The sequence below is a fragment of the Phaseolus vulgaris genome, chromosome 8 (genome assembly GCF_000499845.2).
Source record: "Phaseolus vulgaris cultivar G19833 chromosome 8, P. vulgaris v2.0, whole genome shotgun sequence".
Taxonomy (NCBI): Eukaryota; Viridiplantae; Streptophyta; class Magnoliopsida; order Fabales; family Fabaceae; genus Phaseolus; species Phaseolus vulgaris.
The window spans coordinates 14,159,799-14,231,887 of NC_023752.2; the positions used below are offsets into that span (position 1 = coordinate 14,159,799).

The 72,089-nt window shown below is 36.4% G+C and overlaps 1 protein-coding gene across 3 annotated transcripts; it reads right to left on the minus strand.

Annotated features, from left to right (window-relative positions):
• Positions 1-40,077: 40,077 nt before the first annotated feature.
• On the minus strand, positions 40,078-44,045 carry LOC137823890 (tropinone reductase homolog). 3 transcript variants are annotated; one of them, XR_011083177.1, is made up of 5 exons: positions 43,745-43,942; positions 43,466-43,673; positions 43,152-43,368; positions 42,932-43,054; positions 40,078-40,486 (listed from the first exon to the last, which is right to left on the minus strand). XR_011083177.1 is itself a non-coding variant. In XM_068629205.1 (5 exons), the coding sequence occupies exons 1-5, from the start codon at positions 43,834-43,836 to the stop codon at positions 40,319-40,321; spliced, it is 798 nt and encodes a 265-aa protein (XP_068485306.1). In that variant the 5' UTR covers positions 43,837-44,045; the 3' UTR covers positions 40,078-40,318. The 3 variants fall into 3 exon arrangements, 2 of the variants coding, with proteins under 2 accessions (XP_068485306.1, XP_068485308.1); XM_068629205.1 differs by having other exon boundaries at positions 42,932-43,044; positions 43,745-44,045; XM_068629207.1 differs by lacking the exon at positions 40,078-40,486 and having other exon boundaries at positions 42,931-43,054.
• Positions 44,046-72,089: the final 28,044 nt, after the last annotated feature.

A 72,089-nucleotide genomic window follows, 5' to 3' on the forward strand; every position in this document is an offset into this window, starting at 1 on the left:
CCCTGTCCCGCTTCGTTTCCGCTAGCGGAGAGAAGGGCCATCCCTATTTTCAGTGCCTGAGGCGCAACAATAAGTTTGTTTGGACGAAAGAGTGCGAGGAAGCTTTCGTCAAGCTGAAGGAGTATCTGGCGAGCCCGCCGGTTCTGTGCAAACCGCTGGTGGGAACCCCTCTCAGGTTGTATTTTGCTGTAACTGAGAGGGCGGTGAGTGCGGTGCTCGCCCAGGATCAAGGTCAGGCTCAGAAGCCTATTTATTTTGTGAGCAAGGTGTTGCAGGGCCCCGAAACGAGATATCAGGCCCTGGAGAAGGCTGCGCTGGCTGTGGTATTTTCGGCGAGGAGGTTGCGCCACTACTTCCATAGCTTCACAATACTGGTGATGACTGACCTGCCCATCCAGAAGGTCTTGAAGAAGCCTGACGTTGCAGGAAGGATGGTGAAGTGGGCAGTAGCATTGTCAGAGTTTGATATCAAATATGAGCCCCGAGGCCCGATTAAGGGGCAAATCTTTGCAGATTTCGTGGTCGAGCTCTCATCTGAGGCAACGCGAGTTGAAGGGGACGATTTCCGTTGGGTACTTTCGGTGGATGGATCGTCGAACCAGCAGGGCAGCGGTGCTGGAGTCATATTGGAAGGACCCAACGGCGTGCTGATCGAACAATCTCTGAGGTTTGCCTTCAAAGCCAGTAACAATCAAGTAGAGTATGAGGCGCTGATCACCGGAATTTTGCTGGCCAAGGAGATGGGAGCTAGGGTGTTGATGGCTAAGAGTGACTCGCTGCTAGTCACAGGGCAAGTAACAGGCGAGTTCCAGGCTAAAGATCCACAAATGGCGGCCTATCTGGAATATGTGCAGGAGTTGAAGAGTTCTTTTGCCTCCTTTGAAGTAGTGCATGTGCCCAGAGAGCAGAATGCCCGAGCTGACTTGCTAGCTAAGCTCGCCAGTTCAGGCAAGGGGGGTAGGCAGAGGACGGTGATTCAAGAAACTCTGAAGACGCCGAGAGCATTTGTGGCAGATCACCTGGTCCTTCAGATAAGCAAGTCGACGGAGAAAGCAGCGAGAAGCCATAAGTCCCTGACGCAAGAAACTCTGAGATCGCCGAGAATTAGAGCATGTCGGGGAGAGAAGGTGAACGTGATGCAAGTCTGCGCTACCCATGAGCCAGACACTTGGATAACACAGTACAAGCGGTGCCTGGCGGATGGCCTTCTCCCGCTGGATCCGACTGAGGCTAGGAAGGTAAAGAAGAATTCTAGCAAGTACACCCTGGCGATCTGTACAGGTTTGGGTTCACTCACCCGCTCCTGGAATGTATACATGGCGAGAAGTGCACGAGAATCATGGCGGAGCTCCACGAAGGTATATGCGGAAGCCACGTCGGGGGTCGAGCTCTGGCCGTGAGGACCCTCCGTGCAGGATACTACTGGCCATCGATGAGAGAAGATTGCAAGAAATATGCCCAATGTTGCAAACAATGCCAACAGCACGCCGATTGGCATAAAGCGCCTCCCGGGGAGTTGAAGTCGATCTATAGCCCTTGGCCGTTTCATACCTGGGGAATCGACATCCTGGGACCTTTCCCGCTGGCGATCAGGCAGATGAAGTACTTGGTGGTGGCGATTGAATATTTCACCAAGCGGATCGAAGCAGAACCAGTGGCCCAGATCACCGCACACAAGATCGAAGGTTTCGTGTGGAAGAACATCGTGTGCCGGTTTGGAGTGCCTAAACACCTGGTGTCGGATAATGGGACTTAGTTTGCAAGCCACTTGTTGAAGAAGCTTTGCGAAGGGGTGGGAATTCAACAAGTGTTTGCATCCGTCGAGCACCCTCAGACAAATGGCCAGGTGGAGTCAGCTAATCGGGTGTTGTTGAGAGGTTTGAAGAGAAGGCTAGAAAAAGCCAAGGGGAGCTGGGCTGAGGAGGTGCCCCGTATAGTCTGGGCATACCATACCACCGAGCAGTCAGGAACCCACGAGACCCCATTCAGCCTAGTCTATGGGTGTGATGCGATGATTCCAGTAGAGATTCAGGAGACCTCGCCGAGATTCCAAAACTTTGTAGAGGAAGACTCGAATGAAGAGAGAAGGCTGAACCTGGATCTACTGGATGAGGTTAGAGAGGAAGCGAGATTGAAGGCTGAGGCGGTGAAGAGGAGGATTGAACGAAGATATAACTCGAAGGTGATGCCAAGGCAGTTTAGAGAAGGCGACCTGGTGATGAGGAAGGCCCACTAGTACGAGATGGAGAATAAACTGTCGCCCAAGTGGACTGGACCGTTCAGAATAACCGAGGCGCTCGGGAACGGCGCTACCGCTTAGAGACGCTGGAAGGAGGGGCGATTCCTCGCACCTGGAACGCCACGCACCTGAAGTTGTACTATAGTTAAGAGCTTTGTAAGTAAAGACAAACACAAAAGTTATATTACAATGTCTCTGATGAAACAGTTTGAAGGGGGCACTCTTTTTTCCCTAAGGAGGGTTTTTAATGAGGCCACCCAATAAAAGAAGAGTTTTCGAAGTATAAGGCGTTTTCAGATTGCATGCTTGCTATTTTCCAAAAAGTTTTGAAGAAAGACCTTGTCACTTATACGTGATTTAAGGCGAGTAAAGATATATTGCATGCTTTCTAAAAAGTTTTTAAGTCCTCATCGTTTTTCGGCGATTGGAGGCATCAGTTAAAGTTTTTAAGTCCTCATCATTTTTTGGCGATTGGAGGCATCAGTTAAAGTTTTTAAGTCCTCATCGTCTTTCGGCGATCGGAGGCACCAGTTAAAAGACCTCAACGCCCTCGCGCGTCCTGAGGCAAGTTAAAGACCTCCTCGTCGTTGAACGAGTGAAGGCAAGGAAGAGTAAAAGTCCTCAGTGTTTCTAGGGGGGAGGAGATGTAACCCCTGGGACAATGTAGAGGCAAGTAAAAGACCTCCTCGCCGTCGAGCGAGTGCAGGCGAGAAAGAGTAAAAGTCCTCAGTGTTTCTGGGGGCGAGAAGATGTAACCCCTGGGGCAATGTAGAGGCAAGTAAAAGTCCTCAGTGTTTCTAGGGGGGGAGGAGATGTAACCCCTGGGGCAATGTAGAGGCAAGTGAAAGTCCTCAGTGTTTCTGGGGGCGAGAAGATGTAACCTGATGGAGATCAAGCCCAAGAGAACATGGAGGCCACTCATCAAGCTCAAGAAGAGGTGGAGGCACAAATGGAGGACGCCCATGGAGGTCAAAGTCCACCTCAAAGGATTACAAGAAGCATGTTCAAAGCCTTGGGAGCTAGAGGACATTTATTTTCTCTTTTTGTAGTGTCTTTAGTTGAAGGTGCTTAGAGGGAAACCTTAGAAACCTCTTTTGTTATAGCATCTTTTAGGCTTTAGTTAGGAGCTTTAGGGGGGTGTATTAGTAGATAGGTGTAGGAGTAGAATAGGGGGTGCCAAAGTGAAGGAAAGGATCACACCTTCCTTGCTTTGCAAATAGGCGCCGGTTCTAGTTTGAATTGGAGGGAATTTTGAATTGTTTTAGCTTTCATTTTTCAGCACCTTAGGCTATAAATAGAGGTGCCTTCCTTGTAAAATTCAGATTTGAATTTATCTAAAGAAACTATACTCAAAATTGGAGTGAGCATTTGGAGAGCTTTGAGCTTCTACTCTAGTCTTATCTTGAAGGACCATGGTTTCCTCAAGTGGCGGCTTGCACACTCATCTAGGAGCATCCATACTTCTAGTGGCGTGATCATCCAACCATTCTTCCATCTTCATGAGCATTCTCTTCTCCTTCCTTTCTTCTTCTTCAATTTGTTCATGTTGCCTTGTGTTTTGAGTTGTTGTTGTTTCGGTTCTTCTAATTTTCCAGCACCTATATTCTGTTTGTTTCTTAATTCTGTTCGGTACATTTGATTGTAATTCAATTCTGTTCGGTCTCTTCTTTTTAAATTCCTTTGTTGATTCAATTTGACAATATTTGGTTCATCCAAATGAGTTTGGGATTTGGTACTTGTTATTGGTGAGTTCTTGACTTAGAACCATGATCCAACTTCTAAGAAAGTGCCTCTATATTTTCCAGCTCAAGGTGATTCCTCAAAGTGTCAAGAATCTTGTTCTATGTGGCTATAGGAATCACATCATGTGGTATCATGAGTCTTAGGTTCTTCTTGTTTAATTGTTGAGTTGTGTGCTCTTTAATTTCTTGCAATTTAAGTTTCTGTTTTAGAATTTTAATTGAGTATTCTTGTTGTTTTTCTTTTGCTCCAAGTGTTTGAGGAAAGGTTTATGGCACTCATAATTCTTATGAGTATGGTTGCTCTTTTGGAATGGCATTATCCTTCCTAGAGTTTACCTTAAGCTTCATTTCACTTGTTACAATTTGTGTTGTGTCTTTTAATTTTTGAATCATGTCAAGTTTTGTCTTAGTCATGTTATTCCATATATGTCATTACTTCTAGTAGTACTTTTATTGTTTTGATTGTTTCTTGCTTTGAGTTCATACTTGTATTCTAGACCTATACAAGTTCCAATACATCATTTTCTATTATGTCTTTGCTAGTTCATCATTCTGTTTTTTATTCCTATTAGGATTCCTCTGTTTCTGAAAAGAGTGCTTACTGTTTTTCCTTATTGCAACTGATTTACGTACTGTAAAATTCTGAAATTCTGGATTTGAGATATTCAAAGTGTTAGAAAAGAATAGAAAAAAGAATCATTCAAAAATATGAAGTACACAAAAAATGATAAATAAAATAAAACAAGTGTACATTCCTGCCGAAAAAAATACGGTAATCTGGCAGTGATTTTAAAAAATTTATTTCTCTCAATTGGCTTACTGTTTTTAATTGATTCCAGTGCCATTTTTGAGTTAACATCTTGAAGTTTCTGTGGTATAAATTTCATAATCCAGTTCGCTCTACAACGTTCCAGTTAAATCAGTGAATATCAAACACAGTTTGCATAAAAAAAAAAAAATTTCCAGTAGCTAAATTTTTTTGTTTTCTTCATCTACTCTAGTGCTTTTCCTTAGGTATTCTTTTGGGTGCCTACTTTTCTCATTGAGTTCTTTATTTTCTTGATTGTCTTTCATTCTTACTCTTTGAGTTTGTCTTACATGTAGTTTTCCTTTTGCAATTACCTTTCCTCTCGCCGTCGAGCGAGTGCAGGCGAGAAAGAGTAAAAGTCCTCAGTGTTTCTGGGGGCGAGAAGATGTAACCCCTGGGGCAATGTAGAGGCAAGTAAAAGTCCTCAGTGTTTCTAGGGGGGGAGGAGATGTAACCCCTGGGGCAATGTAGAGGCAAGTGAAAGTCCTCAGTGTTTCTGGGGGCGAGAAGATGTAACCCCTGGGGCAATGTAGAGGCAAGTAAAAGTCCTCAGTGTTTCTGGGGACGAGAAGATGTAACCCCCGGGGCAATGTAGAGGCATGATTCAAAGACCTTCTCGCCTGTGAGCGAGTTCAGGCGAGTAAAAGACCTCCTCGCCTATGAGCGAGTTCAGGCGAGTTAAAGACCTTCTCGCCTATGAGCGAGTTCAGGCAAGATAAAATCCTTCTCGTCTCGAACGAGTTCAGGTACGGTGTAGAGGGTGGAAGAAGTTCTGAGGGTGGCTAAGGTAGGTTCGAAGAGAACGCCTAGCCACCCGGTCTCTTGCTCTGAAGCACAAGGCGGTAGAGAAGGATCTGAAAGGCGTCTCTACCCCCAGATCAAAGAACAATGGCCAAGGCGTGAAGCCAGAAAGAAGCTGATCGCCAAGAGTTTCTAGCGACCAGGAAAAGTTCAAACAGTGGCGAAAAAGTTAAAAGACCCGTTTTGACGGAGCAGATCGGGTGAAGCAGTGTTTAAGCCAGTAGCTGAGTCAAAGTTTGTTGCGTGAGGAATCTTTTTATGATGAGGTTAATTGCCTTAAGTTTACGAATTGTTAAAATGATTGTTGTTTAGGGCTGAAGTGATTCGAAGCAGTTAAGTCAAAGGTCGTGCCTACAGTTTTCCTAAGTCTTTTCTTTGGAATTAAGCAAACAAGGAAAGTTGAAGCAATTAGAGAAGTTATAAGAGGAAGAACGTAGACCTTTGTCATTAACAGTTAATATCAGTTCAAAACATATATACGAAAAGGCATAAAGTCTGTTGCAAGCTGTATACAAGGGAAAGTATAAAGGCAATGGATGGATTAAATTGATCAGTCTTCGGCGGGCACCACTTTTCCATCCACCACTTCATTATCCAGTGACACCATGCTGAGATCCAGGTCGGGGAACAAGCAGGCAAATTGTTCCCGTGCAGCTTCGAATCCTGCAGCCAGAATTTGAGCAGAGTTCAGCTTGAGTTCTTCAATCTGCTTCTGAAGTTCCTCAATCCGCTTCTTGAGATCTTCAGTTTGCTCTTTCAGCTCCTTATTCTGTTGCTCCAGCTCTTCAACCTGCTTCTTGAGTTGTTCATTGGTCTCTTGAGCCTGGAGAAGGTCTTCAGCAACCTTCTTGGATTCCGCTTGCACTTGGGCCAATTCAGCAGCTACCTTTCCCTTCTCTTCGTTGGCCTTGGCGAGATCAGCTATGGCGTCGTCCCTTGCCTTTTCCACCTGCCCAAGGAGGGTCTCTCGCTCGGCTGACCTTTTCTCTAATTTCTGCACCTTGACGGCGTCGGCCTTTATGAGAGCCTCCAGGTCAGCCACCCTGACGCGGTAAGGCACAATCTTGCTCTCTAGTTCGATCTTTTCTTGAGCAAGTTGTTGCACTTTGTGGCGGAGATCAGTGGCCTCTTTGCGCGCCAACCTGAGCTCGGTGCTCATTGCGTCCTCCACTCGGGAGTGTTCAATCTCCGCGAGCATCAAGTTGAAAGACAACTTCTCCACCTCAACCCTCATGGTGCTGTTCTCTGTCTTAAGGTTGAAGAGGTCGTCTTGGAGCCTCCTGGTGGAGCTCTCCACAGCTCTGGTGATGATGGCAGGGATGTCTTCTGCTATCGTCTTTAGCTTAGCAGATAGAGGCTCCCACATCCTCGTGACCTCAAGGGGGAGGTTTGCTGCTTGTAGAGGCACTAGAGGCGCTGTGGGGGCCTGTTGTGGGTTTTCGTCGCCACCTTCCTTAGCTGGTTCTTCAGTGGGCACTTCTCGGCTTGGTGACGACATCGGGGATTCAGTGATCAGAATCGGTGAGGTATGAGCGACCTCATCCCCGATTGGAGCAACCTCTGCGGCTGAGGCGTTTGAAGGGGGACCCCCTCCAGCTGATACATGTGGCGTGGAGGCGCTCGGGGGGTCCTCCATGAAGTTTGGCTCTTGGGCCTCCACCGCGGGTGGCGCAGTGGCCAGCGGGATCGCTTGGACTGGGAGGCGGGAGCTGGTGGAGATGGCATTGTTGGAGGCGGAGCAGGTGTTGATGGCCGTGTTGAGGTTGGAAGAGGGGGCGGGGCAGGTGGTGAAGAAGGTGCCACCCTCTTCCTCTTTGTAACGAGGCCATCTTCGGTGACCTCGTCATCTTCTTCCTCATCCTCTTGGACTATCTGGGGAGCTTTCCTCTTAGCCCTCTTGAGGACAAGTTTCTTCCGTTGGGCGGCGGGTTGGACGTCGGAGGGTGCTGGGCCCTTAGGTGGCGATCGGCCCTGAGTGGCGGCGATCTCCACCATAGAATTTGGCACTGTTTGAGAGCCCGTCGCCAACCCGTGGGTTCGGGCGAGCGCCCTCAACTCAGCGAGCATACCCTTGCCCAGCATGTTATCTGCATAGAACGAAAATGCATGGGTTAACTCAGAAAGAAAATAAGTGCATAAGGCAGTATGCAGCAAAGCAGATGATCGGTGCAGGAAAAATAAAACCAAAGTCTTGCGCATAACGCACAAGACACCCAGAAACAGTCAAATAGAAGCAGTATTAAAACAACAGTTTAAATGTTCTAACCTATTCGAATTTCGAGTTGGTCCTCGTAGAATTCGAAGCAGATCAGGGTGGTGGTAAGGAAGGTGATGTTGGCATCCGCGACCCTTTTCCAGAAAAGGCAGAGATCTCGGTCCAACGCTCCCATGCTGTCAGGACTTCTGGGTCTTTTTTCCCCTTGTCCACCCAGTACAAGGGGAAGCCGTCGAGTAGGGAGTCGTCTTTGTCGTTAGGGCGCACTTGGACGAACTTCCCTTTCCAGTCCTTATAGGATTGCTGGAAGATGGAGAAGATTGACCTCCCAGCAATCGCATTCAAGCTAACCCACAGGCGGTCTCCTGGGTGCTTGGCTTCAAAGAGGAATAGAAATACGTCCTCGGATGCGGGCAGCCCCAGGTGGTCGCACATCACTTGGAATGCTCGCACGAACGCCCAGCTGTTGGGGTGAAGCTGGGCGGCGGCAATGTTGAGCTCGGTGAGGAGCTCCCTTTCGAAACGGGTGAAAGGGAACTTCATTTTCACCTTCTTGAAAAGTGTTGTGGAGACGAAGCAGAAGGGCCCGTCAGCACTCACCTTGTCATCAACACAAACGGGCAGATCGGGGAGGCAAGGTAGCACTATCATCTTTTCATCGTGCTCCTTATGAAATGATTGATGAAGCTCATCCCCCTTAGTCAGCCGCAAAACTGCTCCAGCAGTGTTCACAGAAGATGTCTCCCTCAGAAGGGTCGAGTTGGCCCAGGGATACAGGGTTTTGAAGTCTGGCAAGGGAACGGGGGCTCCTCCGGCGATAGGTGGAGTCGCCTGGGCCAGGTTAGGGCGGGAAGACGCAGGCCTCTCAGCCTGGGAAGATGAAGCGCCACGAACTCGTGGTGGGTCGTGTGCTTGTGAAGGGGGGTTTCGTGATGAAGGAGGAGGATTCGGGGTGATCTTTGTGCGAGTCATTGTTGCAGCTGCAAAGGAAAAAGAAAAGGAAAAATGATCAGGGGTTACAGAGGCTGACTCGATCATGGAAGGAAGGTGAAAAACGAACGAACGTAGGTTCGTTGCGATGATTGACGAAGCCCTAAGTTACGTAGAAGGAGAAATGGAAAAAGCAACCCACAGCGTATGCACCAGACAGTTACAGGATGATGCGAATCGGTTAAGATGCAAGAAAAACCAGCAGAAGAAGGAAAGTAGGTACCTTTTGACGATCAGGAAGACGATGGAGGATGATGGTGATTCAGAATGTTGGAGAGCGCTGAGAGTTTTTTGCAGAAGAAGGTTAGAGCGTTTGTGAATACGAGGGAAAGTGATGGAACAGTGCGGAGTGAAAATGGGTTTAAGAGTTTTTTCGAAATGGGTTTGGGAAGCGCAAACGGTAGCTGAAGGTAACCGTTGATGAAGCCACGTGTCGAACGATGGGTAAGGGGTTTGGTGGAGCGTCAGAGAAGCAGCCGGTACAACCGTTTGGAATTCTGCGTCAGTGCCACGTAGACCGGTGTTGACGTGACTCTTCTAGTCTTTTCGCTGGACAAGTCTTCGCTTAAGGCTGGGGGGCTTGTGTACCGCCCTGGTAGTCGGAAGTGATGACGTGGCATCAAGCTACAGTATAGGCGTGTTGACAAGGCGCCAGGTTGGCAGAAGGCAAGGAAGTCGGGGGGCTCGTGAAGTCGCCAGTTATTAAGTTGGCGTGTTCCGATCTCCAGCATACCAGAATCGGCGATCACCGGGTTAAAGATGAAGTCGCCAGATGTAAACTCAGGCGACCTAGTGATTGGAGATCGCCAGAGCAAGCACATCGCCAGAGATGAAGGTGGTGCAGATTATGAAGGCGGTCGGCGAGACCACAGGGAAGGTGTATGAAGGCACCCTAACTCGCCAGTTCCAGTAGAGATCGCACTCCCAAGTTAGCTATGTACTGGGCAGCACCATGCATAAATAACTTAGCCAAAGAGAGAGTCAGGAGCAGCGCCCAAGTCAAGGAGGCTCCAGATGATGGCACGTGTACAGTTGGATGCGAGCCACGTGTCCAAGTCTGTAACTGCCAGGAGAGAGAAAGTAACCAGGTATATAAGAGTTCTCAACGAACTTTCTGAGGTACGCACGTTCAGAATACATTCTTTACGCTTGCGAGTCATAGAGCTTACTGTGAGAGAGGATTTGCACGATTCTTGTTCTCTTAGTATTTGGTGATTCGGTCACTGACTTGGGCGTTGGAGTGCGATCGGCCGCAGCGGCGCCGCTCTGTTTCTTTGCAGGTTCTTGAGGTGGATCTCGAAGAGGAACGGAGGTTTGAAGCGGTGCACACGTCGATCCTTTGACAAGGCAGTTTCCAGCGTTCTGGTCAACAGGCAGGATCAGTTAGCTTCTTGAGGAGGTGTACGGTTCAAGTCTCGCTCTAGAAAATGAGGATATATGGATTTGGAAGGTTGGCGAGTCTATTGATGGCGAGTCTATTGAGTATTTGTTAATCCTGCCTATAAGAAATTTGTATATAAGAAGATGGTAAGAAAAAATGAAGATGTTTTTATTCTCTTCTGTCTATTTTCATCAGTCACTAGTGCAAAATGTATAAACAAGTGCGGTTTATTTAGTGTGGCTTTGCTCTCAAACGCTTTCGTAAAAAACGCGGTGGCATTTTTGTAATTAAGTTCATTTATAAGTGCGGCTATTAGTAAAGTCGTACTTGTAAATTAAACGTTTGGATTTACAAGGGCGGTTATTTGTACAGCTGCCCTTGTAAATCAAAACGTTTGATTTACGAATGCGGCTTTACAAATAGCTGCCTTCTTAAAACCTTTTTAACCCTAATTCAGAAATGCGTCAGTTACTTTATGATACTCTCCTTTCTCTCGCGCTTCGTTTCTCTTCTTTAACTGTGCTTCCTCTTTTCTTCCTCTCTTCTTTGCATTGTCTTCGTGCCCTCGGTAAGCATTGTCTTCCTATCTTTTTCTTCACCAATGATTTTTGTATGTTTTGTGTTTCTCTTATGTTTTGTCTTATGTCATTGTTAAGGTCATGCTTGGGAAGGTTTTTGTTTGCGCTTTCTGTTGTGCCTTCCTTGTCGCTGTTGTTTCCTTGCTCCATCATATATTTGCGTTTCATTGGAGAATTTTTATTTGCGTTTTTAGGACTTCAATTGGGATGAAATACGAAGATGTATAATATGGATGCACCAAGAGATCATAAGAAATGCTAAAATAATGACGATATTCTTCAGAAAAGATCAAAGTTGAGAATATTGATTAGAAACCCGATCAACAACGAAAAAGAAAAGAAACCCTAAACGCCTCTCGTAAATGCGATTTATAAATGCGGCTAGTCGCATTTATAAATCGAATTTACGAATGCGGATATATATATATATATATATATATATATATATATATATATATATATATAGCCGCCTTCTTATCTCTTCCATTTACAAATGCGTGCTCATCAAAATCAAATGCGGTTATATAGCTGCCCTTATAAATGCAAAATAGCCGCACTCGTTTTGCTTTTCTGCACCAGTGAGTCCATGTATAGGAAATATATATAAGTGTATGGAGACTTTCTCTCTCCAAATTACAAGTTAATTAGGTAGGTATCCACTGATCAGAGGATTCTATCATTATTAAATTAATTGCATATAATTGCGTACAATATCGTACAATAATTGCGTATAATTTGATAATTATTATTTCCTTAATACTTCTGCTCAAGTTGGTAGGTGAAGATCATGAACCCCAACTTGTGTCGAAGCATAAAAAACTGTTCCTTTCCTAGTGTCTTCGTAAAAATATCTGCGAGCTGATACTGTGTCGGTACATATGAAGGACTGATTATCCCAGTTTGTAATTTTTCTCGCACAATGTGGCAGTCTATCTCAATGTGTTTTGTGCGTTCATGAAATACTGGGTTTGCTGTTATATGTAATGCCGCTTGATTGTCACAAAAAAGTTGAGCTGACAAGTTACATGGTACCTTTAAATCATGCAACAGATATCGCAACCAAACTATCTCGAAACAAGTATTGACCATCGCGCGGTATTTTGCTTCCGCAGATGATCTTACGTTTGTCTGTTTTTTTATTTCCATGAGATAATAGAGGAACCAAGAAAAATGCAATACCTAGATACTGATCTCCGAGTTGTCTGACAACCTCCCCAGTCTGAGTCGTAATAAGTTGTCAATGTCAAATTGTTCTCAGATGACAATAACAATCCTTGTCCCGGTGATCCTTTAATGTACTTTAAGACTCGAATTGCAACATCCCAATGAGGTTTTCGTGGAGCCTGTATATATTGACTTAGGGTCCGAATCGAAAATACTATGACAGGCCAAGTAATCGTGAGGTATATCAGTCGTCCCACAAGTCGTCTATATTTGACTGGATCCTTTAAAACCTCTTCACTGTTTGGTGTGAGTTTTAAGTTTTGCTCCATTGGAAAGTTGTCTGGACGAGCACCTGTGAATCTCGTATTCTACAAAATATAAAGCTCATATTTTCTTTGTGACATGTAAATACCAACTTCGGAACGGGAAAATTCAATCCCTATAAAATATTTTAAGTCTCCAAGATATTTAATGCGAAATTTTTGTAATAGACAGCCTTTAACACGCTGAATTTCTTTCAAATAATTTTCTGTCAAAAGAATATCGTCCTCATAAATCAAAAGGGCCGTAAATAATGAGTTATTCTATCTTGTGAATAGAGAGTAATCCCTCTTGGACGGTTGAATCCTGCAGATTTAATCACATGAGAAAATGTTGAAAACCATGTTTGGGATGCATGTTTGAGATCATAAAGGGATTTGTTGAGTCAACATACAATGTCCTCCCCCTGTCGATGATGCTCGAGTGGCAAGTCCATGTAAATAATTTCATGCAATTTGCCATGTAATAAGGCATTTTGCACATCTAGCCGATGAATAAACCAATTTCTAGTTGCTGCAATGATGAGGAAACACCTCAAAGTTGTTAATTTTGTTGATGGTGAAAAAGTTTCACAATAGTCGACACCTTCAATTTGAGTGTACCCCTTTGCGACAAGGCACACCTTATATCTGTCGACGTTGCCATCTGAGTTGTACTTTATTTTATAGGCCCATTTGCATCCGATGGGTTTCTGCCCAGCGGGTTACGGTGTCAAGGTCCATGTTTGATTTAGCTGCAAGGTGGAAAGCTCTTTGTCCATTGCTATTTGCCAATTTGGATCAAGGATAGCTTGAGCATAAGTGTGAGGTTCTTTGGTGGCTATGATGTTAGCAAGATATGCACTATGTGTAGAAGAAAATCGTGAATTAGAAAGAAAATGATGCATAGGATACCTGGTTCCATTCGGTCGGTCTTGGGCAATGGTTGAATGATTGGCTTGGGATCCCGTTACGTAGTCTTGAAGCCAGAAAGGTGGGGTTGATGGGCGACTGGATCGTCGAACAAGAAGGTCGGTTGGAGAAGGTTTGATAATGGGTGCTAGGCTTTCTGGCGTGGGAGAAGAAGGTTGGTCTACTAGAGGTTCAGGTGCATTGTGACGAGTAGGAAAAGAAGGTTGGTTTGCTGGAGGTTCAGGTGCATTGTACGGGTAGGAGAAGAAGGTTGGTTGAGTGAATGTTGGACAAGAGTGGGTAAGTCAATGTCAATAGCGAGCAAAATACATTGTAATGGAGGTAAGGATTTCATCTGGGACTGTTGGCAAAATGGGAAAACACTTTCATGGAAGGTGACATCCCAACTTGTAAAAAAAGTGCATGCATCTATATCAAATAATTTGTATCCTTTTTACTGAGAGGATAACCAATGAAGATTCATTGTCGAGCGCGCGAATCAAATTTTTGCTTAGGTGAAACAATAGTTGCGTAACATAGGCAACCAAAGTTTTTAAGTGAGAAAGTGAAGGTGAGCGATTATATAGCATCTCAAAAGGTGATTTATTTTTTAGTAAAGGTGATGGCAAACGATTAATGATATATGTGGCGGTTAAAACGCATTCCCCCCAAAATTCTAATGGTAAATGGGACTGAAATAGGAGAGCTCGTGCTGTGTTTAAAATGTGTCTATGTTTGCGTTCTACTACTCCATTTTGTTGAGGAGTGTAGACGCAAGTACGTTGACATTCAATATCTTTTTTGAGAAAAAAATTATGCATTGAAATAAATTTCACTCGTTGTCAACACGAATGGTTCTAATAGATGCTTGAAATTGATTTTGTGCAAAAGTAATGAATGATTCTAAGAGATGTTGGGTTTCAGACTTGTGATTCATAAGAAATAGCCAAGTATATCTAGTATAGCCATCGACTATAGTGAGAAAAAAACGTTTCCAAAATGAGTATGGGTTTTGTGAGAACCCCAAATGTCACAATGCAATAAATTAAATGGAGAATGAGATTTTATTGTGCTTAAAGAAAAAGGTAGTCTTGTCTGTTTAGCTTTAGGACAAACACTACAATTATTATGAATGAGAATGAGATTTTTACTGATAGGTAGTAATGAAGATGCAAGTTGTAGACGCGTCGGAGATGGATGTCTGAGGCGCTTGTGCCATAAATCAGGGTTAGTTGAAATTTGAGAGGCGTAGGCTTGGTTTGAAAGAGGGGACATGTAGCATAAGTCTATGTGTTGTTTACTCGAGCCAATAATCTTCCCGGTAGCCAAGTCCTGCAAAACGCAACCATATGGAAAAAAAAAATGACACAACAATTTAGTGAACTGGTTATCTTACTAACAAACATGAGATTTAAATTAAAAGAAAAAACGCAAAGAAAATCTTTGAGAGTGATATTGTCATTGAATTTAATTGTACCCGTAGATGAGATGGGTGCAGTTGAGAATGCGGGCAAATTAACATTTGGAATAAATAATGATGAAGTATGTGTGAAAAATTGTGAATCAGATGCAATGTGATTAGTTTTTCCGCTATCCAAAATCCATGGTTTCGTAAAAGCAGAATTAATAGACGATTTATGGGCAAACAGACCTGCAGCGTTCATAAATGTGTCACTTTTACCATTATTGTTGAGCGAGTAAATAGCCTTTGTCAATAGCTGAATTTGCTCGGCAGCAAAGCCTTGTACCAGGTTTCCATCAGACTCGTTATTGGTGTCTTTTCTGTCAGACATGATCTCTTATTTAGTGGATAAAAATTGAGAGGTTGTTAGAGCAACAAGATCGGTGCTCTGATACCGTATAAGAAAATTGTATATAAGAAGATGGTAACAAAAAATGAACTTTTATTTATTATCTACTGTGTATTTTCATCACTCCATGTATAAGAAATATATATAAGTGTATGGAGACTTTCTCTCTCCAAATTACAAGCTAACTAGGTAGAAAACTGATCATGTGATTCTATCATTATTAAATTAATTGCATATAATTGCGGCGTACAATATCGTACAATAATTGCATACAATAATTGTGTATAGTTCTTTTTGGAAGATAAAAGTTTTGTCCTCAGCTCATGTCATTGGTTGGAGGGTGCTGAAAAATAAATTAGATATTAAGGTCAACTTGGAGAGATATGGGGTCATGTTAGAAAGTCTTTTATGTTGCCTGTGTGGGGCGAATGAGGAGACAAGAAGTCATTTGCTCTTTGGCTATAGAATTGCTTGGCTAGTTTGGAACCTTTGCCTTGAGTGGTTAGGGTTGAGCTCAGTTTTTTATCTTGCTTTTGTCTCACATTTTCTACACTTTAATATACACGAAACACCTACTTCAGTTAATTTAATTTTGGAAAGAGTCTGGATCGCAATGGTAAGTGAGATTTGGAGGCATAGGAATAAACACATCTTTAATGGTGGAGTGATTGATTATTCTGAAATTTTCTCCATGGCTCAATTAAAGGCCTAGTCATGGCTAACCCATAAAGTCCCTTCATCTTGTTTTTTCTTTTCTGGCTGGTGTCTTGACTCCCTGATTATGTATTTGATTAAATATAAGTGATTTATTTCGATCGGTTAAACTTTTTTTGGATTTTGTGTGAGGGTTTGTTTTAGTTAATTGTTTTGAGAGGTAGGTGGTTTCCAGTCTCTTGAGGCTTGTTTTCTAGTAATTGTTCTACTAGGAAGTTAGTAGCAAGCCTCCAGAGAAAGATGTTGTTAGTTTCTATGCGATTTTGTATATAGATTGGATCACCATAGAGTGGTTCTTATTTATTTAAAAAATAAAGACAAAATTAAAGTTCAAATATTTGAAAATAAACTTAGGAAAAAAAAGACTAAAGATAATTTTGTTTTCCTAATATTGTTTAATATGAAGGCAATAATTAAATTAAAATTTTACACTGAAATTATAAATGAATATTTTAATTTCTTGTAAATAGGGTGCAGGTACGGGGTTATACACCTACTAAACATGTTTTTTTTCTTTCTTTAACATTTTGTCTATAAATCAATATATAAGAAATAATAATGTTTTTACTATTTTCAGTCATCGATCAGCTGATTGATAAATTAACACATCACACAATATTTATGTCATTGATAAAATATTACATTTTACTCGTTTTTAAAATTATAAAATATTTTTAGATATTTGTCATAAAGTAATCATCATAATTTATTGTTTTGAAACGTTTGATAACCAAATAAAAAATTGGGAATGAGGTTTATTAAAATTTCAAATTTAGTCTCCTCAATAAATGCACATCTTTATCTTTATACATATAGGAACCAAATAGTTTGAATATGACTACAATGATTCAGAAAATAACACAAAGAAACTTTGATCTTACTATAAATACATAAAATACAATATAATAATGTAAAATTTAAATGTGGTTTAGAAAAAAGGAAAGTATTCAATTCTTTAATAAAAAGAGATGAGAATGACCATTATCTAGTATCAAAGGTAGTTTGAGAAGACACTCAACTCTAAGTATGGGGTTGGAGAAGTTTGAAAGATCATAGGGTTAGGAACAACAAAGCCTCTCTGTGGTTGAGAGATTTGGAGGAGATTTGAAAGTCAGAGGAGTGGGGAGGAAAGTTTGAAGACTTTTATAATTGTGAGGTTGGAAAAGGGAGAGATATTTTGTGTTGGGAAGACGACTGGGTAGGATTTGGAGTCTTGAAAAATAGATTCCCGAAGCTGTTTTCTTTGTTTGACACTAAGGAGGCAAAGTTAAGCGACTGTGGAATTTAGGTCAATAATGTTTGGCAGTGGAACTTAAGTTGGAGAAGGGGGTTTTTTGTTTGGAAAGAGTCTCAGGTATGCCAGTTGTTTGAGGTGGTATCCTGTAAGAGCCTCGCCTTGGAGACTAAGGACAGATGGGTTTAGAAGGGTTGCATTGAAAAGGAAAACTAGTTTCTTTAACCTGAGTAGAAGTAGGTGAGCCCAAAAAGAGTTTCAACTCCTTAAGAAACACAGGGATAACTTAACCTACACCACAAAGTCTTTTTCAATGATCTAAGCATATCATTAGGACTCTGAACTAACAAACACTAATCCTGAAGCTATAACTATCACATGGAAACACATCTATCTAGGCAAACCAAAAAACTCAACACTAATTCAAAGAAAACAAAAGAGCAATATTGAACTTACTCTAACTAAAATTATGATCCAACAGTTTTATTCAATTCACTCTCAAGATCCTAGTGATCACTACAAGAAAATCATTAAATATATATTAATTTTAGAAATAAAAAATAATTAATCACTATATTAACTAAAATAGATATTATTTTAGAGACTAAAAAAATATTGGTATCTAAAATAGTTTCTATTATTAATAAATAGTTTCTAAATTAATATCTAGTTAGCTACCAACTTTAGAATCTAATTAGTTGGTAACTAATTTGATACCAATTTAGAGTCTTGTTTTATTAATAATAGAAACTAGTTTTGATACCAAAATATTTTTTAATCTCTAAAATAATATCTAATTTAGTTAATATAGTGATTAATTATTTTTGTCTTGATTTTTTTAATAGTGAGTGTCATCTAATTGTCAATCTAATGAAGGATGTGTTCGAAATCATAGGGTGGAGGCACAAGAGGAAAAAAAAAAATTTAGAGATACGATGATTATATTAAAATGAAACTTAAATAACTAATTTTTCTATTTATTATTATTTACTGTTATTATTACTATTATTATTTTCCCTCTTGCAACAAAATGTTAATATTAATTTTAATTAATTAATTAATTTATATATATATATATATTTTACTTTAATAATAAAATATTCAAGTATTATTTTAATTGTATCACTTTCATTCTAAAACTATTTTCTAGATCATTAAAAACCAATATAAACAACTATGATTATAATGTCAATATTGAATTTGAATATATAGCCTTCAAATGCATTATGAGTAGGTAACATTAATACAAGAAATTACTTACGGGTTTAATCTCTATATAATTTCTTAGAAAAAAAAATTGTAAGTAACTAAATATGAAAAGCATTCTTAAGTAATTATATATCAACATTGTCCATAGGTAATTACATGTCGATTACATATGGACATGGTTTGTAGTTATTTAAATATGAATATTGTTCATATGTACTTACACACAATTACAAACATTAATTATGAATATGACGATATATAATTTTGTAACGTTTATTATAGGTTTGTAAATAACAGTTATCTTTATTTTATTTATTTAAAAAAACAATTAAATTAAATATTAATCCACTTAAGGAATGATCCAACTTTAATGGATTGACCTACAAATAGTTAAATTTTATCTACAAATTTCTTGTAATACCTATAGATTTGGATTGACCCACAAATTGTTGGTCATAAGTAATCTATACTAGTTAAATTTTATCTACAGATTCCGTGTAATACCTATAGATTTGCGCAGTAGATAATAATTTTTTTTTATAGTAAATTAATAGATAACTACATCATAATTAAAATTAAAAATACATAATAATTCAACATAATTTATTACAATGTAAAGCATAATTAGTTTATGTTTAAAAGACCGACGTACCAAATGTACCAAATTAATAATTTATAAATATTTTAGAATTAATTTATCAAGATTCAAATGATACATATAAATGATGAAACTTGAACCCTAGGTGGAACTGAATGGCAGAGAGACGTTCTTGGATGGAGTTTAGTGTGTTTTCTAGGTTTTTTATTTGGGGTTTGGAAGGCATAGTAAGGATAATGAGAGCACCAATGATAGATTTTCTCTACACTCACACTAAAACCCTAAAGCTAAGGTTGATAAGATTCTATGAAACAAAATTCTTCTTTGTTTTCATTCACGACATTAGTACTAAAATAGGATTTGGAAAGGGCCACAATGGGTTTTACCCTTGTAAGCAACATTACATTAAAACTGAAAGCAATTAAATTAAATAATCCTATAGGCCCATTAAACTAAGAAGATCTAGGTTTATTTATCTGACATTTCGGCCTGTTGGTGTTGTTGGACCCTGGTGTAACATTACCATCCTCTGGTTTAGACACTTTGTCCTCAAAGTGAGTCTGATGACCTTGTTGGGCTGAGTAGGGTTGCTAGGCTGATTGGTTAGGGTTGGTTGTAATTGGAAATTTAGTGAATGTGTGGGTTTAATGGGTTGAGTGTTGTATCGACCAGTCCTCGAAAGACCCCGACATTAGAGATCGACATCAGACCTTGCCAACAGAGGGATAGATCAGACGTCGACGGTCTGAACAGTTATATTGGGCCACGTAAGGTGGGTCCCATAATTACACTAGTTACCAATTAAACATCAGTAATGGGAGAAAGCCCTAAGACGCGAGGGATCCATGCATGTGGTATGTATAGCGCATTCAGGCGTGACACGAGTAAATAGTACTTGGGGGCGCTAAGGCCTGTTAGGGTTAGGGTTTCCAAGGGAAGTTGCATGTATGACACGTAAATACTTAGGGCACCCGTAGGATAGATGGCCCCAGAGATTTGGTGCACAAGTTGGTACCCAGGCGGCCATTTTGTTAGTCATTGCACTCCAGTTAAGGGAAGTTCTATGTGCCAGATTACGCTAAGACTGTGTAATAGTGGCGCAGGGACATTCATCAAGGAACCCTAGACACGAGTAACAGAACAAAGGTAAACCCTAGTTTCAACCTATATAAAGGGTGCTAATACTGACAATTTCTAAGACTGAAACTACTTTATACACTTAGTGTTTCTTTGCCCTAATACTGACTTGAGCGTCGGAGTGCAAACGACCGTCAAGGCACACTTTGTCTTTGCAGGTGAGAGATTCTTCAACCAAGGAAGTACGATTCTCAGGTGGAGATAGGAAGGCCAAAGGCTGCCGTTCGAGTCAACCGATGAGAACATTTTGGCGCCCACCATGGGGCCCGTTAAAACAAGGTCTCACTCACAATCATGTTAAGAGTTTACCAACAAGATGAGGAGTACGAGACAAGGATCTGTTGTAGCTGCAGGTGTCGTGCCCCCTGGAGGGGACAACGTCACCATGCAGCAACTCATGGAGACCATGCGCGCCCTTCAAGAGGCGGTAGCGGCATCTAGGGTTGAAGTAGCCGCATCACAAGCGGACAACGAAGAACTGCGCAGAACCAACGAGGAACTGCGCAGAGATTTGCAACAGGCAAGTGAGCATGCAGTGGATGAGCGTGCCCCACCCATACCACTTAGGGAACATCCCATGTCGTTATCTCAGGCGATTATGGATACTGCGTTGCCAACCACGTCTCTAGGCCCGAAAGTCACCCTCACAGGTGTATAGGACCCAGAGGCTCACCTCACAGCGTTCCACACCCAGATGATGCTCATAGGGGGATCTGACGTTGTGTACTGCAAGTTGTCGATGAGCACATGGATAGGCGCAGCGTTGGAATGGTTCGTCAGTCTCCCTGACGGGCACATCACTACCTTTGACCAGTTCGTGACGCTGTTCAGAGAGCAGTACCTCATCAACAGGACTCCCCCTTAAATCTCCTACGATGTCTTTGACATCAAACAGTACTAGGGAGAGTCCTTAAAGGAGTTCTTGAACAGGTTTGGAGTCCAGGTGGTGAGGTTAAAACCCACAGATGAGGCCATGACGGTGCACACCTTCACCAAGGGAATGCTGTCGAGGCCCTTCGGTGAATCACTGCTAAAGTTCTACCCAAAGACGTTCTGCGAGATCAGGCGTCGGGCTTTGGCGCACATCGTTGCGGACGATCGAGTCATAGAGAAACGTGGCTTCGTCGATCCTGTCCAACCTCGAGCAGCAGGTCAACCTCAACCCATGAGGGTGCACGAGGCAACCACAGAGAAGAAGGGCTCGGGGAAGCAGCAACCTTACCAGAAGCCCCAGACTGGAGCGCGTCCGGAGAGATCCGCCCCCCAAGCATACTTTTTATGTAGATCTCAAGAAGCTAATCGCTATTCCCAACATAACGGCAAGATTGAAGATGCCCGCAAAGATGGGGTCCAACAATAACGCTTGTTGTGAATTCCACCAAACATATGGCCATCCCATATGCAATTGCTTGGCCTTGGCACACCAATTGGACGAGCTAGTGAAAAGCGGCTTCTTGAAGGACTACCTCCAGGAGTTGCAGGAGGATCAGGCGTTAGTGGCTGCAAGAATAGATCAAGGGCACGAGGTGCCCATTCATGGTGAAATCAACACCATCTCTGGAGGATTCTCATGAGGAGGATGCATCGCCTCCCAGTGGAAAAAGTACGCATGAGAGGTGATGGCAGTAGAGGTACAAGAGGCAGATAGTACTGTCGATGTCGACCTCGTCTTCACCAAGGCCGACCCCCAAGACGTCGTCTCATATGACAATGACCTAGTGGTGATTTTAGTAGTAACGACAGGGAGGAGGGTGCATCACGTCCTCGTGGACCAGGGAAGCTCGGTCGATGTTATGTTCTGGTCGACCTTCAATAAGCTACAGTTTGTTGAACCAAGTGGTGTTCATGCTTTGAAGAATCCAAACCCTTTGAAGGATGTTGAAGGCTAGGCTGTGCTTGTTGTTGTTGAGCTATCTTAGATAGGATCTGAGTAGACTTATTATGTAATCCACTCTTGATTAAATCCAAAGCATAGGCATTCTCAATCCTTTTTCAAAGAAAAGTGTTTTTCAAGCTAAGTGAAAAACAACCGATTGTTTTGTCGAAACAACCGATTGTTTTATACTTAGGTGTTTTTAGAAAAGGTTGAAAACTGTTTCTCAAATGGTTGAGCTGTCAAAACCAAAACAACCGATTGATTCGTGGAAACAACCGATTTTTTGTTTTGGTCCATAACAGAAAAACTGTTTTATGCTTTGACTGAGCATTAAATGATTTTCTAACAGTTTACTCTCCAGTTTTTAATGTTTTGACCAATCTTTAAATGCAATTAATAGTTTGTTAAGATTTGATAACAAACAACAACTTTGTTTTACAAATAGAAAAACAGATTTGGGTTTTACAACAACTCAAGTTTTGAGTTTTTGAAAAGTTGAGATTGCTTAGAGATTGAGATTGATCAAAGAGTGTGAGCTAGGATTTTCTCTTGTATTGATTTCAGATTCATTCTATAACAAGTGTAATCCTTGTAACTGTTGAAAGAAACCTTGTGTGTTTGCTGAGAAGTGTTGTGTGTTCTTGAGGGGATCAAGATCAGCATTCTTAGTGTTGGTGTGTTGACCAAGAAAAGTGTGTGTCTTGAGGGGATCAAGGTCACTTCTTTGGTTGTGTTGTAAGTGATCTAGGTTTGATTGCTTAGTGAAGTTCCTCAGTGGTTTCTGAGAAGACTGGATCTAGCTCTGGGTTTAGAGTGAACCAGTATAAACATCTCTTTAAATTCAGTTTTAATACTTGCAAACTGGTATAAAAAACTGATTGTTTCTGCGAAACAACCGATTGTTTTTCTGGTGCTGTTGTTTTTACTTATTGTTTTGGCAAACTGAATTTCTTATCATTTGTTTCTCGAAGAAATTTCATTCTTGGATTAAAAGTTTGCGAAAACCCTCTTTAAACAATTCACCCCTACCATCCTCTAGTTTAAAGCCATCAATTCTAACAATTGGCATCAAGAGCTTAGTTCTTGAAAGTTATTCAAGTTGATCCTAAAACTTTTTTTTTTATGGCTAATAGACTACCTTTTGGGGAAGGTGCTTCAATCAACAGACCACCTCTGTTTTGTGGTTTGAACTACCAATTTTGGAAAGTGAGAATGAAAATCTTTATAGAATCACTTGACAAAGGAATTTGGGATGCAATTGAAAATGGTCCTTTTGTCCCAAAGTTTGAAAAGGATGGATCTTCTATTGAAAAGCCTTGGTCTCAATGGACTGATTCTGAAAACAAGAAGGCCAAATTTGATTGCATTGCTAAAAACATTATAACCTCTGCTTTGAATTCAGATGAGTTTTTCAGGGTCTCTCAATGCAAATCTGCAAAAGAAATGTGGAACACCTTGGAGGTAACTCATGAAGGTACAAATGAAGTGAAGAGAGCTAGGAAGCATACTCTAATCCAAGAGTATGAGATGTTCAGAATGCTCAAAGGTGAAACAATTGCTGAAGTGCAGAAAAGATTCACGCACATCATCAATCATCTCATGAGCCTTGACAAGACCTTTGAAAAGGAAGAGCTAAACATCAAGATCTTGAAATGTCTTGATAGAGCATGGCTACCTAAGGTAACTGCTATATCCAAATCTAAAGATCTAACATCCTTGAGTATGGCTTCTTTGTTTGGCAAGCTTAGGGAACATGAGTTAGAGATGAATCGACTCAATGTTCAAGAAAGCGAAGACAAGAACGTAAGGAGCATAGCCTTAAAAGCTTCCAAGCACAAAGGCAAACAAGAATCCAGCGATGATAGTGATGATGAAAACCTTAGCTTGTTGTCAAGAAAGTTTAGCAAATTCTTGAAGAGGAACCGCAACAAGGACAGCAACAAAGATAGGTATGGAAACAAGAAATCTAATGATTTTAATTCAAATAACTATACTTCTTTTGGTTGTGGTGAGCAAGGTCACATAAAGGCAGATTGCCCAAACAAAAGCAAGGAGAGGAAGTCTAGCAACAAGGAAAAGAAGAACAAGACAAAGAGAACCTACATAGCTTGGGATGAGAATGAAGTATCATCATCAAGCTCTTCATCAAGTGAAGATGAGAAAGCAAACATCTGTTTGATTGTTGAACATGATGATGAATCTTGCAGCTCAAGTGAAGTAAGTTCTTGTGCTTCTTTAAATGAACAAAATTATATTGAATTGCTTGAAGCTTTTCAAGAAACTCACGATGAAGCTAATCGATTGGTACTTTCAAACAACCGATTGAAAGAACTTAACAGCTGGCTGGAAAAGAGAGTGAAAGCACTTGAAGATGAGATTGAAAAATCTAAAAAGGATTTCAAAAATCTGGAAAATCATTTCAAAAATTCTTCTTGCAAGTGTGACACTCACATTTGCGAAAATTGTGAAAATCTTGAGAAAAAGGTGCATTATCTAGTTGACACTGTGGACAAGCTTTCAAAAGGGAAATCTAACTTTGAGAATGTCTTGGCTTCTCAAAGCTGTGTTTTTGGAAAGGCTGGTTTAGGATTTAATCCACAAAACAAACAAGATAAGTTTTCAAAATAAATTTCAATAAAGCCAGTAAAACAACCGATTGTTAAGTCGAAACAACTGGTTGTTACATGCTTTTATTGCATGAAAAAGGGCCATTCGTTTAGATTCTGCAAAATAAGAAAGTTTTATGTTCCTAGGGGCTACATGAAATGGATTCCTAAAGGATGTGAGGTTCCAAATGAGAAAAAGAAATCAATTGGACCCACATTTGTGAAGGGGCTAAATCTTGTTGCTTGAACTCATGTTTGTGCAGGAAATCTAAAGAAGTGTGAAGTACTGAGTCATCTGATCAAGTTCTTGGAAGAAAAAGACCAACATTAAAGCTGAATCAATGTTCTGCATCTGTCCAAAGGCCCTCAACAGTTATAAGAGGCTTCTTGATCACAAAGCACATGACTCATTGAAAGAACAACATAAAGGATAAGACCTTCCTTTTCTCTGTTCTTAATTTCTGTTTTTAAGTTTTTTTTCATGTTTAAATATCTTCTTTAAAATGTTTAACTTCATCTGCTTTGAACTCTTTCTGCTCATGGTTAAAAATTCAAAATCAGTTTTAAACTGCTGCAGAAAAATAACCGATTGTTTTGAGCCTGACAACACTGTGAAGAAATCAATTTAATTTATTTTTGAATTTCTATCCGTTGCAGATCAAATTAAAGAAAGAATCCTTGGTCAATGAACCTGTGTTGAAAGCTGATCATGCTCAGAAGGAAGTTACAACAGTCATAAAGGAATATATTCCACAATCTTGGAAATTCAAGAGCTTTTAATGACTAGTCAAGGATCACATGTGATTTTCTGCTTTTTCTGACGTTTTTAGTGCAGGGCATGGTCAAGTCTTCTCTCTCTGAAAATCTGGTACCCACTCATGTCATTGAATGCTTTTTGATTCTATTAATGCTATAAAATCTGTTGCAGCTGATCTCTTCCACAAGAACAACCAATTGCAAAATCTCTTGCAATATCTCTTGCAAATCTTGTGTGAGCATCTCTCTGTTTTCTTCTCTGCCAATCATGGACTCAACTCCTCCCACTTCAAGAAGAGTCAAATCCAGAGCAGCAAGGTCTGAAGGAAGGCTTGAAGGATGGTTTTCTGGTGATAATGATCTCATTGAGAGATATAGATTTGAAACTAGCACCAAAGTGATAAACAACGCTAAAGTTGTTTGCTTTGATTAGCTGAAAAGCCAAAAGCTGGACAATGTCAGAAGGCTCCTCAAAGATCAGTCCCTTAGAAAGTTCTTGGAGATGAAAGGGAATATCTATCCAGATTTGATAAGAGTTTTCTACACAAATCTCAAGTTTGAGGGAAACAACCTTGTTTCTCGTGTAAAAGGTGTAGATATGGAGATCACATATGATGTGTGGACTGCAGTAGCTGGTCTAAAATACTTAGGCTTGAGAATCAACAAGGGGAACCTTGGAGTAGTGGAGGACTTCAACAAAGTTCAATACTACAAAAGCTGTTTGAAGAACCAAAATGCACAAGTTAGAACTTGTTCGGTTGGTGGCTTAAGGCTTGATGAAAGGTTGCTAGCCCTCATTGTGACTTGGATTCTAACTCCAAGGGGGAGCAATCATTCAGTTCTTACAGAGGAGGATCTGGTGTACATCTTCTGCATTATGAAGAAGATCATAATAAATTGGATCCACATCATCAAAGAGCACATGCAAAAGGCAATGAGGTTAAGTGACTATCACTATCCATATGCTGTTTTGATTTCTAAATTTCTGCTCTATCTTGAAGTGAACCTAGAGGATGAAATATCTGAGTTGGTCAAGTCAAATCAAGAGTTAAATAATGGATCTCTCAAAAAAATGGGATTCACTAAAGTAGGTGGCAAATGGATTAGCAAAGATGGTGACCTTGGAGCCTCTTCTAGTGTTGCTGCTGATCATGAAGAAGATGAACATGCTGATAACATGGATTTTCAACATGAAGATCAACCTGAAGCAAATCCAGATGCTGGACCAAGTGTTGGTGCTGGGAATCAAGAAGAAAGAATGCAAAACATGTCTTATTTTGAGAGTCTCATGGTTAATAGGCTTGATAGCTTTGCGGAGAGGATTGACAACAGGTTTAACAGCATGGATGCACGCTTCATGACCTTAGATGAAAAAATTGAGACAGTACAGAACCAGATCTTTGATCTTCAATATGCTGATGATGATGAATGAATGAAGAGAAAAACAACCAGTTGATGTATCAAAACAACCGATTGTTTTTAGTGGTTGTATCAGTTTTTCTATTTTGCTGTTTTAAATCTAATGTATTAAGAACAATTATCTTTTTTATCTCTTCTCTTTTTCTATTTATGAAGACAAAAGGCGGAGATGTATGCTGTGTTTGGTATCAATTTTTATTTTTCTGCAAAACAGTTTGTATGAGTGAAACCTCATAGGTTTTTGGTCCAATATTTGTTTGTTGTTTGCTCTGATATTATGTTCTGAATTTCTATATTTGTTTCTGTGCTAACCAAATATCAGAAGTTCTATGCTTTGCTTAAAACTGTGTTTTGCAGGAACTGCTTCAGATTCAATTAAGTATAACACAAGCATCAAGGATTTGTCTTCATCAAATAGGGGGAGAATGTTGAACCAAGTGGTGTTCAAGCTTTGAAGAATCCAAACCCTTTGAAGAATGTTGAAGGCAAGGTTGTGCTTGCTGTTGCTGAGCTGTCTTAGATAGGATATGGGGTAGACTTATTATGTAATCCACTCTTGATTGAATCCAAAGCATAGGCATTCTCAATCCTTTTTCAAAGAAAAAGTGTTTTTCAAGCTAAGTGAAAAACAACCGATTGTTTTGTCGAAACAACCGATTGTTTTATACTTAGGTGTTTTTAGAAAAGGTTGAAAACTGTTTTTCAAATGGTTGAGCTGTCAAAACCAAAACAACCGATTGATTCGTGGAAACAACCGATTGTTTGTTTTGGTACCATAACAGAAAAACTTTTTTATGCTTTGACTGAGCATTAAATGATTTTCTAACTGTTTACGCTCCAGTTTTTAATGTTTTGACCAATCTTTAACTGCAATTAATAGTTTGTTAAGATTTGATAACAAACAACAACTTTGTTTTACAAAAAGAAAAACAGATTTGGGTTTTACAACAACACAAGTTTTGAGTTTTTGAAAAGTTGAGATTGCTTAGAGATTGAGATTGATCAAAGAGTGTGAGCTAGGATTTTCTCTTGTATTGATTTTAGATTCATTCTGTAACAAGTGTAATCCTTGTATCTGTTGAAAGAAACCTCGTGTGTTAGCTGAGAAATGTTATGTGTTCTTGAGGGGATCAAGATCAGCATTCTTAGTGCTGGTGTGTTGACCAAGAGAAGTGTGTGTCTTGAGGGGATCAAGGTCACTTCTTTGGTTGTGTTGTAAGTGATCTAGGTTTGATTGCTTAGTGAAGTTCCTCAGTGGTTTCTGAGAAGACTGGATGTAGCTCTGGGTTTAGAGTGAACCAGTATAAACATTTGTGTGCATTCTCTCTATCCTTAATCTCTTTAAATTCAGTTTTAATATTTACAAACTCGTATAAACAACCGATTGTTTTTCTGGTGCTGTTGTTTTTACTTATTGTTTTGGCAAACTGAATTTCTTATCATTTGTTTCTCGAAGAAATTTCATTCTTGGATTAAAAGTTTGCGAAAACCCTCTTTAAACAATTCACCCCCCCCCCTCCAGTTTAAAGCCATCAATTCTAACAGTTGTCTCCAGACCAGTTGAGGCCTTATACCGGTTGCTTGTATGGTTTCGTTGGAGACCAGGTGGAGGTGCGTGGACACATAGAGCTGAGGACGACCTTCACGAATGGCACAACCTCGCGTATTGCAAACATCAGGTACCTTGTTGTTAACGCTCTATCAGCCTATAATATACTTTTGGGCAGACCTGCTTTGAACAAGATTAGAGTGGTAGCCTCTACGAGGCACATGAAAATGAAGTTGTCTTCCCTCGAGGGTACGATGATCACCATTAAGTCTGACCAGAAAGAGGCTAAGAAGTGTTACGAGAATAGCCTCAGGACGAAGAGAGGAGTGTTCGTTGTTACCACTCAGCCTCCAAGGGAAGAAGGGGTCACTCGCTCAGAGGTCGCCCGAGACAGACGGCCCGAACCTGCCGAAGAGGTGCTAGAGAGGGAGATCAGTGGGAAGATGTTCAAGCTTGGCAAATCCTTAGGCTAAGAGACACAAGATCAGATCGTCGAGGTCATAGCACGACACCCTGATGCTTTTGCATGGACTGCCTCTGACATGCCTGACATAGATCCTAACTTCTTGTGTCATCGTCTCACCATGGACCCCTAGGTTTGACCTGTTTGCCAAAGAAGACGAAAGTTCAACGAGGAGAGGCGTCAGGTCGTCCGAGAAGAGACAGAGAAACTTCTAAAGGCTGGGCACATCAGGGAGATTCAGTACCTTGAGTGGTTGGCGAATGTGGTGCTAGTGAAGAAGGCTAATGGGAAATTGAGGATGTGTGTCGACTTCACAAACCTCAACAAGGCCTGTTCCAAGGACTCCTACCCGCTGCCCAGTATTGACGCTTTGGTGGACAGTGCGTCCGGTTGCAGACTACTCAGCTTCCTGGATGCCTTTTCTGGTTACATCAGATCATGATGCACTCTAGGGAGGAGAGCAAGACAGCGTTCATGATAGACTTGTCTTGTTACTGTTATAAGGTGATGACCTTTAGGCTTAAGAATGCAAGGGCGACGTACCAAAGACTGATGGACAGAGTGTTAGCGCCCATGCTAGGCAGAATGTCCAGGCGTATGTGGATGATATGATAGTCACCTCCTAGCAAAGGGAGCAACATGTAGAAGACCTTGAAGTGCTATTCACCATAATAGTCAAGCACAGGTTGAAGCTGAACCCAGAGAAATGTGTGTTCGAGGTAGAGGCAGGCAAGTTCTTAGGGTTCCTACTCACTGAACATGGGATAGAGGCGAATCCTGAGAAGTGCGCTGCGATAATAACAATGAGGAGCCCGATCTTAGTTAAGGAGGTGCAGCAGTTGACGGGGCACATGGTCGCTTTGTCCAGATTCGTGTCGGTAGGAGGAGATAAGGGGCACCCTTATTTCCAGTGCCTGAAGAGAAACAACAGGTTCGTATGGACCAGAGAGTACGAAGAGGCGTTCTTAAAGCTGAAGGAGTACCTGGCCAGTCCACCAGTGTTGTGCAAGCCGCAGCTAGGTACTCCACTTCGTCTATACTTCACGGTTACAGAAAAGGCGATCAGTTCGGTTCTGCTCCAAGAGTAGGACCAGGTGCAGAAACCAATCTACTTTGTTAGCAAAGTGTTTCAGGGGCCAGAGGTGAGATACCAGGTCATAGAGAAAGCAGCTCTGGCAGTAGTGTTCTCAGCGCGAAGACTTCGCCACTACTTCCAGAGCTTTACCGTAATAATGATAACAAACCTTCCAATTCGCAAGGTCTTACAAAAGCCAGATGTGGCAGGCAGGATGGTGCGATGGGCGGTAGAGCTATCAGAGTTTGATGTGCAGTATGAGCCCAAAGGCCCCATTAAAGGCCAGGTTTATGCTGACTTCGTAGTAGAGCTCTCCCCGGCAACCACGCACCAAGAAGGAGCAGGTTTCGGATGGGTACTCTCTATAAATGGTCCATCCAACCAACAAGGTAGTGGGGTTGGTGTCATCTTGGAAGGGCCAAATGGGTTGCTAATTGAGCAGGCCCTGTGGTTCACTTTCAAGGCCAGTAACAACCCGGCAGAGTATGAGGCCCTGATCGTTGGAATGCTGTTGGCTAAAGATATGGGTGTGAAAGGTTTGTTGGCGAAGAGTGACTCCTAGTTAGTCACAGGTCAGATCATGGGGGAATACTAGGCTAAAGACCCTCAGATGGTCGCATATCTAGAGTACGTCCAGGTTCTGAGGGAGACATTTAAGGTGTTCGAGTTAGTCCACGTACCCAGAGAACAGAATGCCCGAGCTGAATTGCTAGCAAAGCTCGCCAGTTCGGGCAAGGGGAGCAAACAGAGGACCGTCATTAAGGAGACCTTGAGGACACCTCGAACTACCACAGATAATATGGCAGATGTCCAGCAAATCAGCACCTCGGAATGGGTGAGGAGGAGTCATCGATCCTTAAGGCAGGAAACGTTAAAACCACCCAGAATAAGCGTGTACCCAGTTGCTGGGGAAGGGTCGTCGCAGGTTTACCAAGTCGAAACAGAGGAAACTTGGATGACACCCTACCAACGCTATTTGGCTGATGGGATATCTCGCTAGAACCTACAGAGGCAAGAAAAATTTGAGCAAGTACACCTTGATTGACGAAAAGTTATTCAAGCATGGGTTCACCCACCCTATGCTGGTGTGTGTAAGTGGTGAGCAATGCACGCGCATTATGGCAGAGTTGCATGAAGGGATATGCGGTAGCCACTTCGGTGGCCGATCTCTCTCATCAAAGGTCATTCGTGCAGGATATTACTGGCCAACCATGAGGGAAGATTGCTCGGGGTATGCACAGCGGTGCAAGCAGTGCCAACAACACGCTAACTGCCACAAGGTGCCTTCAGAAGAGCTTAGGTCGATCTATAGCCCATGGTCGTTCCATACTTGGGGGATCGACATTCTGGGGCCTTTCCCTATAGCAGTTCAACAGATGAAGTACCTCGTGGCTGCCATAGAATACTTCACAAAGTGGATAGAGGCTGAGCCAGTAGCGGAGATCACAGCCCACAAGATCAACACTTTGTGTGGAAGAACATAGTGTGCCGTTTTGGAATCCCAAAATGGTTGGTGTCTGACAATGGTACCCAGTTTGCAAGCCAACAGTTGGGCAAACTATGTACGGAGTTGGGAATAAAGCAGGTATTCGCATCGGTCGAGTCTGTCAACCGAGTTCTGCTAAGAGGTCTGAAGAGAAGGCTAGATAAAGCCAAAGGGACCTAGGCAGAAGAAGTTCCTAAAATTGTGTGGGCTTACCACACTACTCCCCAGTCCACAACCAGAGAAACACCCTTTAGTTTTGTGTACGGTTCAGACACAATGATTCCAGTAGAAATCCAGGAGAACTCGCCACGTTTCCAGAACTTCGTGGTCGAAGAGTCCAATGAAGAGAGAAAGGTGAACTTGGACCTATTAGACGAAGCAAGGGAGGAAGCAAGGATCAAGATTGAATCCTTGAAGAGAAGGGTTGAATACAAATACAGCTCCAAGCTGAGACCTCGGCAGTTTCAGGTCGTCGACCTGGTGATGCGAAAGGCCCACCCGTACCAGCTAAAGAACAAGTTGTCTCCCAAGTGGACTGGTCCTTTTAGAGTGACAGAGGCCCTTAGAAATGGAGCATACAGGCTCGAGACATTAGAAGGTGGGGTGATCCTTCGTACTTGGAACGCGACCAACCTTAAGTTTTATTTCAGTTAAGTTGTTTGCATTGTACACAGTTTTAGGGGATACTCTTTTTCCCTTATAAGGGCTTTTTAACGAGGTCACCCAATAAAATTTCAATTATTCAGTTAAGAAGTATATTGTGCAGTGCAGTTAACGAACCTCTCCCTTAGATTGATACACCAAGTTCGGGAATAGTATGGTTCCTCAGTTAGCCTCCCTCTTGTGTGAGTCTACCAAGGCTGAGAATAGTATGGTTCAACCGTTAAAAACCTGTCTCTTGACTTCATACAACATGCTTGCGGTTAGTTATTAAAAACCTGTCTCTTGACTTCATACAGCAAGGTTGCGGTTAGTTATTAAAAACCTGTCCCTTGGCTTCATACATCAAGATTGCGATTAGATATTAAAAACTTGTCCCTTGACTTCATACAACAAGGTTGCGGTTAGTTATTAAGACATGTCCCTTGACTTCGTACAACAAGGATGAGGTCAGTTACGAAACGTTCACTTGGGTTAGAAACACCAAGATTAGATATAGTATGGTTCCTCAGTGAGCCTCCCTCTTGCATGGGAACGCCAAGGTCAAACAGTATGGTTCGACATTTAAATCCTCCCTTGCCCCATGGGTGAGGACGAGGTCAGTTACGAACCGTTCACTTGGGTTAGAAACACCAAGATTGGGAATAGTATGGTTCCTCAGTGAGCCTCCCTCTTGTGTGGGAACGCCAAGGTCGAACAATATGGTTTGACAGTTAAATCCTCCCTTGCCCCATGGGCGAGGACGAGGTCAGTTACGAACCATTCACTTGGGTTAGAAACACCAAGACTGGGAATAGTATGGTTCCTCAGTGAGTCTCCCTCCTGCGTGGGAACGCCAAGGTCGAACAGTATAGTTGAATAGTAAATCCTCTCTTGCCCACCTAAAGCAAGGTCGAGGTCGGAAAGTCAACTTCCTCCTTGCTTGTAAGTCAAGGTAAAGGACAGCCTGGCTCACCAATATCACTACTAAGACATCTCCGTTGTCCTCAAAGGCAAGGGTGGAATCGTCGGGAAGACCTTTCCCTTATATTGCAAGACGAAGATCAAAAACAGTAGGAGGAGTTTTTCCTTATCCTTGTACAACAAAGATAAAGTTGGTTAAGGGTTTGCGCACATGTCACCAGTGCCTTAAAGACAATAAAGGTCAAGAGAAGTTAAAGCAGGTGGAGTGAAGCGCGTTACCTAAGGGGTGAATCTATGTCGAAGACGTTGTTAGTCGAAGTTAATGCAAGTAAAGCACTTAAGACAGAAAGATTAAAGAAATGGCAGATGTTCATATATATATATATATATATATATATATATATACAAGGTACGAATTGTTCATCAAGAAGTTAAGTTACAAAAAGAAGATACTCTCTAGGCATGAGCTGTCCATCAACAACCCACTTCGTCTTTGCAAATGGGGAAAATTCCACCTCATAATGCACGCAAGAAAACGGAGCCATGGCATCTTGAAACCCCTCGCCATAAGCATCGACGACATCATTGGTGAGCTCTTCTTCTATTTTCTTGAAGAGCTCGACCTTCTGAGCAAGCTCCCCCTCAACTTGGCCCAGTTGGACCTCGCGTTTGGTGGCCCTCTCCTCCAGCTTGGCCATCTTGGCCTGCGCCTCCTCGACCTTCTCCTTCAGGTCAACCACCTCGTTGCAGAGAGGTAAGATCTTCGCCTCAGATTGGAACGCCTCTTGAGACTTCTCAAAAAGAAGCCTCTTGACCTCCTTCTCGGATTGACGAAGGTCGTTTCGCGCTTGGAGATGGTCTTTGATTGGAGGGTTAGTTCCTCCCTCAGTTTTGTTGTCTCAGCCTGTGACTCTTGAGCCTTACTCAGAGCGAGGTTGGACGCGATCAGAAACTCTCCAAAGCATTGCGCCATGCGGGCCTAGAGAAGGTCCTCCCTCAAGCTATCCACCATCTCTCTGTTCTTAAAACACTTGAGAGCTTGTTGGAGGATGGCTGGAAGATCATCGACAGGAGGCGCTTGGAGGGTTGTCCCTAAAGGATGGGGCATGGCCTCCAGATGCAGAGTGCGAAGGCGCCACGATGTCATCCACCTTTGTCTCTTGAAGACGAGGCCCGAGCCGATGTCCTCGTCCTCTGAGCCAGTCTCCACCACCACCCCCTTCTGTTTATCAACAGGGGTTGGTTCAGATGAGTTTGAAGCAAAGGTAGTAGAGGAAGGAAGGGTTGTAGAGGTTGAGATACCCACACCAGCAGCAACAGCCCTGCGTTTGGCAAACAACTCGACTAGTTTCTTCTTCTTCCCCTCATTGAGAACCATCTCTGGACAAGAGGCATAGCATCAGTAAACACACAAGTAAAGAGTACACACAGGATTAACTGGGCACCTTCGAAGGTTTTGAAGAACTGCTGTAACTCTTGAAACAACAATGGAATCGGCAAAGACAATGCAAGCAGTAATGAAGCGGTTGGTGTTCCTTAGCGGGACAGAGCATCAACAATTACAACAGGTCAATTTAAAATTTGATGACTTTTTACGGCAAGTGCACCGTGTTTGTCAGAAGTAATAATTGTCCCTAAGGACGGATATCGATCCCACAAGGAACAATGAATTATCGAGTACAAAATTCACTAAATATAACAACAGAACAATAAAAATAGTTTTGAAGTGATTGTGGTGGCACTGATCAATAAGAAAACAAACAAAGAATTAGTTGCTTCAATTGGAAAAATATGAATTAGGTTTCATCTCTCCCACTCTCATGTATTTTGATTAGCATGTTAATTGTGAGTTATTTGACTGAAATTGATGCCTGTAGAAAATTCATTTATATTGATCTCTCGCGTATAAAATTCTTAAGAATGTTTCCTAAATATCAATCTCTCGCATACTTATAAAAACAACTTACAAATCACAATCAGACGTTAGTGGCAATTAACATTTCAAGTCTATCTCTAACACTCAAATATGTTAAGTATTGATGTTTAGGTCTGAACCCTAAAAATACATCTCGGTCAGATTTAAGATTCTCAATTTGTCACGGAAAGTTAAAAGTAAAACAACAATACCAATAATCAATTAAGAACTGAATATTGATATATAAGATATCACCTTAATACATAAGAGTTTGAGCATATTACTCCCAATCCAAAAGGGTAGAATTAGCCACGCATACTTCTAGCACCTTTCATTCTCCCAATTGGGTTACAATTCACTCTATGGTGTTTTTCTCTCAATCTGGCACCCTAGGGTTGAACCTCTAACCCTCTATTTATCCTACTTTTCTAGGGTTAGGTGGCTTGTTGTGTCGCACTAATGGGCTAAGTGATAAAACATAAAAAAAAGGCACAATCTTTCTTTGCATCTTTTTTCATTTTAGGACCTTCCAACTTTCTCTTTTTAGCTGAAATTATTCTCCTTTACTCCAAATCTTCAATCGTCCCTAAAAATCTACAATTAACACCAAATTTGGGAATAAAATACTCTTATTCAAATAAATATCATAAAAAATGTAAAAAGGTATAAATTCATAAATTAGAAATTATTTTATATGTAAATTAGCAATAAATCCTCATAAGTGTCTATATTTTAATATGAAATATTACTGAAATTAGACCATTATCTGCGGGACAGAGCATCGACAATTACAACAGGTCGATATAAAATTTGAAAACCATACCGTTGTAATTTTGCTGTCCACTTCTGTTATCCTGGCATTTGAATTGTCGTGAAAGTAATGTATGCAAACTTTTTTTCTTTGTGAATATTTTGAACTGTTGACCTAGTAAGTACTGATGCCATTTCTTTAATGCTTTTGTTATTGCATACATCTCCCTCACATAAATGGATGACGCTTGGAGTCGTGAACACATCTTTTTGCTAAAGAATGAAAGTGGATGGGTTTTCTGGCTGACCACTTCCCCTACATCCATTGATGACGCATTTGTCTCCACTACAAAGGGTTGACTGAAATTTAGAAGGTGTAGTGTAGGAACCTTTGAATTTTTAATTTTAATTTGGTGAAAGCTTTATCAGCTGTCACAGGCCACATAAATTTCTGTTTATGCGATTCAACCGGTTGTTTTTATCAGCAGTTAATAAAACAACTTAAAACAGATATAAGTGAGATTAGGGAAAGAGAGAATCACACAAACAGATTTATACTGGTTCACTCTTACACCAAGAGCTACATCCAGTCCCCAGAAACCACTGGGTATTTCACTGTGCAATCAACCACATATTACAAACCACACACACCAAAGAAGTGGTCTTAAACCCCTCAAGAACACACACTTCCTTTGGCACTCACAACACACCACAGATCAGAAGACCCTCTAACTCTGTGCAACAACAGTTCTTTACAGAAATACAAATCAAAGAGAGAAAAGGAATTATCACACCTGAAACAGATTCAATTCAAAAATTACACAATAGTCTTATTCCACTCTTAGACAAGTCAAATTAAAGCTTGATGTAAATCTTTGAGAAAAAATTATTTCAAAAGATTAATCTGATATCTTACTACCAGAAGCATAAAACAAATTGTTTTAAACTCCAACAAGGCAATTAAAACATTTAATGAAGGACCCAAATCAGTTTTAAGTCAATTAAAACAGATTTACCAAACTTAACAAATTCTGTTAAGAATTTTCAAAAAACAATCGGTTTAAATGTCGAAACAACCGATTGAATTGGATTGACAGCAAAGTCGACCAATTTCAAGCTTTGTCAAAACCTGTTTCAAAAACACTAAGTGTGAAACAACCGATTGAAATGATAAAACAACTAGTTATTTTCCAATTCTTTATAAAAACACTTTTTTTCAAAAGGATTTGATTTAAATAAACTTTGGATCCCAACTAAGAGTGAATTTACAAATTCAAACTACCCATAACCCACACACACAATCAACAATAAGCCTTCAAGCAATCCTCACATATTTGGAGACATCAAAGCTCTTGTTCAACAATCTTGTAGTGTAGGACTGTAAATTAAAATATCATAAAAAAACTAGGAAAAATCATCTTAAATAGGGTTGAAGAAGATCATTCATAGCTGGTTGAAATGTAGAGGGCGCATTAGTCAAGTCGAATGGCATGACTAAGAATTCGTAATGCCCATTAGTGGTCCGAAAAGTTGTCTTGTGAGTATTTTTTTTTTGGGTGACTCAAATTTGGTGATACCTTGACCATAAATCAATCTTAGTGAAAACTGTAGCTGAACCTAATTCATCGAGCAATTCATCGATGGTAGGTATTGGAAAGCAATCATGGATAGTGGCTGCATTTAAGGCTCTATAGTCAACACACAAGGGTTGTTGTTGGGTTTAATGAAACCATCTTGCAACATTTCATGAATGAGGTTGGTGATAGTTTCCTTGTGGAAGTGTGGATATCGATATGGTTTAACATTGACCGGAGGGGTGTGTGGGAGAATGGGTATGTGATGGTCATGTGGCATTGGTGGGGGTAAGTCGTGGGGTATTTGAAAAATTGTGTGATGTTGTAGGAGAATGGCTTGTATGGAGAAAGGTAAGAAATAAAATGGTGAAGATGGGTTGTAAGTTGCTTCCTAAAGGGATTGGGGATGATGATGGGCTATCATTTGAGAGTAGGTGAAGGGATGCAATGGAGTTGGTAGAGAGATATTGACAAAACTGGTGGTAGGATGTTTAGGTGGGAGGAGGTGGTTGCGTCTTGTAGAGTGACAAGTTAGTTTTGGTGGTTGAAGGTGATGTTAGGGATGGAGAAATGTGCCTTAATAGGTCTTAGGGTACGCAACCATTCAATACCCAACACTACATTAGCTCCTTCAATGTGTACGAGATAAAAAGGAATGGTAAAAGTTGAAGTTTGTAATGAAATGTCAACCGAAGGACAAATGCCTATGCATTAGATAAAGGCGCCATTGCCGACCATCATGGATAAGGATGGGCTAGGTTTAATGGGTAAGTGGAGGTGGTGAGCAATACGGGGTTGTAATTATATTATGGGAGCTGTCAGAGTCAATAAGAACAGTTACTAGAAGGTTGTGAATTATTCCAGTGAATTTCAGGGTTTGAAGAGATGTATTACCAAATAGGACATGTGGTGATAAATGAAAATGTATGGTTTCTGGACACTTAATAGTGGTGGATGGTTCCTCCAAAGGATCTGGGGGTGGTTTTGGATCATCCAACAGCAACAGGAACCGAGAAGGTGTGCATTTGTATCCCAAGATAAACTTTTCATCGCAATTATAACATAAACCCTGTGCGTGACGCTCTTATAGTTGAGTTGGTGTGAGATGTTTAATGGGTAGGAAATTTGGTGAGTGGTGGTCTAGATTGGTTCTTGTGGTTGATGATTGGAAAGAATTGTTGGTAGGGTTGGAGTTGTGAACTTGAAAAAAGCATGGGATTTTGGGTTTGGAATCATGGTATTTATCTTCAATGAGTTTAGCGAGGCCAATGGCTTGAAATATTGAGTATGGGTTGAGGATGGACAATTCTCTACAAATATTTAGGTGGAGACCCGAGATAAAGCAGTTGAGAATAATATATGGGGTGGGACCCACCGTGCAGTTACAGAGTTTTTCAAAACGTGATTGGTATTCTATTACCGTGGTGAGTTGTTGGAGTTTGAAGAGTGATGCTTGACGCTTGGTGTATGTTGAAAGCCCAAAGTGGAGTTCAAGGGCACGAGTGAAGGATACCCAGTCTGTGGCAAGGTTGTTCTAGTGCAACTATTTAAACCAGTTGACTGCTTCGCCTTTCATGTGAAAAACGACCATAGATATCCTTTGTGTTAGAATATGTGGCCTTAAACGAGAGGGGGGTGAATTGTTTAAAGGGCGTTTTTGAAAACTTTTTCAGCTAGAACAAAATCCTTTGTATGAAACTCAATCAGAAATTCAGTTAGCCAAGATATAAAGCACAAAACAGCAAAGCACCAGAAAAACAATCGGTTGTTTTTTCGAAACAATCGGTTGTTTATACCAGCAAAGCAATAACAACTGAATTTAAATGAGTTTAAGGGAAGAAAGAGATACACAAACAGTTTATACTGGTTCACTCTTAAACCAAGAACTACATCCAGTCCCCAGAATCCACTGGGCAATCCACTAAGCAATCAATACAGATTACACACAAAACCACCAAAGAAGTGACCTTAAACCCTTCAAGAAACACATTTCCTTTGGCATAGCACACACCAAGAATGTTGATCTTGACAACCTTAAGAGCACACAACACTCCTTGGCTACAACACCAGAAATTACAAAGAATTCAAAACGAATTACATTTGTTTACAGAACAAATTGAAATCAATGCAGATGTAATCGTATTCCACTCTCTCTTGAGAAAACCAAAGCTGAAAAGTGAATGTTCAAAACTTGAAAGCAATCTTTCACAACTGAAAAACTCAAATTTGTTTTTCTTGTTTGTTATAAAACATAAACAAACTATTTATAGCTTTCAAAGATTGGTCAAACCATTTAATACAGGAGTGTATTCAGTTGAAAATCATTTAAAGCACACTCAACTAACAAAACAGAATTCTGTTAGGGTTTTCAAACAAACAATCTATTGAAATCACGAAACAATCGATTGTTTTGGTTTGACAGCAAGTCAACCAACCAAAACAGTTTTCAACCTTTTCAAAAACACCTAAGAGTAAAACAATTGATTGTTTCGACAAAACAACAGGTTGTTTTTCACTTAGTTTGAAAAGCACTTTAATCTTAAAAGATTTTAAAAACACTTTAGCTTTAGATTCAACGAAGAGTGGGTTACACAAATAAACTACCCAGATCATATCCTAAACACAGCAGCAACTCCAGCCTTGCATCAAACACATGGATTTGGATTCTTTAAAGCCTTTGATCACTCTTGATCAACACTTTGTTCAACGGGAATCTGATAAAATGCAAAATATTGTTTGGTTTGAAATAGCTAGACCAAGGGATCTGAGCCCTCAAAGAATGTAGTTGTAACTTAGGTGGTCTATTATTGGTAGGGGGTGGTGGTTGGAATTTTTTATGATTGTTAGGGTTAGGAATGGCTTGATGAACATGGATATGGGAATTGATAATGAGAGGTGTTATGGTCGCGAGTGCTGGGACAGGATTTCTTCGGTTGGGTAAATTTGGTGGTTTGGGTGAGGTATAATATGGTCTAAGAAAAGGGTGAGAGTGTATTGAATGGAGTCGTTTTTGGCTTCCATGGTGGTTTGGCGATTTTGGTGTTCATCCAGCTGGAATTGAATGGCAGAGAGACGTTCCTGAATGGAGTTTAGTGTGTCCTCTAGGTCTTTTGTTTGGGGTTTGGGAGGCATGACAAGGGTAATGAAAGCACCAATGACAGGTTTTTGATACAGTCACATTAAAACCCTAAAGCTAAGGTAGATAAGATTCAATGAAACAAAATTATTCTCTGTATTCATTCACGGCATTGGTACTAAAATAGGGTTTAGAAAGGGTCATAATGGGCTTTACCCTTGTAAGCAACATTACATTAAAACTGAAAGCAATTAAATTAAAGAACCTTATAGGCCCATTAAACTAAGAAGTCTATCTGGCGTCTGGGCATGTTGGTGTTGTTGGATCTGGTGTAACACAAAGTGACTCTTATTTAATTGTCAAGTCACTAATTTAAATTTAAGATGTGAAACCTCCATCTACACATAAAGTTTGCCCAGTGATGTATGATGCAGCGGGAAGACAAAGAAAAGCAACGAGTGATGATACTTCGTTGGCCTCTCCTATACGACGAGAAGGTATTTTAGCCGTAACATTATCATCATATTCTTTCGATCCAACTTTTTCCTGAGAGAACAACAATTACTATGATATCAACATATGAGAAAAAAAAAACATAATTAATGGTAACATATGGGTCAAATAGAAATTGCACACTTAATATCATTTAACAGATAACACAAAGTTCTACAAGTAATGATCAATGTTTCATAAGATATGAAGTTTGATTATATAAACATATATTAATAAAGGTAGGTTATGTTTAGGGTAGGTTAGAGGTTTATCCACCTGAAAGCCAACACATATGACACTACCTTTTCCTTAAAAAATTAATACAATAAATTTGTAGGTCTTCTTCATTACATTATATTTTTTTTATTCAATGTAAAACTTAAACTCGTAATGTATTTCTAAGAAGGTATATACCTATACATTGAAGTTAGAATTAATGTGTATTGGTCTCTATGTTACCTAATAAATAAATTATTAGCACGAGGGTAAGCATATTGAAGAAGAAGCACATTGAAAAAGGTGTACTTGAATCTAAGTATGGTGGTTAGAGATTAGAGAATCCATGTGGTGGAGAGATCTAAGAAAAGTATGGAACCTAGAGGAATGGGATAATGATTTTGAAGACAAAGGAAAATGGGTGTTAGGTGATAGAAAGAAATTAGGTTTTGGGAGGATACGGGGGTGGATAACGAATATCTAATGTATAAATTTCCTAGATTATTCTTGGTTTCTACAGATAGGAAGTAACTTGTCACAAGTTGGAGAATGAAATAACAATAGTTGGATATGAAAACTGAGATGAGGAAGGGGACATTTCGTGTGGGAAGCAAGACAAGTTGAACAATAGATGCAGTGTTTGGAGGAGGTCAGTGAAGGAGGAAGAAGAAACATATGACAAGTGGACTTTGAGGGATGTTGACACAATGGATTTCACTGTGAAATCAACATATAATTCCCTAAAGTTTGAAAAACAAGTTGAATAAGGGCCTGTCTTTGTAAGATTTTGAAAGTTAAAGATTTTTCCTTTGACACAAGTTATAGCCTATAGGGTGTTACATAATAAAATAGTCATTAAGGATAATCTCTTGAGATGTGATATAGTCTTAAAAAGTAGCCTTTGCATCATGTGCAATGAGGAAGAGGAGACAGTAAACCATCTTTTCTTCGAGTGTAAGGTATCTTGGAGAATATGGAGTTTGTGTTTTGTGTGGCTAAGAGTTTTATCGGTCAACCATTACGATGCAAAGATGTATTTCATGAAGTTTGTGCCAGCAGGTATGAAGGGAGTATATGGAACATAGAAATATTTGTATTTTTAAGAATGAGAGAGTAGATCATATAGAAGTTTTCATTGTGACACAAAGAAAAATGGATTACGATTAAGAAAAGGTTGATAGACTTTACATATTCAGAATGGTGCATGGAACCCATGATTTGTATGAAATATCTGAAAATATGATTTAAGTGAATCTTCAGTCTAACTATTTTTCGAAGATGGAAGGTTTGTTGTGTTTTTCTTTACAGGTTTATGATTGAAAAGCCATCAGATGGCCTTGAAGAGTACATTGTTACTCGGTTGGTATATAATGAAACAAAATGCTGAAAAAAGGCCTTAATAATGAAGAAGGAATGGTCGCAGGTTGGGTAATAGGGTGAGGTGGACCCCGTGTGCAAGTAAGTTAAATATGCCAACACGTGTGTCTATAGAGGGTGCCCGTTGGTAATATGGTGAGAAAGTTTAAGGATAGCAAATGATTCCTCTTATGCTTCATGCCCATGGATTAGACTATGGTCTCTCAGTAGTCAAAAGGGGATTTTTCTTTTCCCTGGTTTTTGGATTTGATGAAGAAGGTTGTGCATGAAGCTTGTTACTAGTTTTGACTAGATATAGTTTAGACTTTTACATGCTTCTTTATTGTAGTTTGGTTTTTGATTATATGGTCATGCAATGCTAATTGAATTTTTTATAAGTTAAATGAAAAGCAGATATACCTTCATTTTTATTATATAAGGATTTTGAAACTCTTAAAATGTTTTTATAATTATATTTATTTATTGTTAATAAAAAAAGTATTTTACTTTAATGTTTTAAAAATTTATGTAATCCAACTATAACCAATTCAGTGTCTATTTTTAATTGAACATGATCCAAATTTACAATACTAATTTGCATCTTTCTCTTAATTTAATTGGGGAATTCACGTGCAACTTATTTCTACATTATCAACTGGATTGTTTCAAAGATATCATAAGTGAACTTTTCGTTCTCTGACGGATGTTTAGAATATTTAGTATGTATGTATTCGATTTAATGTTTTTTCTTTAACTGGTAGTACTGGAGAAAACAGTAGGAAAAGACAGTAGGAGAATATTTATGATGTGTAGGTTAAAAGATACTTTTGTTATGAAAGTTTGACCACCCCTTAAGTTGATCCATTTAATTTAGTTGTTTCTTGCTGATAAAAAAAATCAATATCTATTTCATATATTAAAACATACCCTGATAGAATCTAAGAGTGGAGTCCAAATTGGTCCCGGTGCTACAGCATTTGCACGAATGTTATCCTTTGCCCACTCCAATGCCACGTTCTTGGTAAATTGATTCATGGCTCCTGAATTAAACTATATATTCAGATAAAATATCTTCTACCACCCATTTCATTCACATCAACAAGTTAGATTCTGAAAATTACATGAAAACAAATTACTATGTATATACCTTTACTGGCTGAATAGGCAGATAAAAGTGGAATAGCTTGTACACCTGCAATGGATGAAATAAATACAATGTTCCCAGATCCAGATTCTTTAAGAAGTGGGTGTGCAAGTTGACACAAATGAAAAGCAGACTCAAAATTGGTAGCCATCACAGTTGATATATCTTCAGCCGTGTGATCTATTATTCCTTTTGCCATGTCTACCCCTGCATTGTTCACCTAAAAGAGAACCACATATGAAATCATCTCAAATACAAATATACTAATCTTAAATCTTGCTTCAGAATGTTTGTTTGGATGAGTGGTTGAATCTTACTAGAATGTTAAGCTTGCCCTGAAAGATGGAGGAAACAGTTTCCATGAGTGTTTGGCGTTGGTGGCGATGTGAGACATCACAGACTGAACCAGTGACGTTGAAGCCCTTCTTTTTCCACTCTTCTAAACACCTATTAATATCTTCTTCCTTTCGTGAACATACATGAATGCTTGCTCCAAATTCTGCCAATTCCTCCACGATCGCATGCCTAATCAAGAATAAACAAGAGAAAGTAAAGAACTGAACAAAAGGAAATTATGCGTGAAGTATGTTACCAACCCAATCCCTCGGGTGCCTCCTGTCACAAGAGCTGTCATGCCATCAAGTGACCATCTTTTGTCCTTTATGCTGCTCAACTTTGGTTCCCCCATTTTTGTTTCTAATCCAACACTTCCACAAAATGGAAAATAGATGTGTTGAGAAGCAGAAAGAAAAGCTCAAAGATACTCTTTATATATGCATGTTCAAGTTCTGTAGCACTTTGTGGCTGTCTGTGATTTTAAGCTTATCGCCATATACAATTAATCAGCCACAGCTACCTGTTCTTATGTCAATAAATTTTAATAAATTTTAAAATATTAAATTTGAATTATATTAGATGGGTAAAAATATTAAATCTTTCACGTTTATTAAAAACATTGTAGATTTCATATTTGTTTTTCCAGTCTTGTAAAGACGTATCATATTGGTTTGATAAGCATATGTGGACAGCTGTCCCAAATTCTGCTAAATCCTCCACAATGCCATGGTTTATATATTCAAACAGAAAAAATACAATTTTTTATTGAAGTGAGAGAAAGAAAATTAAGGCATACGTATGAGGAATTAATGAAGGAGGATCTTATTTAAAAAATTTATTGTGTCCTTATTAGTTGGGTACATGTGAAAAATTGTATTCATCTCCATGGATATGTGTATTTTCTGTGGACTAAGGTGGAAACAACTTTCCATTTTTTTTGATATCTTTCCGATCATAAATGGTGTTTAGAATTTATGCAATATAAATAGATGGGGTTAGTTTCGTAAACCATTTGCTTTGAAGGAACACTTTGAACAATTTCACTGTACTTAGTTCAGCAAATAAGGTAATAAGTTGTGGAAATGAGTGTGGGTCTCAATCATCTGGTGCATTTGGAAACACAGGAATGAGATAGTTTTTTTAATCAAGCAAAAGTGGATGCAAGTGAAGTCTTCTCACTGGTTCAAGTGCAGTCGTGAGCTTAGTTAAAAAACGAGGTTTCAAGGGTGTTTTTCTCTTTCTCAGACTGGACCAAAAGTCCAATTACTTGTATTAACATGGTAGCGTATCATTGATATTTGTGTAGTTAAAGAGGTTGAATACCTGTTCCAAACTCTTATTTAGGTTTGCAGTCGTTATAGGATTCTTAAAGAAGCTGTTTGGAATCTTTTTCGTATAAGAGTTGAGGAACCCCTCTGTATTTCCTTATTATTTAATTTATTTTGTTTGGCTATTAAAAAAATGTAAAAAAATGTATTGGCATATTTTATTTTATATTTATAGGTACATCTGAATTTTTTTTTAATAAAAGTTAAATATGTTTTTAAAAATAAATTGAAGTTCATAATATAAATAAAAATTATAAATTTATAATATCAAATTCTATTTTTTCTATATTTAGTATGTATTTGGTATTTTACTCTTTAGACTCCGAATCTTTTTTACTATATTTATATTGGAGTAGTTGTGTTATGGAATGATGATCTTTTATATTAAAGTAGTAAGTCATGTTATTATGTAAAATTTTCTTAAGGTTCATTGATTATCTAACAGTTTAAAAGTGTTTGGTAAAATAAAATCATCTATGACCAATTTATATGTTTTCTTCATTGTGGCTATTTTCAGAGTTTTCAATAGTATCAATTTAAATCTATATTTTCTAAAAACTTACTATAATATTAATATAATAATATGTAAATAAATTAATATCATTTAAATATTAAGAAAATATAATTAAATTATAATTAAATAATATTAAAAATTAACATTACAGTTTCAGTGATACGGAAAAAGTAATTGTATACAATTACAAACTAGACATAAAATTGGTGATTTTTTTTTTAATTTTATTGCTAAAGTAATGAGTGTAAAAATCAACCGTTGAATTTATATTTTACTGTAAATATATTTTTTGATAATTTTTTTTGGTATATTACTGTTTGCATATGGTTCCTCTCAAGTGTATATACATAGAGACAACTGCAAATCTATGCAATACTTAAATGAAGAAAATAAAATAAAAAAATTGTCTGTGAAAAAAAAGTAAAAAATCCAAACAATTTTTTTAAAAAAAAAAATTAATATATGATTTGGTGGCCTTTAAGTTTTTTTTATACAAAAAAAACTTTAGTTTTAACAAAAGAAAATAACAATAATAGAAATAAATTATTCTAAGAATTAAAAAAAGAGAATAATAAAGTATAAATGAAAAAGGAAGAAGAATGGAGAAGTATATGCACGTGAAATTACTCCTACCCTTTCAGATGATGGAGCAGTGACACTTGGATCCAAAAAATGCACTTTGTTTGAAGTTGATGCTAAAACTGGATCAATCGTTAAAATCTATGCGATGTCTGATCCTGTTAATGCTTCTGCACCTTGGAGTGATGGGAGACAAAGTTACTGTAGGTCATACGGTGAAGAGAAATTAAATACAGATTGAAAATCTGGATTTTCTAGATTTTAAAATCCATTTAAGTAAAATGAATATCTGATCCATAAAATGTGGATCATTATAAAAACTAAATTTAAACAAATGGATATTAAATGGATTGGATCAATGTAAAAATAGAGCAGTTTTATTATAATTGGATTTTTTTCCCAATCTTAATGTAAATAATGGTTGTGGTGCGGTTTAAATAAAAAAAAAAAGTGATAAATAGAGGATTGAAGTTTTAATGAGTGAAAATTCGTGATTGGAAGGAAATGAAAGGAGGTTTGCACATGAGTAGGCACATACCTGTATATATGGAAAAAGAGAAGTGATATTTGATTGCATGTTTCTTAATGTTGAACTGATGTTCTGGCTTTTGAGATAAGAATTGGTTAGTTGAATTAAGAAAAAGATGTGTAAAGAATCCAACTTAGCAAAACTTGCCCAAATGAAATAGAATACTATTTCTTCCTTTTTCTTTTCCTCTTTCCCTAATCATCCTTGCGTCATACTTTTTCTCTAAAACTTAAATAATCAACATTGTTAACTACTTTAACACGCCTATACCTAATATATCTATTACATTTATTTTGCTTTAAATATCAGTTTTTTAAACATCTCATTCATATGTTTATTTTGTCTTTTTTAGTTTATCTCGATCTTATGATATGTAAATACTCTCATAAAAGTATAACTTATTTTTCTTTTTATCTTCAATTTTGGGTACATCATTTTTATCTTTCAAACCTACTTGTTTGAATGTTTGAGAATACTTCAATTCAGGATTCTTGAGTCCAACAATAATTTCCACTAGTTTTTCTTTGATATTATGATCACGGACGAGTGAAACTGGATCTATAAATCATTGAGGGTAAGAGATATGGCTCAACTAACTAAAGCTGGACTGCCATGAAATATGTGTCCAACTTATTTTGTTTCTCATGTCATCTAAAAGACTAAATAATTAATGACAAACAAAAGAAAAGCAGTAGTGCTAGAATAGAATGCTTGAAACAAGTAAAGCATATAGTACACGCATGTGAAGAGGAGAGACACAAAAGTAATTTTTCTTTTTGGTAGAGATAAGTAACTTTTAACTACATAATCATTTTTTTTTAATCTAAGGGTATATATTGTGTTTGGTTAGTTTTCTTTAAATCCATGTTAAGCCAAAACTTCTGAGTCAAAAATTTAAAACACATACCTTAAAAATAGGAATCTAAACTCCTTGATAAATTTCTGATTTCAGTCATTGAGTTATCACTTTGAAAGTTATTTACTTGGAATTGGTCCATACCAAATATTATACTTTTTTTGACTCTGGTACATTGCAGTATTGTGAACCCAGTTTACCAAAAAGAAAAATAAAAAATAAGGTGGTATTGCTTTATAAGCAACATGGGAAGTTCCATTTCTTCCACTATATATGCTCCATCTTCATGCCTAAGGTGAAGTAATATTCAGCTTTCAATTTTGGGACATTGTCAACCAAATGTTGGTTTAGTACTCATTTACATTTCGTGTGTAATCATGACTTGAGTATGTTGCCTGTTAGAACTGTTCAAAAAGCCATCAAACACTTCCCTTTGGCTGAATAAATGCTAATTGGTTTAAGGTTTAGCAGACTGAAGTTAGTCCATACAGCTGCTGAAGCAGCACTTTAAGGACCATGATCAAATATCCCTACAAGCAATTTTAGTCACAAATGATTAAATTTGTACTCAATTATTTCTTGGTGCATAATCAGTGCAAGTGATCAATAAGAAAAGCAATTCTGAATCCAAAACATTAAATGATACCAAATATATGATAAGATGGGATGCACTTCAAAATTGAGTAAAACATTTAAAATAGAAGACTAAATTTATACCCATAACATTTAAAATTGTATTGTTGCTACCCATATTGTACACTTCCAATTGCAACTTTTCATGGCACAGCCAAAACTTTAAACCTCATAACATGTCAGAGTAACTTCTCCACAAGTTACTCGTACCAAATTAAAGAATTACGAAGGCCTCAACACTTCACGGTTCTCCTAATCCAGATCCTTGTCAAAAGAAAATATGTGAAAATTTATATACAAGATATTATATACAAAGGTTGGATCTGAATTTTTGCCAAAAATATAAAGATATCTATATAGAAGCATGACATGAGAACCTCAAATCATAGTCAAAGTGGACCAAGAAACAAGTTTTTATTGCATATTCGTGAGGTGAATTCTATATTTCAAGTGTGTATCTATCGTATTTCGTTGTTATCATGGTCTTAGATGATTATTAGAATAATTTATTTTTTTATATAACTTAACCTCTTTAGATACGTTAAGTAGTTTGTTATTATAGAGAATTTAAGTGAGCATCATTGATTTTATATGATCTTAAATGAATATTAGAATAATTTATTTTTATTATATAACTTAACCTCTTTAGATAGGTTAAGTAGTCAGTTATTACAAGGAGTTTAAGTGAGCACCATTGTCTTTTATTTGTTCTAATATTATAATCCTCATTCTACAGTCAGTCAAATCGAACAGAGAGTTGAATTTTCTTTTGTTCTGGTTTTTCCCTTAGGAAATGGCATGGGTAGATTGGCCATTTTTTTTTAATTTCACATGGCTATTATTCAAATTCATTCTTATGTGTTAAAAGAATACTTACTAAATAATTAGCAGCAATATATAATCAAATATTACTCTTTAAAAAAATATGAGAATAAGAATGAAATATAAATTTATATTCACCACACATAAATATAAAAATAAATATATTTTTGTCTTTTTATTAATGATGTATCAATCATCTTGGCTTGAACAGATCTCATTTCAATGGATAAATCTTGTATGGACATTCCTAGAAATACACCTGAATATATGGAAGGATTGAATAAATTTTTGGACTTTGCATTGCTAATAATGGTGTGAGGGGGAAGATAATATATATGTCCATATCAGAAGTACAACTTTAACAAATGACAGTGTCGTAAAATAGTGTGTGAGCACTTGATTGTTAAACCTTTTCCAATGGAGAGAGAACAAGAGTAAATGTGATTGATGATGAAGCACGTGTAATGCCGCAAGATAATGAAAGAATTTTTCCTTATGATCCAATGTGTGATATGGTTAATGATGCATTTGGGTGTCATCAATATAACAATGACATGGTGGATGATAGGGAAATGAGTGCAAAGTCAAGTCATATTTTGAATGATATTGGAGATTTTTTTGAGTTAATGCAAGATGATCAAGAGAGTTTATGAATATTCCTTTTCAGATGTGATGCTCTAATGTACCGCACGTAATCGCACGTAATCGTAATGAAGAAAGGGAGGTTTTGATGAACCCTAATTATAGAGAAAAATAAATATAAAAGAAACTTTTATTCACTTGTTTATTAGAGAGTACAATACATGGTGTATATATAAGAAAAAGATTAAGACCTAGCTGAAACAGAAAAGGAAAGTTGGGCCAAACAAACAAAGCCCAATAATTTAAAATAGAAAATTAAATATATTAACACCCCTCAAGCTGGGGAGTAGATATTTGTTAGGCCCAGCTTGGATTTGAGAGTAAAGAATTGTGCGGAAGCAAGGGGCTTGGTGAATATGTCAACAATTTGCATTGCAGAAGTAATGGGCAGTAGTTTGAGGAGACCAAAGTTAAGTTTTTCAGGAACTAGGTGGCAATCAATTTCGATGTGCTTGGTTTGTTCATGAAAAACTTGATTGGAAGCTATTTGAAGGGCAGATTTGTTGTCATAGTACAGGGTTGCAGGCTGGGAGAGAGGAAGATGTAAATCCTAAAGGAGGTAAGACAACCATTGTAACTCACATGTGGTGGTGGCAAGGGCTCTATACTCGGCTTCAGAGGAGCTGCGGGAGATAGTTGGCTGCTTCTTTGATTTCCATGATATTAGGGAGTCTCCTAAGTAGATGGAATATCCAGTGACAGATTTGCGTGTGGTAGGACATGTTGCCCAGTCAGAGTCGCTAAAACCACAGAGATGAAGTGAACTAGTGTGAGAAAAATATAGTCCTTCACCAGGGGTTCCCTTGAGGTAACGCAAAAGACGTGAGACAGCTTGCTGATGATGAGTTGTGGGTGCAAATATGAATTGGCTTAAATTGTGGACAGCGAAGGTGATGTCTGATCGCGTGTTGGTTAAGTAAATTAGACGTCCAAGGAGTCTTCTGTATTGAGAAGTGGCATCAGCATCGAGAGGTGAGCCTTGGTTGGGAGAGAGACGGGAGGTGTGAGTCATAGGAGTGGCCACAGGTGCAGAGTCAAGCATGTCAGTTTCTTGAAGGAGATCAAGAGTATACTTGCGTTGACTTAAATGAAGACCAGTACTGTTGCAAGCAATTTCCAGTCCCAAAAAGTAAGTGAGATTACCTAAATTTTTTATCTTGAAGTGATGGTGAAGGGATGCAGTAATTGTATTGATTTCCTCCGTGTCATCACCAGTTAAGACCAAGTCTTCAACATAAACAAGAATAACAATGAGTTTATCATTATTATATTTAAGAAAAAGAGTTTGATCAGCAACAGAAATAGAGTAATTATTTGATAAAAGAAAAGTAGAAAGTTTCGCGTACCATTGGCGACCAGCTTGACGAAGGCCATACAAAGACAGTTGAAGCTTGCAAACATGCTGGGAAGAAGGAAGAGAGAGGCCAGGTGTGGGGGGGGGGGGGTTCATGTATACCTCTTCATGGAGATCACCATGAAGAAATGCATTATTGACATCAAGTTGTTTTAAAATCCAATTTTTGGTAGTGGCAATAGCAAGCAGAAGGCGGAGGGTAGTGAGTTTAGCAACAGGCAAAAATGTCTAAGAAATCAAGTCCTTCAAGTTGGGTGAACCCTTTGGCAACAACTCTAGCTTTGTGGCGCTCAACAGTGCCATCAGAATGGTATTTGATTTTATATACCCATTTACAACCAATAGTTTTCTTTCCTGGAGGAAGAGGGGTAAGTTGACAAGTATTGTTAGCAGCAAGAGCTTGAAGCTCATCTTGCATGACAGATTGTCAAGAAGCATGTTTGGAGGCTTCGTTATATGTCTGAGGTTCAGTTATATGTCTGAGGTTCAGTTATATGTCTGAGGTTCAGGATGAGAATTGATAGAGGAAATAACATTTCTAAAATTGGAAGATAAGGAATTGTAAGACAAGTAATTATGAATAGGATATCTACTACTTACAGTGTTGGTTGCAGTGTGGAAATCTGCAAGATAGGTAGGTTGTCGGTGAGGACGAGTTGATCTTCTTGGAAATTGGGGTGAGATGCTTCCTGGAGATGCAGGCGGTGATAATTATGATGGAGGTGCAATGTTGGATGCAGGAGCAAAGGCACTATTTGTTGGAAGATCATAGGATAATGAGGCTGGTGGAGGGACAGTATTGGGTGCAGGAGTAGAGGCACATGGCTCGACAGGAGGTGCAGTATCAGAAAAAAAAAATCAAAAGCAGAATTATATGCATTAAAAATAGGGAGAGATAAAGTATTAGGGTCCTTAGGCAAGCCACTGTCCAATTTATATGGAAAGTGGTTTTCATGAAAGATTACATGTCTTGATATCTCTATGCTATGAAACTTTAAATTTAAGATAATATAACCTTTTGTATTTTGCGGGAAGCCAAGAAAATTACCTTTGATAGATCTATCATCTAATTTTTTACCTATGTGCAGTAATGGTACTAGCATAACAGAGACAACCAAACACTTTTAGAAAGAAAATGTCATATGGTTTTCCAAACAACTTTTCATGAGGAGTGATGTTATTAAGTAATGGAGTAGGAATAGCATTTATTAAGAAAACAACATGATTTACAGCAAATTCCCAAAAAAATAGGAGGAAGATTTGCTTGAAAAAGTAAAGCCCGGGTTACATTTAGTATGTGTTGATGTTTACGTTCTACAATGCCAGGTGTTTCAACACAAGATTTTTTATGTATAAAAATTCTTGACATAGCATAAAAATAGCAAACTCAACACCATTGTCAGTACGAATCGTTTTGATATTAGTTTTGAAATTATTTTGAACGAAAACAGTGAAGTTAATGATGTGCTGACGCACTTCAGATTTGTTATGCAGCAGAATAACCCAAGTATAACGCGAGTAATCATCAACAATAGTCAAAAAATAACGAAAACCTTGCATAGAAATTATGGAACATGGTCCCCAAATATCAAAGTGTACAAGATCAAAAATAGCAGAGGTAACAATATTACTTAAAGTGAGAGGAAGTTTTCTCTGTTTTGCACGACTACAAGTGTCACATACATGATCAGTATCAACAGTAATAAAAGAGTATCGTTTGCTTAAGACATGTAATCTTTCATGTGAAGGGTGTCCTAGTCTATAATGCCATAGTGTTTTGTCTGTGATATTACAATTAATAAAATGAGCAAAACAATGTGGTTTATAACGACTAGAAGCAGGCAAGGTAGTGACAAGGTACAAGCCAGCGGTGGCTTTAACTGTACCAATCCTCTCTTGGGTGAGATTGTCTTGTATAATGCAGTGGGTTGAAGTGAAAGTTAAAGTGCATTTAAGTTGGTGTGTGAGTTTAGAAACAGATATTAAGTTTAATTGAAAATGAGGCACGTATAACACATCAGACAAATAAAACTTATCAGAAAAACGTACTAAACCAGAATATGTGGCATAAACAGTTTGGCCATTTGGAAGACTAATTAAGACAGGTTTAATTTTAGTATAAGTAGTAAAAACGTTCAAATTGTGACAAACATGATCAGTGGCACCAGAATCAATAATCCAAGATTCTTTTATAGAAGATAGTGAAGAGAGAAACTTACCTGTTGAAGAATGCTCAGTATTGGGGATTTCATCCGTAGAGATGGTGCCGACTTGATTAATTTGAGTGTGAGGGGCAGGATCCTCAAGGTTTTGCTGACGCAAAATGTTGGTAAGGAATTGGCACTGTTGTGATGTAAGTTGAATCCTCTTTACATCCCGTTCTTTAAGAAAAAGCTCAGAAAAAGTGTCAGTAGTAATCATATTATTGGCTTGGGATGTCCAATTGGTGAATTTGTAGCCAGGAGGGAACCCATGCTTTTTATAACAGGTGTCAACAGTGTGGCCAAGACGATTACAAAAAGTGCAGACTTTTCTAGTAAAATAAAACTTTTGAGGTTTTAACATTACCAAAAGGAAAACCCACTTTGCGAAAACAAACAGCCTCAATATGACCATATTTACCACAAAAATTGCATGTAATAGTGTGACTACTATTAAGACTATGAAGACTAGGGTTTTCATTAAACATTGCCTATAAGATTTTTAAAACCAATCAAGATTTTGAAAGAGAATAGAAAAAAAAAAATAACCAAGAACAGCAAAGAGGGAAATAAAAATCAGAGAGAAGCGCAACAAAACTCTTCATTCGAAGAGCTCTGATACCATATTACAATAAATGAAGATGAATATTCCTTGTCTGATGTGATGCTCTAATGTACCGTATGTAATCGCACGTAATCGTAATGAAGAAAGGGAGGTTTTGATGAACCCTAATTGTAGAGAAAAATAAATATAAAAGAAACTTTTATTCACTTGTTTATTAGAGAGTACAATACATGGTGTATATATAAGAAAAACATTAAGACCTAACTGAAACAGAAAAGGAAAGTTGGGCCAAACAAACAAAGTCCAATAATTTAAAATAGAAAATTAAATATATTCTAAACTTTCTTTCTTAATCAAGTTGTATCACATCAAATGTCTGATAAGACAATATCCATGATACTAGAGTTGTTAGAAAATGCCTTTGAGCATACTAAAATTCCGCACTCATTCGTGAAGAAAACGATTAACAAGTTTGGTATTCATTATACTAAAATTGATGATTGTCCGGATGATTGCATGTTGTACTTTAGGAGAAGACGCAAATAGAGATTTTTGCAAGAAATGTAAAACATCTAGATGGTAGGCAAAAAAAGAAGAAGTACAATTACATGTGCTATAGATAACCAAAGCAAAAAGATTTCTGTAAAGGTTTTAAAGTATTTTTCTTTGAAACCATGCTTACAGAGGATGTTTATGTCTTCTAAAATAGATGAGCATATGCGATGACATGCACCAAGAAGATGAAGGCATCTTAAGGCATCCAAGAGATTTTGAATCATGAAAGACATTTGACTTTAAACATCCTCAATTTTCCTCAAACCATCGAAATGTACGACTTGACTTGATTACTGATGGGTTTAATTCATATGACAATTTAAGCACTAATCATAATATTTGGCTAGTTGTACTCATAATGTTCAACCTTCCTCATTGAATGTGTATGAAACAAAATTCATTCATTCTCTTGAATTTTCATGACTAGAATAAATAATATTATTTTATAAAAAATTAATTATATACAAAATATCAAAATTGATTAATTACATCCTTGTGTTTTCATATTTGATGTATATATTTTAGTCCTGTATAATTAAATTTATGTTAATAAATTATTTTGAAATAAAAACATTATAATAAAAAGTAAAATAAAATAAGTTAAATTTTAATAGTTTATAAAGTAAATTGTTTTAATACTTAGTAATTAATTTTATGATAATTTTTCAGTTCAATCAATTTATCTGTAAATTAGTTTGACTATATTTCAATTTTTTAAAATTGGTTTACAAAAAATTATATAATTAGTAATTCATTATTTAAGTAAATTAAATTAAAATTTTAATGTTTTTTATGTTATTTCTAACTTAATAAAATAAGTTTTATTATTTTATTAGTTTAAGTTTTTTTTATTATGTTATATGAGTTCAACTAATTATTAATCGTATAATGGAATAACACATATAAGGAAATAACTTTTTTCCCATATAATAATACTGTTGGTAACAAATATTACACTTTGAAAGTTAAATTATTGTGTTTCTGCACGCTCTTCAAGGTGTGTCAGACTGATCTGATACACGTCTTCTTCGCTGAATGCCCTCCACGATGGGTCACACTGCTCTGCTATGCGTCATTTTCTCTGATCCAATCTGTTCAGAAAATAACACCCAATACAGCTTCGTTGCAGAAACAAAGATAATACCAAAAATCAATTTAATGTAAACTATTCATTTTATTTTAAGAGGTATTTATATTATAGTAAACTATAAATTTTGACGGTTCAAGAAAAAAAATTACATATATTTCTGCTAAAAGTTTATATCTGTATGAAATATTTACACAAATAACACATTTTGGGGTAGCTCGTTTCAGTCTTCAAAAAATCAAATTCTATATGTCATTATGTCACTTAATGGAAAATCAGCCATAATTTTATTTTCCAAAACTAAATTCCATCTTAATCTTTTGAATTTTTTTTAAGGAATGGAATTTACTATTTTACTAAATAGTTTATGCAATAAATTTGTAAAACCAAATTTATTATTAAAATATAACATTTGTCAAAAAGCTGTATTATTAGAAAATGATTATTTGTATATTAATATAAAAGTTCAACAATTTAATATAAAATGATATTAAACGTTATTGTCTTTAATTATGTATATAATTAATCTGTGCTAATAATAATTATTTATATAAAATAAAAATGATTAAATGTACTATTCCAAAAACTTTGCATAATTACATTAACTAAGAAATTTATAGCAAAGAATTCAAATTAATAAATATTTAATAAAAATTCCAAAAATTTAATCAAATAGAAAACAATTTATATTACATTACTAATTACACTGTATTTACTTTTAAAATATAAAAATTAATTTTGTACTGAAATAAGCAATGAATTTTGAAAATTTTAATAATGATTGTGAATAATTTGATATTTAAATAATAATATTACAATTGGAATTGATTGACGTATTAATATTAAAATAAAATAATTTTAACAATTTATGAAATAATATTTGGTAATGAAACATTTAAATTTAAATAATAAGTTAAATAAAAAAATAACTTATTTGTTTTTCAGAGTAGTTTAAAAATATAAGAATTTATATTAATAAAAATAATAGTATAATTTTAATAAAAAATATAAATTATTTTAAAATGATCTAAAGTTAAATATGTTTAAAAATAACTAAGTAAATATTAATTTAAAATTAATGAATATTATTTTGTATTACTTTAAATTAAAAAATTTGAACGTGATATACTCATGTGCAATCATGATGTAAAACAAGGAAGAGTGTATATATATATGTAAGTTAATATGGTGGGTCAAAGAAACATGTTTAGAGCCAAGAGGTAATATAGACAATATATAATGTCCTAAATTGAGGTACATGTTAGCTAAATATAAGTTAAATAAAAATCATCAATAAATAAATATTTTAAATTAATTAAAATTAAAAATAAATATTTTAAATTAGTTAAAATTAAAAATAAATATAAATCATAAATTATTTATTATTTTATTTAAATAAAAAATTAAAATTATTTAAAATTCTAAATGAATATAAATATAAATTAGTTATTATTATGTTTAAATAAAAATCTAAAATATATAAAGTTTTAAATTTTAAATTTTAAATAAATTAAAAATCTTAAATTATTTAATATCGTATTTAAAAAAATTATTAAAAAAATTAAATTATTTAATTTTCTATTTAAATAAAATTAAAATAAATAAAATTTATAAATTAATCAAAATTTTAAATAAATAAAAATTCAAAATTATTTGATATTCTACTTAAACAACATTATCAATAAAATTATCAGTAAAGAAAATCCGTAAACCTATTGCTAAATCTGTGAACAAGAAGAACTACACATTTATTTCTTTGAATATTATTATTTTTTCTTGGCTTCCATCAAAATAATTATGAGTTTGCATGATTGGAGGAAAGAATGATTAGTGAGTGAATTTGTTAAGAAACTGAGATGAGAGGCCATGAAGATGGGTGCATGAGTGGATGTGAATAGAGGGAAGAGTCAAAAGAAAAGATTGTGTTGTGCCCACTAATGAATGAATGAATGTGTTCTAAGTAGAGATTGGGTTAGAGAGTTAGATATTTAGCTACTGTGTTTGATTCTTCTGCAGCAAATACAGAAAGAGAAAGAGAGAGAGACCCACCACCACCTCCCCACACTTTGATTGATGTTGATTCCTCATTACCTCTCACGAGTCCCTTTTTTTTTTTCCTTTCTCTCTCTATTATCTCTGTTATGTTTTTTTCTTTTTAATTAGGTGAGAATTTGAGAGATTAAATTTGAAGTAATTTAAAAAGAAATTGTAAAGAAAGTGAAATTATTTAGATTAATATATAAGGTAGATTTGTAGAGAAAGTTTACTAGGGTCTGTGTGAGTCATAGGATAGATTTGAAGAAATTTTTATTTTTTTTAAAAAATACTAAAAATATAAATTTACTAATTTATTTTTACCTTAATAATTGAAAAATGAAATAAAATGTAATTTTGTATAGATTTTAGTTAATTTTTCTTTTCAAATGAAAACAATTGTAATATTCATAATTGTAAAAAATCATATAAAAAGTTAATTATATTTATTATAAATATTATAAATAATTATATTATTATTAATTATTTTTATTTTTATTAATAATAATATTAAATATTTTAATAATATAAATTGATTTAATATTTTGTATTATTTTATTTATATTATATTATATATTTGGACATTTTTTTATATTGTTATAGAATAGGGACAAAAATGTAATAAAAGAAAGATTGTTTGTTTTTCTTGTTATCTCTTAGACATTGTTTGTTTTTGGGGTAACACGGATGAGAAGGTGTTACTCCTGTTTGGTTCAGTGTACACTTGAGGAAACGGGCAGAGAAAGTGGAAAAGTTTGTTGGTCCTCTCAATAATTAAGAGAAAAAAGAGATTTCTAAGCAGAAAGTCAAGTCTCAAACAAAAAGTACCATGTTACCCTTGCTTTTGTTCACTTTTATTTATCTTACAACAGTAGTTTCACTGTCATGCCATGCACAACGACAAGACCACCAAGAACACCACTGTATACGCATGCCATGCACAACAACACGGTATTCCATTTCAAGAATTTTCACAGTACCTAATCGATTATGCATGAAAAAACACATAGGACTTAATTGATTATGTCCTAAAAAATAGTTGATAATCGATTAAGCAGACAACATAATCGATTAGCCTCTATTTTTAGGACAATAATCGATTATTTTGTGTCTTAAAATAGACATAATCGATTATGCTCCTAAAAGTAGTGGGTAATCGATTATGTTGTTTTTTTTAAGGCAAAGCATAATCGGTTATGTTCATCTTTTTTTCTCTCCAGATTTTCCATTTTTTTAAATGATTTTTTAGGTGTTTTTTGTGTTGTTTTATTTTTTTTCTAATTTAATATTCATTGTATTTATTTTTAAAAATATTAAAAAAAATTCTTATTAATCAGAATTAATAAAATACATTATTTGAAATTATAGGCTATTATTTTAGTAATTTTATTTATATTACATTATTCAGAATTTATATATATATATATATATTAATTATAGTAATCTAGATTTTGATTTATTAATAAGAATAAAAAATTCATTTAAATATTTAAAATTTAAAAATATAAGTAATAGAATTTAATTATATATTATAATAATCTAAATTTTGATGTATTAATAAGAATAAGAAATCCATTTAAATATTTAAATTCTAAAAATATAAATAATATAATTCAATTTATATATTATAGTAATTCACATTTTATTTTATTAATAAGAATTTATTTTTTAAATTTTTTAAATAGAAATAATAATATAATTATTTTATTAATGCAATTATTAATTTTTTTTATTAATGAATATCCATTTTAATATCGAAAATTTAGAATAATTATATATTTTTTATATTGCACTATTGAATTGAGATATGATTTAAATTAAAAATATTTATGTAATTACTTTTTATGAATTTTTTATAATCCATTTTAATGATTAAATTTAAAAATTATAAATATTTGTTGTCATGAACATTTCATTTTTTATACTAGGTCATTTTTCGGTTTTTTACCATCATGAGGCCTTTTTTTTTCTTTTTATCAAAATGGGGTCGCTGTCAAAAAAATTACAAATCTCTGATAAATTGTGCCAAGTTGGCACGATTTTGTCTACGTCATATTTTTTTAAAAAAAATCTTATTTTTAAATAAATATATATATTATAATTATTTAATTGTAATTAAAATTATAAGTTATATAATATTTGAAATTAATTTGATAAATAATTTTTTTTATGAAGGAATAAATACTTAGGTAAAGAAAATGAGGAAATTAATAATCAAACTTGAAATTGAATTTTATTATCAAGCTTGTTTGTGCGGACAATTGTTTCTATTGTGACCTTCGGTTCTGCAATATGAACATTTAGAATTGAATCATTTATTTCATGAATTAAATTAGATCTCATAAGCTTGGAAATATTGTAGAGACGGTACACTGGGATGATATAACTTGAAACTCCCCACAATTCTCTATTTATTTTCCAAATAATTAATTCTCATTTCTATTTATTTCCAAATGCAATAACAATTTTTTTCATATTTTTTATTAATCTAATAACCAAATTAATATATTACATTACCGTCAAACATGATCCACACACAATTATTCATTTTTTTATTGCTTAAAACTAACATCCTTAGAAAATTATGTATCAAATTAATTTTAAACATTAGATAACTTACTGCTCAATATATAAATAAGAAAATTTTACAAGAAAATTAAAAATAAAATAATATATATATATGACGTGAACAAAGTCGTGTCAAGTTAGCACAACTTCAGGGGTTGACGTGGCAGAAGTCATGCCAACTTGGCACGACTTCAGGCTGACGTGACAAAGTCGTGCCAACTTGGCACGACTTCTACATATGAAGTTGTGCTAAGTTGGCACGACTTGCCCAAATTTGTAATTTTTTTGAAAACGACTCCATTTTGGTAAAAATCGAAAAGAAAGGTCCCATGATGGTAAAAACCCCTCTTTTTCATGTTGAACATTGTTAAAATTGCTATTTAATATTTAGATTTTCATGCTACTAATTATTATTTAATATTCCTTTCATATATTATAATATTGTTAAATTTTAAACATACACAAAATTTTTCAAACCCAAATTTTAAATAATCATTTACTTTTTAAAATATATTCACTTTTTCATAATAATAATAATAATCATGAAAAATCATCATTTATATTAATATTCTTTTTTCTGCAGTTAAGTGTGCTTAGGCGATAGTAATACTAGTATAGGTGACCTCATGGGAAGTCCTCATGTTGCACCTATTTTAAAAACTAAAAAAAATAAAAAAATAACATAATATAATACAAATTAAATAATATAATACAAATTATTTTAATTAACTAAAATGTGTTTAAAATTAATAATATTTTATTTTTCTATTTTATATATACAAGGGTAAATTTGTAATCTTACAATTTACACCATTAAATATAATTTAAAATATCCTTACAACCATCCCATCACTCACGTATTTCAATAAACTTTCTTCACACATCCACTCTAAGACGGTATCTTCCTGCACCCTAACAAATGTCGTCCTACACCCATCATTTTCAAAGATGACTATTTTACCCTTTTTAAAAATGACTTATGGATTGTTCTTTTTGGAACATATTTTTCTGAACATATTTTATTAATTTTCGGATTAACCAATCCAGAAATAAATAAAAAGTTTTTCATAATGATTTTTTTGTTTTCTGGATTTCCTATTCCGGAAATATTTTTGCTTACGAAACTCCTATTATGAAAACATTTTTGCTTATGAAACCTTTATTCTGGAATCACCCAAAAGACTAATTTCGGTTCAAAAAATGTAAGAGTGTAGAAAGAAAAATGTAGGGGTGCAAGAAGAAACTCCCTCACTCTAACATATCTCAATCCAAATATACTTAACTTTCTTCTCAAATTCCCACACTTTCATTCTTCTACACCCTCAACTTCCCACTCTCCAATTAAAAAAAAAAACAAAGTATTAAAGTAGGAGAGAATGTTTTCATTCATTCACTTGCCTTTCTTTCATTACAAATAGTTGCAAATCAGTTGAATGAAATACAAAGAATTTTCGCTATTTCGTCTGCATAAATAATCTCTTCCTAGAAACAAACAGTGCGTTACTGCTCTCTCTGTCTCCTCCACTTCTTCTTCTTGTCACTGTCATTTTTCATTTTCTGATTCATCATCCAGAAATAAAAAATTGTGTTCGCAAAAGAAAAGGATACTCTGGAATTCTTTTTGTTTAATTTCTGGATTTCCTTCTGGAATAAGATTGGCTTATGGATCACTCCCTCCTTCCCAAGTTCATTTTTCTGCTCTTTCAAATAGAATTGGCAAGGGTAATTTCAATATTTTAAAAATTGTAGGGGTCTAGGAAGAAAATTGTTGGGGTGCAGTTTGCGTAAAAACCGTATAGCCCAAATATATGAACCTAAGCTGGAATGCCACATCACATACTCGACTGCAAAAATTCATCTAGCAGAACTTTTGTATCTTTGAAATGTCTAGACAAACTTTTCAATAATTTCCCCAAAGATTTCACAAATAAAATGTAATAAGCCATTGCCTATCAGTAAAGTAAAGAGTAAGGGTGATGATATTTGTAATAAGAAAAATAATTTTTTTCATAAAGATATAATCAAAATGTAAAATGTTAAAATAATTTTTATAATTACAAAAATTATAAATAATTAAAATATTAATATTTATTGAAGTGTAAAAAAAATATTTTTGAAAGAGAAATATAGTTTGTTGCTATTGCCGTGTTTGTTATAAATTGGTGAGTTGTAAAGGGGACCACTTCCTCTAATTTATTCACCCATCTGAATCACAGAAGCTCCTTTCTCTGTTACTATTTTAGATCTACTAAATCTTGTTTCAACATACCATATATTATTTTTATGCTGATGTCTTTTCTTACCAGCCCCTTTTAAAATACAATTTGGTATTTTAGTATCACTCGTGGATAAATTTATGTCATACTAAATAGGATCAAGTAAAGGAATTTGTGTGCAAAATAAGCAAATATAATACTTGTTTAGTCTCAGTAACTATCACATATGCATGTGGGTAGTTCCTTGTATAAACCAACTTTCTGTACATTCTTGACAAAGATTCAAGATTCACACATGTACACATGTGTATTCTATATATAATTCTTAGAAGGACTGTGTAGACATCATTGTGATCACAATGTTTCTTATTTTTTAGAAAGGAAAATGTATTAAATCAGCAGCTAGCACAAGGCATGACAAAGTTACAGTCAACAAGTTACATGAGTACAAGATTGATAATATTAAAAGCAATAGCAGTAGGTAATCTGCATAAATTCTTCCACTGCATAAATCACAGTATTCCATTCTAACCATATAGACCAAAGTGTTGCCAACCAAATAAGAGTCCAAAAGTTTCTGAGTCTTTAGAAGTGATTAAAACAGTTTGAAGGAAACACTTGCCCGTGTCCTAACCATGAGTAACAACTCTACCAAACACTATCTCCTTCTTTTATAAGCAATTCTTGTTTGGATTGGAACTTACTTATCACCACCTTCCATTCAAAGGCAATGGTTTTAGAGGGAGACTTTGCTTTCCAAATGACAATGGAGAGTGTTGGATCTAGACAATCAACATGCCCACGTATTACCTTACAAACCCAAGAGTCAGAAACTCCATATTTTAGTTGCACCTTTGTAACAATAATTCAAAAGCGCACATCCCTTTCTCATCCCATGGTTTTCTCCGTTCAAACCTCCAATTCCAATTTTCATTATTCTAGGAATCAACTTCTGACACAAGTTCTATATTCTTTTGGAAAGAAATGTTAAAAAGCATTGGATATAGATTTATCAAACAATCAATCCAGACCATTTTCTTTCCAAAATTTAAAGCATCAATCATATCTTCAAATAAATTTCACAAAAGTGTTACATATATCATATTACAATTATGATATTTTTCTACATTTGGTCTTATCTCTAGTCGATATAAGATCTCCAATATACTTCTTCACATTGAAGACTAAATATTTTAAGCATCAAACTAAATACTAATGGATGGTCTGATAGCGGTTTGATAGCGAGTGACACGATAAACCTAATAAATCTTGTTAGGATTGACTTTGTTACCATGTTAATATGTATACTTTAAATCTAACTTAACCTAACAAAACTGATTTATAAGATGAGATTTACATTCATTTGTTTTTTTTTATATCAGCAAAAAACGAATGAATAAATAAGAGGTATTTCAGGGATACCTCAACCCGTATACAAAAGGTCTACCTTACACTCAAATTACTAACGCCTACACTCAAGGAATAGAATTTCTAGAAAAGTTAACAGTCCTCATACAAACCATTGGCTCAAGACACCGATCTGAGTATAAAAAACAGACGCCTCGCGCTTTGGACACAACCCATTACCAAGCTTTCGGCTGCGTCAAAGCAAAGATTTCAATGGGATCAATCCTTCCACTTTTGAAAACCCTCATGTTTCTATGTTTCCACAATTCCCCTACAACTGCTATCCACACACCTCCCAAACCTGATTTACACTTTCCTTGACCCCGATCATTCTAAAGCTTAAGAAGTGAGTTTTTAGCTCCCTATGATTCGTCAAAGCCATCCCCACTCACTCGTAGCACTTAGACGGTTAGAATTATAGGCCTTAAACAAGAAAGGGGGGGGGGTGTGAAATGAATTGTTTACGAAATATTTTCGCAAACTTTGAAGGTAGAGTGAAATGCAATGGAGAATTAATCAGATTCAGAGGCACAATAAATGCATTTTTTTTACCCATAATGGGTTTTGAAAGAAAAGAAACAACGGTAATCATGCATAAGAATTCATAACAACTTTATTCAAATGTTTCAAAGGTAAAACAATAGGTTGTTTCGTGAAAACAATCAGTTGTTTGTCTGAGACAACAAGAAAATGTTTTCAAAGCAAATCATCTTTCAAAGTGATGGGAAATGCATAATGAAATACATTCATACCTTTGCATTACCTCAACATGTTTAGAAGTTCATTTGGTCTTTTGAGGCAAAAAACATAGGATGAACATATACAACTTACTTTACATAGGTCATGAATTTTTGACTTGTCAAGAATTTGAGTAAGGTGTATGCTCTTGAACTATAATAGTAAACATCACTTTGATTAGTCTTCATCATAGCACCTGAACTTGAAAGGTCCTACAAAACAGAATTTATGCATATACAAAGCAAGTATAGCAACAGGATAACAAGGCACACATAAACCAGTTTTCTGCATAAGCCATAAGTAGAAAGACCAGTAAAAGTAGTGTGTAAATCAATGCAGAATTAATGCAAATCAGTTTGTGCACAGAGTTATAACAACAACAGATAAATCAAAATAAAGCACCATAGTTCTGCATATACAACATTAGCAGAAAAACCAGAAAAAAGTGAAGTGTTCAAGTGATTTCAAGTGCAGAGCAACAACAACATAATGCATCAGATTTAAGGCTATCAATACAACCAAATCAAGCATAAACTTCTCCCCTTATTTGTTCTCACAAATAGACAATGAGAAGGGTTGTACAAAGCATAAACCAGAATGATAATACAGTAGTTTAGCAGTACAAATAATTTGACATTTCAAGAATGGAAAATGATATAGAGCTTTTAAGGAAACAACTGAATATATTATTTTATTATCAGATTCTGAGGCGCACTCAATGTATATTTGTCCAAAAGCAAGATTGGAAAAAGAGAAATAGGTTTAAACATGCGTAAGCATTTGACAACATTATGCAGTGGTGCCAGAGGCAAAACAATCGATGTTTTCGTAAAAACAATCAGTTGTTTTACTGTGACAACAAAGAGAACATTTTTCAGAACCAAAAAAATTACCTTTTAAATTGATGAAAAATGCAGTATGCAATTTGTTCATACCTTTGCACAGAAAACCCCAATAGATTCACCCAAAAATAAGACTTTGAGATGTTCATATGGTCACAAGGCACACTTACATAAATTGAGAAATGGAAACACACATACTCTCTTTATTCTTGAAGTTTCTCTTTTGACCAACCACTATGCATGTGCCAAGGATGTCTCTTGACATTCAAAGAACCTTGCTAGATGTACACATTTGAAAACTGCAGGCACAAGAACTGACTTTAAGGCTTTTTTCCTTAAGAGTTCATTCCTTACACCCAATATAATTCTTGGCTTTCAAGGATACCTACAATAAAAGGTTAAGAAGCAATATTTGGTACCCTTATAAATTTGGGTCCAATAATGTTAGTAGGAACCTTAGAAACCTTAGGAACCCATTTAAAATACCTTTGGAAACAGAAAACCTTCTTACTCTACAAAATCTAATAGTGTGACCCTTTTTCATGCAGTAATGAAAATTTTCAACCGGTTGTTTCGAAAAAACAACAGATTGTTTTTCATAGAAACTTGAAAAAGGTTTGTTCTTGCTTTTTTGTATTAAGTCCCAATCCAGCTTTGCCAAAAACACATTTTTGAGAAGCAATAACAGTTTCAAGATTGGATTGGCCTTTGGAAAACTTGTCCACAGTTTTTAAAAGATAATGAACTTTCTTTTGAAGAGATTCACAATTTTCACAAAATCTAGAATCAACACACTCGTAAGAAGAGTTTTGATAAATCATTTCCAAAGTTTCAATATCAGTTTTTGAATGGTTCAACTCTTCTTCCAAAGTCTTGACTCGATTTTCCAACCAGTTGTTTAAACATTTCAACCGGTTGTTCAAAAGCGCCAACCTATTAGCTTCTTCATGAGTCTCTTTAAAGGCCTCAAGAAGTTGACTATAATTTTCAACATTAATGGAAGAGCTTGGACTTGCACTGCTCGATTCGGATTTTTCCTTTGCCATGAAACAAAGATTGGCCTCCTCATCATCCTTTGATGAAGAACTTGAAGATGAATCATCATTGTATGCTCTTCTTGCTTTGCCTTTCTTCTTATACTTCTTGTAACCTCCTTTCTCTTTGCTCACATTGCTTGGACATTCAACCTTGATGTGTCCTTGTTTGCCACATCCAAAACAAGTGTAATTTGTAGAATTAAATTCATTAACATTCTTGCTATTGCATTTGTTTGATGGATGGTTTTTGTCCTTGTTGTTCTTCACATCAATTGTGCCTTCATGGGTAACCTCAAGGATGTCCAACATCTCTTTTGCAAATGCACATTTTGAAACCTTGAAAAATTCATCAAAATTCAAAACAATTAAAACAAAAAAACCAAAAGCTGTTGGAATCATTTAAAACAGAAAAACCACTTAACAATCGATTGATTTATTGAAACAATCGATTGATTTTTGTTTGATATCAAAGACAAAGCTTTTCCAAAACATTTTAAAATCCACTAAGTGTCAAACAACCTGTTGATTCAAAATTTCAACCTATTGAAATTTCACTTCCTTTTAGAATACCCATCTTTTCAAAAGGTTAAAGATTCAAATGAACTTGGATCATCTTAAGGAGTGAATTAACAAGTTTCAAACAACTAGACACACACACAACAACAAGGTCTTCAAGCTTTCCACTTGGATTTGGAGACATCATAGCATCTTGTTCAACATAGACCACACAAGCTAGACAAATCTACACGTACAAAAGAGATGAGACGTAGTTTCCTCCTCCTCCCTGCACAGGCAACATATATTGTGTGGTCATACCTATTTCCCCTCCTTACCATATTTGCTTTAGTTGCTATTTTGTCTTCCAAAATCCTCCATGCTATGAGATGTGTAGATGGTTGTGCCTTTAACCTCCAGAAACCCACAAACAAATCCCTTTTCGCCCCTTGAGAGACATCCCTAAGAATTTTGTATCCAGATTTAACCGTGAACACAGTTATCTCTCTATCTTTCCACACCCAAGAGTCCTCCTGATCCACCCTTACCCTCTGATCCCCCAGAATATGCATCCTGAAGTTTCTGATTTCGTTCCCATTCAAACAAGTTTCTTCTCCACTCCATCTTCCATGTCCATCGGAGATTTCTGACCTCTCCCTTACCTGCCATATAAAAGAGTCCTTGATAGAACATATGGTATGAAGTATCAGAAAAAGGTCCATTAAGGTCGTACTGCCCGCCCATCTATCTTCCTAAAACCTGATTTCCCTCTCGTTCCCTACCTCCCAAGAAAAGTTAGCCTCGAACTTGTCTTTCCATCCGTCGAGAGACCAGACCTCCTTCAAATCCCTCCACCAAAGAGAATCTGAGCATCTATTTCTTTGACTCCGAAGATCCCTCCAACCTTCATATTTAGAATCTACCATGCCTTTCCACAAACCTTGCTTTTCATAACCTAAGCGCCATATCCATTTTCCTAACAGAGCAATATTAAACCACCTTATGTCAATCATTCCAAGCCTCCCACCCCCTCCGCTTCTTTAGGCTTGCACACCTTTTCCCACGATGCCCACACTATTTTCCTACAAGCCGAGCCCCATCCCCACAGAAAGTTCCTCTACAACCTCACAATTTCCTTCATCACGATAGCGGACATTTTGTATAGAGACAAGTAAAACAAGGGGAGAGCAGATAACAACGAATTAATCAGACAAAGTCTCCCAGCCATAGAAATAAACTTGCCTTTCCATCTGCTTAATCTATTTCGCACTCTTTCCACCACCTCTTCCCAAAACTTACATCTTTTGTGACATCCACCTACAAGCATACCCAGGTATTTAAACAGAATCTTCATCGTAATGCAATTCAAAACAACCGCATAGCGTTGTAGCAAATGGTGGCTACATCCTACCCCTCTAACACTGCTCTTCTGGAAGTTGACCTTTAAACCTGAGGCTAATTCAAAGCAATTTAGAATAGCCTTGATAACAAACACGCTTTGAGTTGTCGCTTTGTAAAAAAAAACAACGTGTCATTCGCGTACTGCAACATATTAAGCTTAATGAATCTGCCTCTGATCTCCACACTTTCTAGTAACTCCTTTTCGACCGGCTTCCTTACTACCCCAGCTAAACCTTATGCCACTATGAGGAAAAGAAACAGTGCCAGAGGGTCTCCTTGTCTCAACCCCTTCCTAGGCTTGAATACCTGAGTAGGGCTCCCATTCACTAGCACGAACATCGATGAGGACTCAAGACACGCTTTAATCCATCTGATCCATTTCCCACAGAAACCTAACCTTTCCAGCATATAATACAGAAAGCCCCAGTCTACTTAGTCATACGCCTTCTCATAATCTACCTTGAAAAAAATACAATTGTTTTTTCCCCTCTTGACTTCTTCCAGAACTTCATTTGCTACTAAGAGACTATCCATAATCCCCCAGCCTTCCAAAGACGTTGACTGCCTAGCGTCTATGACCTTGTATAACACTTATGATGTCTGCCTTAATCTCTTCCCAACAAAACCTAATGAACCCGAAGTTCAAGCCATCAGGACCCAAACTTTTATCACTACCACAACTCCACACTGCCAGCTTTACTTCCTCTTCAGAAATCCTTCCTACCAGCAAGACATTGTCTTCTTCAGTTATCATGTTAAACCCTGCATTATCTAGCCTGACACTTTGACATGCTTCTCCAGAGAACCTTTCTTTAAAGAACTCTATGACCTTGTCTTTTACTGCACCCTGCTCATTGTACCACTAGCCCTTGTCTCTCAACCCGTTAAAACCATTCCTTACTCTTCTCCATTTAATAATCGAATGGAAGTACTCAGTATTCATGTCCCCTGCTTGAGCCATCTGATGCGAGCCTTCTACTGAAAGATAGTCTCCTGACTAAGATTATTTTGTCTCTGATATGATAATAACCACTTTCTTTCTTCCCTTCCCACCTCATCCAACTCGCTTTCATCGTCCTTTGCATCGAGCTCTTGTAGTCTCTTATGAATATCTTCCCCCTTGCTGAAAAATGTTGTCAAAGGCCTCTTTATTCCATACTTTTAAATCAGTCTTCAACTTCTTCAACTTTTCTTTGAAAAAAATAATCCCACTTCCTTAAACCTCGTAACTAAGCCATTTGTTACGAACAAACTCCCTGAATCTACTATCTTTATGCCAAACGTCCAAACTCCTAAACGGTTTCGAGCCCCAATTTGTGGTAACTGTATTTAACACCAAAACACAGTGATCCGACACCGATCTATTTAACACATGATATTTGTTGTCTGGCCACCTATCCAACCATTCCCTCGACAATAAAAACTAGTTTATTTTACTCTTTATCAAACCATTTGGTTTATACCACGTAAACTTTATTCTCATCATCGGTATGTCTACCAATTCAGAACTTTCAATAAAATCATTAAACATTTTCATCTCCCTTCTGTGGTCACCTTCACAACCAGTGTTCCTCCCCTCATCGGTCTCCTAATGGAATTGAAGTCCCTTACCACAAACCACACCTTTGTATTTATCATCCTTCTCTTCTCACGAACCTCCTCCCAAACAACTCTTTTCTCTAACAAAGAACTAGAGTTATACATGTTCACTACGACAATTTGTATGGCTTCTCCTAACCTCCACTCCCTTTCAATAATGTTGTATTTATTTCCATTGGTTACTTTGCTAAGAAGAAAGCAATTTCTCCTCCACATCGTAATTACTCCTCCAACGTTATTCTCATTCGCATTCTCTATCCATTCTACCTCATTTGAACTCCACAATTTGAAATTCTCCTCCATCCCCATCTCCTTATACTTGATCTCCTGTAAACACACCAAATCCACCCGTTCTTTCTAAATCAACTCACACAAATACTTCTTCTTGATGGAACCCCCCACTCCCCTTATATTCATACTAATAATCTTAATCATCAGAAAAACTATTCTCCACCCTACTTGTACTTTCCCTCCTGACTACTGATTTATCTCGAATCTCCATAGTTTGAATACGGCCTATGACAACATCATCTCTCCCGAAAAAAAATATCAGTTCCTTTCCGATGTTCCAGATTCTAAACGATTCAAAATGCTCATTGTTCATTCAAAACAACATGTTGCAATTCCTAACGGCAGTGTCTGATAAGTTACTGAGGCTCTAAGAAACTAACCTTGTTTCACGCTGTTTGGTCACTGAATCCAGCAAAGGAATAGCCTTTGGCAAGCTTCTCCTTCCTGCTTCAGAACGAGGGACCCCTCCCTCTCCAAATTGGTCGTCGGACGTGTGGTCCACATTCTTCTTCAAGATGAACGTATCTTCACCGTTCTTCTCCTCCTCCACCGCATCTCCTTCATAAGATTTTGCTGCAACCGCATTCGCTCTAGCCCTGGTACAGATTTGATACGTTTGAACGGATGAGCAAAACAACGGTACATATATTTTTATTATTTGTAGCATACTCTAAAACAATGAATGCTAATTTAGAAGAGTTGATTTTCTCTAGGTGACACCGGTTAAGCTGACTATAATCCATTATTATGTCTTAAATTAATTTTTAATTTAAGTGACTCAATTTGACTTGTGTTAATGTTTTTTGTTTTAATATTCATTTAAGTAGCTTCACAATTTAATGTTTTAAGTTACTAACATTCTTGTATTGATGGTATGGATAACAAAATTTCATCTTAAAACAAAACTTTTGTTATCATTTTATACGTTAATCCTCTATGATATCATTCTATAATCCTTAAGATTGAACGTCTTTTTGAAGATTTTTCTTCATGACGAAAACATATAAACGGAGTTGATCTTATCAATGAATATCCACCAAATAAATGCATAACAGATTACAATTGATTCTTTCATACATGTTATGTATTAGAGATCAAGAAGTTTACGAGCAGAAACAATTTAAACAACAAATGATATAGTAAACACATAATTAACGAGTAAGGAAACCCGAAATGATAATAGAAGAAGGACGTGATATTCTATAATATTCATTTAAAAAAATTAAATTTACCGCCGAAAAATTATCAATGAATATTATTTTGTTGATAATTTGATTTTATTAACATATATGCACAATCAAAAATATGTCTCTAATATCTGTTTGTAATTGAATACCAATCAATATCATTTGGTAATTTGTCATCAATCTATATTTGTTATATTTGACACCAATCAATATCCATTGATAACTCTAATAACTTTAATAACTCTAATAATAATAATAATAATAATAATAATAATAATCTTAATTTCATTTTTTTTATAATTATAATACTAATAATTTTATTTTATATGATTGCACAATAAAATGAAAATATTAATTTAATAATTCCACATAATAGTAATAATAATAGTTATGACAATAATAATATTATGAAAAATAATTATGATAATACTTATAATAATAATAATTTATTAATAATCAATTACGATAATAGCAATTGTAATAAATTTTTTATATTAATAAATATTAAGATGGAAATATTAATTTAAAAATTGTAATAATATTAATAAAATAATCATGATACTAATAATAATAACAAAAATTATGAAGATAAAAATTATAATAAAATATTAATAATTTTCTTATTAATAATAATTTATGATCATAGAATACCAATAAATTTATTTTATATTAAAATATATTAAAATAAAAATATTGCTCTGATAACATTATTAATAGAATTAAGAATAATGATGTCATAATAAGAATTAAGAATAATGATGTCATAATAAGAATAAGAATAATATACATTAGAAGATGATCAAATGTTATTTTTCACTTAGTGGTGGACCGCATGTGTATTCATAAGACTTGGATTCGATTCTTGGTCCACCAAAATCTCAATGACAATAATAACTCAATATTGAATAAATATTATAAAAAAATTATTAAATAAAAATGAACTTTTGAAAACCAAAATAATTAATTTTTGTATTGATTTCATTAATTTTTTTTTAAACTTAAAAATTATTATATCTAAAATATTTTTTATTATTAATAGATTCTAAATTAGTCTATAGTATTTTAGATATTAATTTAAAATCTAAAATATTAATAATTAAAACTTTTTTATAGCTAATTTAGATA

What these genes read in the sequence shown, in the direction of transcription:
- LOC137823890 (XM_068629205.1), bottom strand. Translation starts at nt 43,836, where the DNA reads ATGGGGGAACCAAAGTTGAGCAGCATAAAGGACAAAAGATGGTCACTT. An exon ending in AGGGCAAGCTTAACATTCTA is followed by an intron (nt 43,369 to 43,465) that starts GTAAGATTCAAC and finishes GTTCTCTTTTAG; the next exon opens with GTGAACAATGCAGGGGTAGA. An exon ending in CACTCTTAGATTCTATCAGG is followed by an intron (nt 40,487 to 42,931) that starts GTATGTTTTAAT and finishes TTGTTCTCTCAG; the next exon opens with GAAAAAGTTGGATCGAAAGA.